The 70764-nt window shown below is 49.7% G+C and overlaps 1 protein-coding gene across 3 annotated transcripts; it reads left to right on the top strand.

Moving 5' to 3' along the window:
• The first annotated feature begins 13211 nt into the window (after window positions 1-13211).
• Window positions 13212-64217, top strand: LOC118918425 (stromal cell-derived factor 1). 3 transcript variants are annotated; one of them, XM_057505804.1, is made up of 4 exons: window positions 13212-13456; window positions 17300-17417; window positions 19136-19222; window positions 21797-21962. In XM_057505804.1, exons 1-4 carry the CDS (start codon window positions 13396-13398, stop codon window positions 21888-21890), a joined length of 360 nt encoding a protein of 119 aa, XP_057361787.1. In that variant the 5' UTR covers window positions 13212-13395; the 3' UTR covers window positions 21891-21962. The 3 variants fall into 3 exon arrangements, with proteins under 3 accessions (XP_057361787.1, XP_057361788.1, XP_036753127.2); XM_057505805.1 differs by lacking the exon at window positions 21797-21962 and adding an exon at window positions 64160-64217 and having other exon boundaries at window positions 13218-13456; XM_036897232.2 differs by lacking the exon at window positions 21797-21962 and adding an exon at window positions 24163-27431 and having other exon boundaries at window positions 13227-13456.
• The last annotated feature ends 6547 nt before the right edge of the window (window positions 64218-70764 follow it).

Below are 70764 nucleotides of genomic sequence, written 5' to 3'. Positions count from 1 at the left end.
CCAGTTTCTGTCTACTACTGGTTCACATACTGAAGGCTCCCTGATATTAAGAGAGTGGTCACCAGAAGAGAGTAGCCCATCTGTGGACTTGCTGCCATGTCAGTATGAATGCTGGCCGCCTGCAGCCTGGCTCTTGGGTCACCTGAGGGCTGTGGCCCCCATGTCTTCCTCATCTGGCATGGCCTACTGCCAGCTCAGGGTTAAGGGGCCTGTGTGGACCAAAACCCACAGAGCAGCCATGTGAGCCCTCAGGCCCCTCTCCCCCGCTGTGCCTTGCCAAGCCATATGACCCAGAGGAAGGGCGTTATTGCCTCTGACCAGACATCCCAAGTTTCTTACCAGGTTTTATGAAAAAAACCAGCAGGAAGGAAGAGGGAAGCAAAAGAGCAGCTGTGAGAGCCTGGATCAGGTTCTGAACCTTGTCAGCTCCTGCTAGTCTACACTCTGGGCCTGGGCCTCATCCACAGTCCAGCAGCTTGCGGGGGGTGATGCAGGGGGGAGTTACAGTGCAGGGACCCTCCAGGGGTCCACACTACCCATATCTACTGCTCTCCTGGCTGTGGCTGTCACAGATCTCTGGAGGCTGGACCCCTGTGGGCAGCTGGCTGGGCTGCTAGGGGTCTCTGGGGGGCAGCCCGAGGCTGGGGGGCAGCCCGAGGCCAGCGAGCAGCCCAGTAATCTTCCAGGCTGCTCCTCCCTCTCCCAGCTCAGAGCCCCAGGCCAGCCCAGTTCAATACACTGGAGGGAGACCTTATCTCCTTCTGTGGGGCAACTGCCCTCCCCTACTTTAAATACGCAGAAGGGAAGAGAGAGGGAGGGAGAGGGGGGTCCAGACTTCCCTGGGGCAGGTTCACTCTTTCCTTCCTTGGTCTATTTATGAGAGATAGTAAATTCCCCTGCTTGGCCTGCACTAATTCAGTTGGGTGGCAGTCACTTGTGACTGTAAAAATTGACTAATACAAAAACACTTGCAAACGGTTTGTAGACATTCTGCTCTAACAAGCTGGTGGAATTTTTATATCCCTGCTCTTCCCAGCAAAAAAGTTTCTTAAAATTGTATTTCATCTTAAATCATGCCAAACCGTTAGTCTGAAAGGTGTCCCATGAAACTCCAGGGGCCATCCTTAGATTTTAGAGAGGCCCCTCTGCCCAGCTTGCCCAAGCTGGCCACACATGCCTGGGAGCCTCCCGTGGGCATGGGCTCCCTCCCAAGCCACAGCCAGCACCTTTACTGGCCGGGTTCCTCTTCTAACACAAAATCCTCCTAGAGATGTGGCTTGGGAAGGAAGGCTAGGCTGTAGTAGATACTATGATGGGTCACATGTCCCCCCTCAGGCCTGAAGGACTTGTTTCTCCACAGTGCTGATGGCCACCTGGCAGCTTTGCCCATGGCCATGCCCCTTCGCAGGGCAGCAGCATCCAGAAACCCACTGGGGTGGGAGCATGAGGGCCCTACTCCCTGGTCAGGGTTCCCATGGGCTGGACCAGGCCCTCCTTAGGGCTGTATCACAGCTCAGCATTCCCCTCTACCCAGGGCAGGGTCCTTCCTCCCCCTCCCCCAAGAGCCAGCCCTGAGGGCAGCCCTGAATAACCTCTCCTCATGTTAGCAGAGTACACACATGAAAGGCATAGTCTCTGGTCCCCATAGTTCTGCACTTGAACTTTCTCAGGGGTTCCTTCTTGCCCGCAGAACTCAGCAGCTTCCCAGCTGTGGTCCAGTGGAGTCAGTTGGGAGGGCTCAGGTAGTCCTGGGCACGTCCTGCAGGACTTGGCTGAGTGGGTGTCTGGAGAGAAAGCAATCTGACATTAGGCTGTAGATGAGGGACAGGAGGGCTTCGAGAGGCAGTCTGGCTCCTGGTCAGGCCCGACCTGCATGCATCTGAGATGGCAAAGTAATGCTGCTGCCAGATGAAGCTCTGTGGATGTGTCCTCCCAGTGGCAGACTGTGGCACAGGCAAGAGGCCCACCCCACACTCACCAAGAGCCTGGGCAGCAGGAGAACCAGCAGTCTGAGTGCTGTGGGGCTCCACCCTCGGCCCCATGCGACTTTAGGGATGGTCCCAGCAGCATGACCATTGTCAGCAGGGCCTCAAATACCTACGGGGAGTGCCCAGGGAAGAGTGAGCAGGTGACGCTGGACACCCTGGGCTCTCTTATGTCATCCTTGGGGCAGAGGCACTGTGACATGGGGGCTCCAGTGAATGGGGACATTTACTGGTTCCTGCAGATGCAAATCCCTTGGTGTCCATGGGCTGGGAGGGTGGGGACACTGAGCACCAAAGAATAGCACCCTGCTTCTTGGCTGGATACTCAAGATCTCTGTGACCTGAGCACAGCCTGCCTCCCTGCCTCCCTGTTTAGCCCTGTGAATCCCCTCATGTATCTGACACTCTGCCAGCTCATCCTCCCTGATGCCCCCAGGATGCCCTCCCCACCCCTGTGCCCTTCCCTTCTCCTTTGTTCCCTAAGCCTCTTTCTCCACCCACCTCAGCTTTCCCCTAGAGCTCAGCCTTCACCACCTAGCCCAGATGCATCCTCACTTCCTTCCAGCCTTCAGACTGCCCCTGTGGTTCGCCTTTCTCTCTGCCCTCCACCCGCCCCCCGGCTCCTCTCTTGGGACTGGTGCACCTTCTTAATGTAACCCAAGTCCCACGCCCATCACGCAGAGCCACCTCCACCTGCCCCAGAGGATTTGCCTGCATGAGGGGAGGGAGAGCCCAGAATCTGCAGTTCAATATGAGTTCAATCCCTCCTTTTCCATTTGCTGGTGACAGACTCCCTGAGCCTTGGTCTCCTCATCCGGATGAGGGATGTGCAGCAGTGAGAAGACACCAGGGCCACACCAGGTCCTTCTCCCTGCCTGCCTGCCTGGCTCCAAGGACTTCTCCTCCAGGAGGCGGAAGAGCTTTCAGGGAGCTTGGGCTGCCCACTCTGACTTCTGTGTGAATACTGTATCCTCCTGCTCCATCCCTGAAAAGGAGTGAGGAGGATCCCAGAGGCCACTGGGGAGGATGTGTGCCCTCAGCACAGCAGCCCAGGGATGCCCATTGGTGCTTGGGGGCGGGTGGGGAGTCCTGGCACTTGGGTGTGGCTGCTGGGGTTGCAGGGTGGCATCACCAAGATGACTTCCTTTGTGCGGCCACCTAGGGAAAGCAAACCCACAGGGTATGGAGAGAGGGGCAGGGAGGCTCTGGGGCACCTAAGGATGGGAGTGGAGGCACCTCTCCACATCCTTTTCCCAATAGATCCCAGGGGCAGGAGCTTACTGGGCAAGAGCACAGAGCCTTCTGTGGCTGCTGGCTGGCCTTTCTCACCATTCTCCCTTCCTCCCCAAGCCAACCTGCCAGAGGCAGAAAGTATGGGGCTCACACCCATGCTGGCCTCCAAAGCATCCCAAATCTGCAGCCACTTAAGCCAGATGGGTTCTGTCCAAGGGGCTGGGTGTTGGGTGGGAATGGCTGGCTGCAATACTGAGGGCCTCTCTTCCCTCCTTGGCTGTGATCTGAGCTGAACTGAGCATCTGCTGAGCAGTTCCCTAGGTCCCTGCAGTGGGCGCTGCAGTCCCAGGCCAGGGTGGGGAGGTGGGGGATGGAGGGGAATTAAGGGTCTTTCCTGGGGCACACGGGGTGCTGACACCTACTGGCACCCATCCCTCAAGGGGCGCGAACTGTGTCCTTCTGAGCCTGTAGTGGGCAGCAGGCACTGGGAGGCCAGACAGGTAGAACTTTGTCCAGTCCAGTCTTTCTTTTTCTTTCCTGCAAACTGAACACACATTTACCATCTGGTAACCTGGAGAGATAAAGGTCAAATTTTTACACATGAAGAAATTCTGCCTGAATAAGCCTTTTTTCTTTTCTTGGTCCCCTGTCATTCCCAGATTGATCCAGCTATTCATAGCCTGGGCTACCTCCCAGCCCCAGAGGTGCTTTGGGGTGACAGGCACACACCTGCGCTGGTTAAGTGGAGAAAAGGAAGAGGAAGGTCTATAGCCTTGGGGGAGATGCCTGCACTTGTTCAGGGATGGAGGGTGGAGCAGGTGGCAGCCTTGTGGCCCTGGAATTGGAAGTTTACCCCAGTGAGGCTGACTGATGGAGACACACAAAAATGCCCTCTTCCTCCTTCTGAGATGCAGCGCCTGGAAAATGTGTCTCCCTGGGCCTTGGTGCTGCTCAGCCTGCCCTGCTGCTCCTTCTGGCCCCTTCCACCTCCCCTCCCCTTCCCCAGTGCTAATGGCCCCAGGGTAAAGAGAACAACTTATCTTGGCCCCCATCTCCCACAGGTTCTTAGGCCTGCAGACAGGCTGGTTCTCACTGAAACCATGATTGCCCAAATTCCAGGGGTTGGAACAAACAGAAAATCAGCTCCCTCTTAAGAGCCTGGTAGGGGGCCAAGCTGAAAGCAGCAAGGGGGCAGAGTAAGCAATGGGGGCTCAAAACCTGTTTTCCTTGACATCAGGGCTGACCTGGGGACCCATTCAATCCCTTCCCTGCACACACTTGCCTGAAACACTCCCTGTGTTAAGACTGAGGCAGCGGGCAGTGACTGTGGGGGTGAATCATTTTCCCAATGGCATGCTAAGGACAGAGCTCCTGGGTTCAGCAGATAGACCTTCACCCCCGATGAGCTGCAGCTTCCTGACAGCACTCCCAGCCCTCTCAAAATCTGCACCAGCTTTTACAGATCATGTAGCTGAGGGCATGAGAGCCCCAGTCTCCTGCAACTCCCAACTCCACCTAAGTGGCATCCCTCAAGTCTTTGCATTCTGGATTCCTCATCAGCAAAATGAGGATGAGAAACCCTGGCTCACTGCAGTTTGGTGGGAACAAGAAATGCATGTGAAAGCTGCTTCATAAACCATTAAGAGTTGTAAATTAGGAAGAAGCAAAACAAATAATAATCAATATTAATAGTAATGAATGCTGTCATTCTGTGCACCTATATAGAAGGGTTATTCATTGCTTCTGGCTCCACCAAAAGGGAAGAGCAGACTCAGACCCCCTTTTCCAGATTCTCTAACTGTCCAGAGTCCACTGGAATTGTCCCCTTCTAAGAACCTGCTGCCCGGGCATGGCCTTAGCATGAGGGTTTCCAGTCTGTTTGCACACGGTCATGGGAGCCTCTCTTCAGGAGCCCCCCAGGAAAGCTCTGGTGGGCATAGTGCTGGTGCTTCCCCAAGTAGGAACTGGTGCTCTGGCCCCCAGGGCACACAGTCTGGGGCCCACACTGCAGCTCCCAGACAACCTGGGCCTCTGCGGCTCTGCAGACCCCATGGCAGGCGGCGGGTGTGGACCAAAGGGACTCAGAACTCATTCTGGCCTTTGTGGTCAGCTGTCCTCTAGGTTTACTAATCTACCTCCTCTGGGATTTCAGGCAGGGCACAGCAGTGATATTACAGACCCTGCTGCAAAGGCAGCCTGCAGTGGGCTGACAGGTCAGGAGAGAGTCTGCACTCCAGCATACAAAGCAACCAAAGGCCAAGTTCTTGCCCCCAGAACAGAGGCATGATGGGGAACACACAGGCCATGCTAGGGGTGCAGTCAGTCTAATTTGCACTCCTGTTCATGCCTGGTTGGGAAGTTGCTTCACTCTGTGGGCCATTCCCTGCACCTGAAGAGTGGGATGTGCATTCCTACCCCTACAATGCTGTTGGACAGCTCAGATGAGCCAGTGGGGTGCCTGCATAATCACAGGGGTCTGTCTGACGTCCGACCAAACTGCAGTTGCCACTGTGTACAGGACCTCCAGCCTAATGCAACTGCCTCAAGAGGCCACGTGGGGCTTGGGCCTTGGGGAAGGATGCCTGTTCCTCTAAGTTTAAGCTTTGATTTCCCTAAGATTTCAAGATCTTTGCTGGGTCTAAAGGGCTTTTTCTACCGAGGTTGTATGAGGCAGGGTCCTACAGCCATCATTTCTGTGTGCTGGTACATCACACAGGGTTGGGCCTTCTGAGGACACTGGGCACAATACAGCCAACAGCTGCACAGGCCAGTGGCACAGCTGGATCAGGTTCAAACTGAGGCCGTCCATCTCTGCTGATACTGGACTGGGTATGCAGAGACCCTCACCCCATCCGGCCAGGACAGTACAATGTGCTTTTCTTGGCACACTCTGGGCAGAGGTGTCTGGCTCCTCCTGAGTTATAAGCGCTCAGGGTTTAGGCTTCCTGCTCAAAACCTCAGCTCCAGTTAACGGGTAGACAGAATTATACCCACACTGACCCGCTGAAGAAGCCGCTCGAGTAAATATTGCCTCGGGTCAGAGCCCCTCCTGGAATCTCAGAACTTTGTTGAAAGCTGCCCAGGCAGGGGTAATACATCACCGCCACCGCCTCTGTTTACAACCAAGTAATGCCTTTTATGACTGCCTCTCTCTATCCCGAATATTTGTTTTATTGCCCCTGTAGGGAGATGTTTCTATTTGGCAAAAATCATCAGATGGTTTTAGTCATGTTAACAACTGCTCATTAAATCGGAGGAGTAAACAGAGAAATAAAGGTTTGTTTCTTTGTTATTTTCTTTCTTCCTTTCTCTCTCTCTCTCTCTTTTTTTTTTTTTTTTGGTAATTTATGGAAGACAATCGCAGATGGGCAATGAGGGCTGGAGATGGCTCGGTTGCTCTCCTCAGCCCTTCCTGGGTGGGCACTGCCCAGGAAGCCCTTCCTGACTCTCAGAGAGGCCCTCCTTCAGAGAGGAGAAAGCAAAAGTTTTAACCTGTTTCACAATGAGATCTGGCTGTGTGACCTCTGGGTTTGGGACCCTTGGCGTTTGCTTATTCTTCCCCTGTGGTCCAGGAAGCATGAAAAGAGAGCAGAAAGCATGTCTTTCTGTTTCTGACAGAAAAGGCATCTCAGGACTAGGGCACTTGGAGAAGGTTGGTGTGGAGTAGGTTGAAGGGGAGAGTCAGGTGGAAGGATGGGTGAGTGGATGGATGGATGGATGGATGGATGGAGGGAGGGAGGGAGGATGGTTGGACCGGTGGATGAATGGGTGAATTGGTGGATGGTTGGGTGAATGAACGGTTGGGTGTATGGATGGAGGAATGAATAGACGGTGGATGGGTGGTGGAAGGCTGGATGGATGGATGGAAGGTTGGAGTGCGGATTCATGAAGGAATAGCACCTCACGGTGGTGCAGCCTAGGGCTCTGAGCCAAACCTGAGCACTCTACAGACAGAGCGAGCATCAGGACTAATCAGCCCAGCTGCAAACATAGAAAGCTCATTCTGTGAACCTAAGAAGAGAAAGGCTGCTGGAAGTCAGAAGCCAGAGAGGCTTTATGAGTGAGGCCGGCATTCCCAGTCATCATCTTGGATTTTCTTGTTTAAATACAATGACAACCCTAATTTACAAATTCCTTATTTGGTAAATTATCCCCAAACAAAAATATCTTTTAACAATCAATTTGTTTAACCTCCCCTGTCTGCTTAAGAACAGTGGGGAATGAGGATGGGTAACTTTTAGGCACTTGGTGATCCTCCCACCTGAGCCCATCTCCCACTTACATTCCATGGGCCAGGCTGCCAGTGGGGCCTGCCTTGACACTTGACCTTGAAAGCCTCTCTGGGCAGCCTCTGTGTGCAGTCTTGTCCTGTATCTGTGCAGCAAGACTCTGGACTCCAGCCACCCGGATGTAAGGTGAAGAAGAACAAATCCCTCCTCTGTACAAGGATGGCCAGTGGGGCTGGAATCCTGGCTTTTCTGAATAAGGGACCAGCTGTACAGGCAGCAGGCCCAGCTCCTCCATGACCCACAGCCATGCTTGACCTCTTTCCTCATCTGCAGATCCCTCAAGAGCAGGATGCTGCTCATATGCCCATTCCTGGGATAATGACACTCTGCTTTCCCACACACACAGCTCATGCCACCGAAAAGAGAGGAGGTCAGTAGCTGAGCTTCATGTACATCCATCTGCCTGGACCAAAGGGGAGGACCAGTGATGCTGGGGAGACAGGCCTGCCTCTCCTTGCCTCAGGCATGACCAGGACTCTGGAAGGTCAGAGTTGGGGCTAGTATGGTGTTAAACTTCTCATAGCAGAAAGGAGAGCAAAAATAGATTATTCCATACCGTTCTAATGCACCATTTCACAGCATAATAAAACTATGTTGTAAGGAAACTCAAGAAATCCCCTCACTGAGGAAGTGAGTGATTCCAGAACTTGCTTCCCACCCTCTGCCCACATGTCCTGAAGGCCCAGGCAGAAAGCCCACAAAGAGGGACTCCATGGTGCTGTGAAGAGCTCAGACTCTGCAGTAAGGTTACCAGACTCAGCATATAAAAATCCTGGACACCTAGTTAAACTCGGATTTCAGCTGAACAACTGAATAAATGATTTTTAGTATAAGTATGTCCCATGCAATTTTTGGAACATACTTATACTAAAAAAAAAAAAAAGATTCATTGTTTATCTGAAATTCAAATTTAACTGGGTTTCCTGTATTTTATGAGGCAAACCCACTCTTCCATCCTTCACCAGGAATAGTTTTGCTCCAGAGTCAGGCTGAATTGATTTAAATCCCAGCTCTCCCAAAGAGTTACTGCATTATCTCAGCCTGCAAATCTGGGGAGTGGGGGCAACACTCAACCCACTTCATAGGCAGACATGAGGATAAAGGAAGCAAGAGGGTGCTACACTGAGAAACTCCTGTGTAAGGGTTATTTATCCTCCCCCAACTCATACATCCTACCATGCAGGGTTTATGGTAGGGGCCAGTACATCCTCCAGTTCTATAAACTTTGATGGAACTCCAGATGCTGAGACCTGTCTGCCCAGGGGCAATAGGAGAGGTGGGGTTAGGAACGGCAGGGCAAATCTGGACCCAACTCCACTCATTTTGGTGACAGGATGCAGGCAGAGTTGAACTGGTATGTGGGAGCTGGTGTGGGGGCTGCGAGCATACACCTGAACCCTCTGGAACTTGAGTCCAATTTGTCCTATTGGTCTGGTGCTCCTGGAGAATGTCCCAGAGAAGGCAGCCCTCCTTTAGGAGTGCCAGTCAAGGGAGGGTCTTTGGGCACAGCCACAAACAGGAGACACAGACAGGAGATCTGGCTTGCTGGCTGTGCACACTCTCCTAGAGTGAGCCCTGCCTGCATGTGAGCCCTGAAGGCAGCACACAGTCCTGCATCCAGGAGCTCTGGCTCAACCTCCCCAGGGGCCTTCCCTCCAGGGTGAACTGGGGCTCTTGGAACTGGCTCCTGGGCCAATTTGGGATTCAGTCAAGGAAATTGTGGCCAGCCTGACAGATTCTGAGCCCTGACCTGGGTATAGGACTCTAGGAGGCTCCCTGGACATCTGCCATGGAAGTGACATACATGCCTGTGCACACTCCTCAGCCTTGCTGATGTTCCAGAATCCAGAGACACTGGTCCAGACAGCTGTGTCTTGGCCCCTGGCCAGCTCTGCCATGTTGGCCAAGGCTGTCAGCCATTCTGAGCTTCAGGTTCATTGTCTTCAAAGATGAAAAATTAGGGTTTATTGTGTGACTTCAGCCTTTGTGAGAACCAGATATGACATTTTCAGAAAAAGCTCAAATTGCATGTAAATACCTTCCTGGGGAGCTTCTCTGTGCCAGGGGTTTCTCCTCAGTGCAAGGCCACACCACACCTGGAGCCGGTGAGCCTGTTCCACAGATGATGACATGGAGGCTCCAAGGGTTTGTCCTCTTGGGGCCTCCTGGTTCCCAGGGCAGGACACCTACTCAAGAACTCCAGTGCGGGGTGTCAAAGGTGGGAGAGCAGAGGTGGGTGGGTGGGGTGTAGAGAATGCAGCTGTCTCCTGGCTGTACCCCTCAGACCACACTGAAAGCTCAGAGGAGGGAGCTTGGTTGGGGTGGGAGGACCAGGGGTGTCCAGGGCCAGGGAATGCAATCTCACATGTCCCCACACTCTTCCTGGGACACCAGCAAGAGTGGGGAAGATGACACACCTCCCCTGTACGATTCTGTTTTACCGCTGTGGGGCCAAATGATTGTTTAAAAAGGCAGGGGGTAGTATCAAATAATACAAAAAAAATGTTCTTTATTTAGGGAGCATTTTCAAACTTCAGATCTTTTTGTATGACTGCGTTTTTGCTATATCTGTACCACTCCCACTATTGCATGCTATGCTAATTTAATTCCACTTCCCTTTTAATACTTAAATGATATCTTAAAAGAGTGAATCAATCCTGAGCCATACCTGAATGTCTATTGTGCTAGTTATACTTTTCTCTTACCACTTTTAAAAATGAATATGTACATCTGTATTTTTTAAAATACTGTTTTCAGAGTGCCACCTAAAGTCATCCTGTCAGTTACACACCAGGAAACAATGATTTGGTGCAAACTTTCAACCTTGTACTAAGGTCCTTTCCCCTAAACCCAGCCATTGAATTCCGAAGGAGCAAACATCCCAGGCTGGGCAGAGGACCACGGGTGGCTATGTGGACTGGGCACCAGGGGTCTGGAGACCATAACACAATAGGGCCATGATGATGTGCCTGCCTTTTAACCCTGCCTCCCTCCTGCCTTGAACTCCACATGACTAAGGTGTCCCTGAGGAGCAGCAACTCTGAGTGCGAAGTGTGCGAGAGATCTGAAAAATCTCATAGGGAACTGGGAATTGTTTTGGGTCTTGATGGGGAATGGAGTTCCCTGGAAAAGAAAGAAAGTGGAGCCTTTTAAGCAGAGATAGTGGCATAAGCTAAAGATAGAGGGGAAAGCGTGGTGGGCTCTGCTGCCCTGACTTTGGGAGGCGCTTCTGTGGCTGAGCAAAAAGCCCAGGTTAAAAAGGCAGAGTCTGATGGCCCCTGGCCCCAGAGTGTTGGCCTGTATAGCCTTTTAAATTTAAATACTTGCCAATGAAAAATTATGGAGACTCTATCTAAAGTTTTACATCCTAACTCCCTCCCCTCCACTCCAATTTCCCCTAGCACCTAACTACCTCTACAGATTATGTGCTTAATTACCCATGTTTAGCGCCATTTCCTCCCCCCTTTCCCCTCCTCCCCAGCATGTAAACTTCACGAGGATAGGGGGTTTGAGTGTGTTTTTTTGCTTTGTTTTGTTTCCTTTACTAAAGTACTTCAAACAACAGGTATCTGGAGCATAGTAGCTGCTCAGTAGGTATTTTAATCAATGAAAGGAGTACGTGGGCTCTGATGGTCCCACACTCCTGTGTGTCCTGGGGTCCCAGGGCTCTGCCAGACCGGAGGCCCTGCTCCCCTCAGCCGCGACTATGCGTCTCCTCCAAGCACCTCCCTCGGATAGCCGGGCAAAACCCCGATTTGTGGCAAAAAGAGCAATAAACAGAAGGCTCTGGCTTTAAGTCCTGGCCAAGCCCAGGTCCAGACCGGGATCTGAACCCACACAAGGAATCAAAGACCCACGTAAGTGCCGTTGGGATGTGGCGAGAGACGGTTGAAGAGGAGGGGCGGGGAGGAGGGGGAAGGGAAGGGGGAGCCTCAGCCGGGACCCGGGTGGGAGGGGAAGAGGCGGGAGCGGGGAGAGCCTCTGCCTCCAGAGGGCGCCCGAGCTCAGCCGTCGCTCTCCGCCGGCCGCCCGGCAGGGCTCAGGGCTGGGCGGCTGCCGCTCGCGCTCTGCGGAAACCGGGGAGGCGGGGATGCCGAAGAAAGCCTGCCTAACCTTAGCGCAGGGAGCGCGCCGGTGGGCTTCCCTTCTCTGTGCCCCTGCCCTGCCCAGACGCGGGCTAGGGCCGGAGTGAACCAACGAACAAATGACTGAGCGCAGAATCCCAGCTCATCTAATTGGGCGCGAAAATACTTTTGGGGAAAAAGACACGGAGGACAGCCATCCCCGGGCCGCAGTCCCAGAGCCTTCGCAGCCTCCTGCTGACCGCTCCCCACAGCCCCCCGCGGGATCTGCCGCTCCCAGGCCGGTGGGCCCTGAACACTCCCCCCACTGCCGGGACCCTGGAACCCCCAAGGATAGAAACTGGTCCCCACCGCGCGGGGATGGAGTCCACCCCACCATCTAGCCATACCGGCAGGGGTAGGCGCAGTGGCCAGAGCGTCCTGGGGTCACTGGCGAAATACAAAAGGATGCCCCTTCCTGCCAGCGCGGCGCGCACCCTCCCTCCCTGCTCCATATGCCCGAAACCCACCCTCCCTGCGAAACCTCCCGGCGTGGCGGGCCTCTCAGCGTGTCCAGGGCGCGCCGACCGGCGGGCTAACACTGCCACGCGACGACTCGGTGGGTGTAGTTCCCAGAACCAGAAAAGCTGACGCTAGGAGCACAGGCCTGGGCTGGAGAGTAGGGGGTCTCCTTTCACCACTTTGGGTCCCGCAGGGCCTGCACTGTAGAGAGGCAGAAATACTGAGGTTTGAACAATTATTTCTAGCTTCGTTTACTGAGTTCTATGTGTCACACGATGCAGAGCGCTTCGCGGTGGTGGCGAGGAGACTCGCGGAGGATTCCCCCAGCTCCACTCACAGGGAATATGCTTAGCCCGTTTCACAGTTGAGAGAACATAGGTACAAAGGGTTAAGTAAATTCACGTATACTAAGAGCCTCAGGGGCGAACTGCTTTTGTTTCCTTCCTGGAGGGTAGCATTTAATTTTTGTTTTTTTTTTATGTTACTGAAGAATAGTTGGCATACAATGTTATATTAGTTTCTGTTAGGTTCAGGTGTACAGCACAGTGATTCATTAGTAAGCTCACCACAAAGGGTGTTGACCGGATGTCACCACACTAATTCATTAAGATACTGTTGACTATATTCCCTATGCGGTACTTTCTTCCCCTGATTTATTTACTTTATAATTTGGAAGTTCATTTTAGAGCCTCAATTGACAGGTAAGGGAACTGAGGTTTGGCTAATAAGCGATGGCTTTGGCTTGGAATAGGAGTCGTTCTGCCTGCAAACACCGGCCTCGTTCCTTGGGCTGAGCTTCTGAGGCGCTCTTAGTGAACCTGGGCCAGCGGTCGCCTAGAGTCCCACACTCCAGAAACGGGCAGCGCCGGCCCAGCAGGGCCTCAGCCCCGGCACCGACTGGTTTTCCGTTGGTTCTCATCCATCGCCCACCTATGGAACTCAGTCTGTCTGTCTGCAGAATGGGAACCGTGCCCAGCCCCGCAGCCCAGCCTTCTTGCGCGGCTGGTCCGTCGCCAGAGGTCAAGCTTGCAGAGCAGGCCCCGCGCAACCTGAGCGGATCAGAGCGCAGCAGCCCCGGTCACCCAGGCGCGGGAGGCGGAGGGAAGGAGGGGCCGGAGCCGGAGGAGGGGTCTGTGGGAGGGACGCTTGTCGGAGCCCCAGCCGCGCGGGATGCGGCTCCAGGCCAGCCCCTCGCCGGGCCCCGCCTGCCGCCCTCGCCTCTAAAGTGCCCCTCGCTCGCCTCCCGGCGCTGCGCTTGCCCTTGCCGCCGCTGTCTCCGCTGCGCGTCCGCCCGCCGCCGGTGCCATGGATGCCAAGGTCATCGCCGTGCTGGCGCTCGTGCTGGCTGCGCTCTGTCTCAGCGACGGTGAGTACGCTCGGCTGCAGCGAGGGGCAGACGCCTCTTCTCGCGCTCCGCGCCTGGAGGGAACCCGGTTCGCACTGCACTGCCTTGGGTAGGTCGATGAAGCTCCCTGGGCGGGCGCGCTGCTCAAGCCGGCGTAGCACCAGCCTTATGTGGCTCCGCGCTCCGCAGGGGCTGGGGTTTCCGGGGACCGCGCGGCCGCCAGACCTCGAGCAAACTGGGAAGCGAGGTCGGCCAGGAAAGCTGGCTAGGCGCTGAAGGCGCGGGTGTGGAGCGGAGCCTTCCCGCGCCCGGAGGTTTCCGGGGTGCACGGGCTCCGAAGCTCCTCTGCGCTTGGTGCTGGAGGTGCAACTGGCGGTTCGTGCGGGAAAGGTCTTTGCAAAACGCTTTTCGCTTCGCTACGCTCTGGTCGCGGCGGTGCGATGCGGGCCGCTGAGCGGCGTCCTCTCCGGGGAGTCCGGCCCTCGCTGCACCCACCCAGCCAGTCTCCGCGCGCGTCGACCCTAGCAGCTGGAGGGTTTGGGCTGCCCGCCCGGCCGTGCTCTGCACCGCTCCGCAGCCCCCAGCGGCGGGCGACCCCGGTCACCAGAGAGAGCTCCAGGGGCCGTGCAGATCGCGCAAGCGCCTCCGCAGCCCCGAAAACACCCCTGCAAGCAGGCGCCTTTGTCACCAGCCAAGTGAGCACTCTCACCTCAGAGGGAGCACTGCAGCGAAGCGAAGTTGGGTCACCCAGACATAGGCCACTGGGAAAGGTGGTGTCCCCCTTTCACTTGAGAGCTTTCTCTTTTGAAGCTTAAGAGAGACCTCGCTGTCCTTGCCACAGGACGCTGGTGCTGCAAACCAAAATAAACTGTCTTCTCTGGACACACAAACAAAGTCATGTTAGGCCCCGCTGCCGTGCTTGACTGTGAAGTTTCCAGCGAACTGCACAGGGTTGGAGGACACTGAGTGCTCTTAGCACGGTAAGCCTTGTGCTGTGCAGGAACCAGGCTCCTGAAGTGCGAGGCTGGGTTCCAGCCAGTGCCCCACTGTGGCATTCTGGGCTAGTGGCCCTGAAGCCAGTGTGGGCGAGGTGAGCATGCATGTGGCCTGGCCGGGTCCTGGACTAACAGGTTCACCCTGAGCACCCAGGGAAGTGTTCTTTAAAAGTGTAGCAGTTGCTGGTCAGAGCTGCTGAGGGACCAGATCAAAGACAATTCAGAACTTTCCTCCTAGCCAAAAAGGTATCCTAGGCTGTATCTCCAGGATACTTTTCTCCAGGAGTGGGACATTAACAAACTGAGCATCTCCAGGACTCTGGTGGGGCATTAACAAATCAAGTGGTCTGGTAGAATGGATGTGTCATAATGCGCCTCTCTGGGGGAAATGGTGCTGTCCCTGGATGCCCCATCCTCCAGGGAGCTACAGAAAGGACTGGAATTTGGGGATCCAGGTTACTGAGTCCTGAGCTGGCGGCACAGAGGGAGTGGGACCCTCATTGAGAGACTCCTTCTGACCCTGGGGAGGCTGCTTGGTGGCCACTCTGAGTTGCCTTCCTGGCAGCCAGGTGGCCAGGTCAGGGTCCTGGGCTCCAGGCTGGTTTGGTTTTCCTTGCATGTGTGGGTCAGAAAGTGCTTATGGCTCACAGAGTCCCACACTGCATTTCAGAGACACCTTAGCTCCAACTCAGGCCCTCCTTGCACTTGCTGACCTCAGCCAAGCAGCTGGGCCCTTGGGTGCCCTGGGCTTCCAGGGGTTAACCCCAGTGTGGGCCCCATTCCCAGCCCTAGTGGGAAAGGTTGGCCCAGGCTCCTGTCTCTGCATTAGAAGGTTCTCAGGGAACTGCTCCAGAACATGGCCACATTAACCAGGTCCCAACACCAGGTAACATCTGGGCCAACTCGGCAGCTTGCCCAAACACCTTGTCATATCCTAAACAGTTGGAAAAGGTAGTAATGTTCATAAAAAGCTGGAGAAAGGACTCCAGGTGGACATGGCACCAAGTTCTCTTTGTAAAAGCACTTGGTATCCTGTCACTTTAAAAAACCTGTTGAAATTCCCCACTTGACAGGCCCACAACTGGGTCTTGGGAGCAGGAATAAGAATTGCCCTTGAAGGAAATGGATAATCCCAGGGGGGAGGGGAGGAAGAGGGGAGAAAGAGAAAGCTTGTGTTTTGAGCTCAGAATCAGCTTTGATTTCTGGCCTGATCTCCACTGCTTGGTCAGTGGAGCCAGAACAGCTTCTCTGAGACAGCAGAGCAGCAGCCCCCTTCTGCCCCAGTGCTCACACTGTGTGCCTTTCAGCTCACTGCTGCTCTGGGACTGGGACCCGTCCTGCCTCACCATGGGCCCCAGTTCTCCAGTCCCTGCTCAGCTCTGGAGGACCCATGAGAATTCCATGGAAACCTGGGGCAGGACACTGGTGGGAGACTGGCGCCTCCATTACCCAGGCCTCCCAGCCCTGGGGTCGCTTTCTCAAGTGATCTGGCTACAGGGCAGTTCGGACTTCCCCTGCAGGGACCCAGTGCAGTTGCTAAGAGCCTGGCCCCTGCAGACTTTCTGGAGTTGGGTTGAGTGAAGGCTACTCCCGTCCCTGGAGTTACTGGGCTCCCTGAAGCCTGGCTTTCTCCTTCCTAATTTTCCAAGTCCAGTTGGTCCTGGGAGGCCAAGTTATCTGCTTTTCCCTGGACGTGGTGGCTAAATAGGCTGCTGTCCCCAGGCCATGTCTTATCAACTGAATGCCGCCTTTGGAAAGAAAAAGTTAAGAAGTCCCTCACTCACAAGCTTTCTTGTGGCTAACACAAGTCTCTTGTTCCAAAGTGCAGAACTTCACCACCACCAGGAGGCCTCTGGGAGCTCTGTAAACAGGCAAACTTTTTTTTATACCTCTGGACTAAATATTCTCAGACATACATTTAAACCCTGATGAAAGTCTCACAGATTCAAATAATTTGGGGTATTAAGTGGGGCTTGGATAAAATCTGCAGAAAAGAAAAAAGTACACAAATCCCAGCCCCCAGGCTTGCAATTCTAGGTGTAAAAGGTGAGTGGTGAGTTCTGCAGAAGACCTGGCCAATTTACAGTAATGAGTGTCAATTACGACATTTTGAAAATTGGTAAATTGGCAAAGATGTACTACAACCCTGGAGGCTGCAAAGTCTCTGCCTAGACAATGAAAGCCACATTTGACTCCAGCCTGATAATCTCCAGGACCTCAGGGAAGTGCTGGGGAGAAGGCGGCCCTCTATCTGCCCTCTGGGTCTCCCAGGTAGGAAGCTAGCTGGGATTCTTTTGGTGTGGCCTGGATTGGAGTTGGAGTGGGAAAGAAGACTATAGGAGGGGATGGAGAGGGGGCGGCATTCCCAGGGGAGCTGCTCCCAGGGGAGCTGCGGAGCTTCTGGGATGAGGCCCATGCCAGATGGGGGAGCAGAGAGAGCCAAGGAGCCTCCTTCTTTCCCCTCCCCTGACTAACAAGGTCTTTTTCAGTTGGCCCTGGGGGAGTTTATTTTGCAAAGAATAACCAGGACCTCAGTGCCTTAGACTGAAACATTTCTCTCCTGTGATTAACAGACTTTATCTTGACACACCTGGGCAGGTGGGCTTCTTATTTAGGTCTCTGCCCTCCTAGGTCTAGCTGTCCAAGGCTCTTTGCCCTCTGGCCCTGTGGAAGCTAAGTCTGAGCATACCCAGAGCCCCCTAAGCTGCCCAAGAGTTCTTGGCACAGGGGTCCCCATGACTTACCCATCCCTCTTGATCCTGCCATCATTCTGCCTTCTGAGCCCTCGGCCCCTGGGCTGCAGACCCAGCCACGTGTATCCTCAAGGCCTGGCAGGCCAACAAGCTCTTGTTCTCGTTACCTCTTTTAGGGAAACCAGTCAGCCTGAGCTACAGATGTCCTTGCCGATTCTTCGAGAGCCACATTGCCAGAGGCAACATCAAGCATCTCAAAATCCTCAACACCCCGAACTGTGCCCTTCAGATCGTGTAAGTCGGAACATCACTCTCCAGGAAATCTACTCCTGATGGGCATAGGAACACCTAACTGGCAGACTTGGGAGTGCTGGAGGAATGACATGCTGTGTCCAGCCCTGAGCTTGACTTAATCAGAGGCACATGTTACTACCTCGAGGCCTCTGAGTGTGCCACCAGGCAGGAGCTTCAAAAGTCACTCCCCTGACCCTCGGTGCCCCGCTGTGCTCATAGTGGTCCTCCTCTCTTCTTCCCAAGTTTCCTCCCTGCAGTGCAGCAAATGGCAGTTGGCTGCCTCCAGCCTGGAGAAGCGTGTCCTTCACCCAAGTTTCTGCTAAAGGCCCAGCAAGTGAGCCAGCCCTTTACCAGTAATGGTTCTACCAGGTTGGGGGCTTCGGTGCTCTAAATTAGTCATTCTTCACATAGCAAAACCTCACAAGACCCAAATTCCGTGTTAAGTCATCTTTAACCATTTGGTGAAACCCAATATTTTCAGCTTACTTACCTGCATATTTTCAAATACAATACCTGAGATTTTGTTATTTTGTTGGGGGAGTTGATGGCAACTGTTAACATTTGATTTCCTTCAAGTGGGAAACAAGATAAACCCAAATCACACATACATGACACTCAAAGATCTGTCACCTGGGGCGCAGGAGGCTGGGCGAAGCTCAGGAAAAAAGCCACACAACAAGTGTAGTCGTGTATCTAGACGCCTGGGGGTGAGGCTTGGGGTTTCCTGGGGAGAGCTCATCCCCTGCAAAGTCCCAGTGCTGAAAATGGGACAGGAACACAGCAGTTAGAAAGAAAGCTGAATTTCCTGAAGGCTTTTCCACCCAACACCAGCGTTTTTTAAGGTTGATTTTCTCTTTTTTTTTCCCCAGTCTTTGCTGCCTTGAATATGTTTTCATTTGCAATATGTTTTAGGCTGCTCGAAAATGAATGTTTCTTCACATCGTTTGTTTACAATAAAATTCTCTCCTTTGAAAGGTAGTTCATCAGAGAGTGAATTTAGCCAGCTGTTTAAAATATCAAATGAGACCGAGGAGCAGCCATTGAACTTGTAAAATCTCTCTGGAAACCATTTTCTGCCAAACTACCTACCCTGCCCCGACCTTGTGCCCCGTCTCTCTCGTCCTGCTTGCTCCCTTCTCTCCCCAGACTAAGGCAGGCAGTGCCTCTCGCAGGTCTGCTACCTCCAAGGCTTACTCTGAAGCCTGTCTTCCATGTACTAGCAAGATGATCGAGCCAAAACTCTGCTGTTGTCACTCTCCTGTTTAAAACCCTCACAAGTCCCCATTACCTTGCAGATAAAATCCCCCTCCTTTGCGCTTCTCATCTGGCCACCTGCTTCCTGAGCATCCTGCCCGCGCTCTTCCTCTGCACCCTCTGGACATTGGATGGAAACTCCTGTTTCCCCCCTCCCTTCCCTTCACTTGCCGGACTCCTACTCATCCTCCCAAAGCCAACTGAAATGTTCCCTATGTGAATTCTCCCTGGCCACCCCATAAAGATGTTTCACTTTCCCATCTTTCTGCAGTGGAGCTTGCCACACTCCTAGCGCTGGGTTTCCCCAACCTCCCTTGAATTCCTCCAGAACTGGAGCCTGTCAGGTGGGGCACCGCGCACCAGTAGGGGTCCTGACATGGGTGTCAGATGACTGAACAACGCTCAGGTGACCACAGTGCCACCTTCTGTGCAGCTGCACACTGTTGCCTCTTCTGTTTTGGCAGGGCAAGGCTGAAGAACAACAATAGACAAGTGTGCATTGACCCGAAATTGAAGTGGATTCAGGAATACCTGGAGAAAGCTTTAAACAAGTAAGCACCACAGCCAGAAAGGACTTCCCTCTAGATCCACTTGAGAAATTTAAAACCATGTGAGGGATGTGAGGGCAGAGGTGGGGGAAGGATAGCCTGAATAATAGGACCGGGTGTGCCTATGGGTAGCACAGTGACCTGGGAACGGGCTGGAGGTTTGCCCAGCATGTAGACGATTGCATTTATCGTGTATTGCAGCTTGTATTCGCTCGTGCCCTGTACCCTTGCACACTGGCTGTCCTATAACTGGGGTTTTCTAAGAAATTGTATTTCCCACCAGTCAGTTCCCTCATAATCATCACAATCAGCATCATTTCATTACCCTTTTCTCAATCGATGATTACTTCAAGATCTGTACATGGTTTGTTTTGGAGCTTCTCCTTTCTGCCCTGTGGATTCTGAGCACAGTTAGGTGATGGAACTCAGAAAAACGTCCTTTCTCTGGATGCCAAGGCTTGGAGGAGGACTGCGGGTGGCTCCTGCCAGGGCATCCCTCCTGAATGACAGCCAGGTGCTCCTAGTACTGAGTACTGCTAGGCAGCAGCCACCAGCCTTACCTGATCTTTCAAGCTCAGCGAATCTGCAGGCTCCGTGTAGAAGCCGCTGTCACTGGGAACTGTGCTCAGAGACCCTTTCCCGGTCATTCCCAGGCCTCTCCCTGCCTCCCACAGCATGCTTTCATCTCTTGCCTGCTTCTCATTTCTGTACTTGCTCAGCAGGAGGAGGGGGTTCACTGGGGCTCCTACCCTGCAGCCCCCTCCTCCCTTTGGCCTCCCCTCCTGCCCAGGCCCTCTGTGAGAATCTTCCCTGGCCTCGTCCAGAATGGGGCTGGCCCTCCCCTGGGGAGTGTGAGATCATGACTCTCACACTTACATCCCAAGAAAGGCAAGTCTTTGCAGAATCAGATGCCGTTTTCAATCTGAGAGCGTGCTTTGAGGAATTTGGATTCTGAGATTGCCTCATGGAGGTTCTACAAATTCTGAAGTTTCTAAAATCAGAAGTGAAAAAATAAATGAATAAATGAGCCTCTTGCCACTAACCCCTCCTCCCGAACCACAACAGTGTTTTAGGTTCCAATCAGAAATGTTGGCAAGGTGAAATTTCTATGCATAAATGTGATCCACAGATGGGCCTGGTGGTATTTGTAACTTTTTGCAAGGCATTTTTTATATATATATATTTTTTGTGCACATTTTTTAAATGTTTCTTTAGAAAACAAATGTATTTCAGAATATATTTATAGTTGAGCAATTCATATATTTGAAGTGGAGCCATATGAATGTCAGTAGATTATGTTTCTCTATTATCTTCAACTACTGGCAATTTGTAAAGAAATAATGAACTATAAATGTGATTGCAGCTTTTTAATGTTAGCCACAGTGTATTTTTTCACTTGTATTAAGATTGTATCAAATGTGACATATGCACTAGCAATAAAATGCTAATTATTTCATGGCATAAACCTCCTACTGTATGTGGGAATTTATTTACCTGAAATAAAACCCATTAGTTCAGACCTGGGGCTCACACACATTTCTGGAGTTGATGAAGAAAGGCTGGTCTGCTGGCAGCTGCCTTAGACACCTCTTGCCTTGTTCACGTGTGAGGCCAGCACATGGGCCTTGCTCAGAAGCAAATTAGATCTGTAACTCAAATTTTTGCCTCTTCTTTTAAAATTATGAAACCCAGTGGAAACAGCAGTGCAAGTTTTCTGAAGATTAATATGACTCACTAATTCCCCTTCTCTCCCTCCTCTCCCCAGTCCTCCTAACATCCCCATGTAATCTCCAAAGACTCAACCCTTGTAATATCCAGCTTTCACATTTTACCATGTAAAAATCCCATAATCCCAGGCCATGGTTAATATCAAGCTTTCACAAAAACAGGTGGTTCTTCCACATAAATCATTAAGTACCATTCAGCTTGAATCATTTTAATGTGACAGTCATGAGCCAGTTGCTCTATAAAATTCTGCTAATCATCTCTCTTCCTTGCTCACCAGAACAATTCCAGTCATTCCCAGGGGGTGCCTACAGGCATCCAGAAAGGAGAAGGTGGAATCAAGCCACCTTCTTTCTCCTGGCTGGCTGTGTAAATACTGGGCCTCCAAACTCCAAAAAGCATTATTCTATTTGAAATGCAGGGTTTTTGTAGTTCAAGTGAAGAGTTCAGCTCTGCACTGAGAAGGAAGGAAGCCCAAGGAGGCCAGGTTGAGTAAGATAATTGACCAAGTCCAGCCTGGCGCCTGGGGTGTGATGTGAATTTCACCTCTTAAAGGTGCATTTCTTTCCCGTTTGGAAGCCTTGGGCAATAGTTGGGGCCAGCCTCAGCTTGGTAAATTGGCAGTTGCTCTAACCAGTTCACAGATATTGTGGAAACCCCTCTAAGCTTATTTTTTGAATGGGAGAAAATGTCTGATTAATGTTAATGAAGTACTGATGGACAGTGTTTTGCCCAGGGGCCTCCAGGCAGGGGACTGAAGACAACAAATGGTCCAGTGTTAAATGTTATGCAGACTGACACAGATTCTTGTGTATTTCAACATGATTAATGGTTCTACTAATTTTATCTAAGGGGGCGCAGAGAAGAAAAAGTGGGGAAAAAAGACAAGATAGGAAAAAAGAAGCGACAGAAGAAGAGAAAGGCTGCCCAGAAAAGGAAAAACTAGTTATCTGCCACCTCGAGTTGGACCGCAGTGCCCTCTGCTCTTGTCTCTCTGGCGCCCCGTAAATTTTCTCTACCCCTCCTCCACTGGGCAGGTGCTCAGCCTTCCGAGGGGAAGCAGTGCTTTGCCACCCCTATGGCCCCACTGGCTCCTGCATTTATGTGCTTTTTAAGGCCCTTCCTGATCCACTAAGGTATGGAGAAAGTAGTTGTGCAGAGACTGGTGTTGGGGTCTGAGACGTGGAGCCCGCTCAGGACTCTAGGACAGCCGGGACTCCATCTCGAGCGGCCTGGGGTCTCTGGCATCACTGGGGATGCTGAGCCTTCCACGGACACTCCGCCCTCTCTCTCGGGAGGCCCAGGATGGTTCCGGAGCTCACACAGCTCCATGAGGCCTATGCCTCTGCCTTCTTCCCTCTTGTTTTCCTCCGCAGGTTCTGCCCACCACAGGCTTGTAGGGGCAGAGCTGGCTGAGGCCACGCCACTAGGTGATAACTGACCCCTTTTCCCAACCACCTGTTGCTGGCCCTCCACCTTCTGCCGCCTGGAGTGGGCCACTTCCAGCACTGCCTCCCTGGGCCTGGGCTGAGAGAACAGCTCTACCTCCCAGCATGGGTGGGCTTCTGCCAAGCCTGTGGGCAGGGCGGGTGGGAGTTCTGCATTCCCAGGAGCAACTGTGGAAAATCCTTCTCAGGGAGCCTCCGGGCCAGGTATTTCACGTTGCAGATTCTTAAACGGGTTCCCAGTGATGAGGAACAGTGTGGAGGGCCTGCAGCTCCAGGGACTCCTCACTCCTGCTGGGAGAGTCTCCATGACCCTGTGCTGTTAGGTTCCAGGACACAGCTGCCTCCATCCTCACTCACGGGAAAAATCTGCTTACAGTGAACATGATTTAAATTCTAGGACTTTCCTCTCCCCTCCCAGATTCAAGCCTAAAATGTCTTACTAAGTAACTCTAGCTTGGACCTGAAGGAGGGGGATCACATGGAAGAGCAAGGCCTTGATGTCAGTAGTGCTTTGAAAAAGGGTGCCTCAGCCATCTGGACTGGCGTTCCCACCCGCCGTCACTCACCCTGCACCCTAGACCCCGGTCATAATTTCAGTACATGGATCCAGAAAGCTGAGGTGGTTGGAGACAGAGCAGATGAACTACCAGGATAGAAAACCCAAGGTCCCTCGCTGTCAGACTCACTGTGTCCCCTCATGCTTCGAGCACTCCTGTGTGATTGCAGACAGAGAACTGCAGCCCTCCTGCCCACTGAGAAGTGTCCCACTAGGGTGCTGCAGACAGATGTTATTGCCGCTGCCCTCCCTTTAATCTGGCTGACTGTCCCAGCCTGCAGCCCTTTGCTGGCACTGGGATCAGCAGGCCTGCTCCCACCTGGATGGTATCTGGAAGTGTGCTGGGCTGCCTGGGGCTGTTCTCCTTTCCCTGGAAGCCAGCAGCGGTTCTGGCCTTTGGGGCCTTGGCGGGATTGTTCTGATCACCCAGAAGCCCCTGTGAGAAGGTCAGACCTGTGCCCCATGCTCTTGGTCATTCTTCACCCAGCCCAGAGAGGGATGGCGAGTCCATCTGGGAGCCACGGGATGTTTGCCCTCTAGCGACAGTGGGACAAGCTGTTGCTGCCCTAATGTGACCAACTGCTTCAGTGCTGGGGGGCCGCACCTCCTGCTCCTCCTGGGGATGAAGTGAGCATGGCTACTAGGAAAGGCTGGCAAGCTCCACTGCTGATCTTGTGACCCCAGTGACCCCACTGGAGACGGGGTTGCCACGGGAGAGCACACAGCCCAGCCAGACCTCCTGTCCTTCAAGGGGGTTGAATCTGGGCAGCATTGGGTTGGGCCAGGTGAGTGGTGTGTGGTGCCGGCTGCCCAGCCCTGGCCAGTGTGGCTGGAAGGTGGAAGTGGCTGCTGGTGCTGGGCAGGCAGCCCCAAGGGCCAAGCTGGGCAGGGCATTGCGCCTGTCTTGCCAAGTGGCTGCCCTGAGCTCCTCGGCCTGCTGTGCCCGCTGCGTGCTGCACCCACCTGTCTTCACCCTACGTGCTTGCCATCCACCCTTGCACTTCACCTGGCTCTCTCCCTCCCTTCCCCCTCAACCTGCCCCTCTTCCTCCCCTCCCTCTTCACCTGGCCCTCTCCCTCCCTGCCCCTACCCCTGCTGGAGGGTGATTGGGAGTCAGGAGTGGGGGCCCTGGCCTCCAAGTGGGCTCAGGTGCGGCCTGGGGACCGTGCCTGGGGACCCACCTTAATGGTGTCTCCCTCTGTTCTTGTTAACAGGAGGTTCAAGATGTGAGAGGCGCAGGTTGGGTCAGACGCCTGAGGAACCCTTTCAGTAGGAGCCCAGGTCTGAAACCAGTGTTAGGAAGGGCCTGCAGCCGCTCGCCTGAGCCCAGGCAGGGCTGAATGCATTCCCAAGGGCTTTGTTTTGCACAGTTTGCCTTACGTTCACCATTTGATTATGTAGCAAAATACATGGTGTTAATTTTTCATTTAGTTTGATTATCCAATGTCACTGGTGACAGATAGGAACGTAGTCTAAAGCCATTATTTTACTAGCTTTACTTCAATATCTTTCCATGGAGCCCCTGGTCACAGCAGAGGTTCCTGAGTTTTGTATCTCTGAGCTGCGGAGGCTGGACCCTAGATGGAGGGACCTCAGCCACATCATCATATCCTGGGACCATCCAGGAGGTGTCAGGACCAAGCAGCATGGGTAAGCGCTAGCAAAGGCTGCCCTGTGTGAGGGTTGGAGGGGGTTAGGTTCTAGAGGGCCAGGCAGGTGCCTCCCTTCCCTCAGAGTGGAGCCCGGATCTGCCTCTTTGGTGGGATCACAGGCCATCCCTGAGCTGAGGCAGGCAGTGTGAGGCCAGGGTAGGGTGAGATGTGCCCTCCATCCCGAGCTCTCCTCTACATCCCATCACGTTCTTCTCATCATTCTCTCTCTCATCCATCATCATTGTCTCCAAGATTGTCTCCATGACCCTGGAAAAGGACTCTCTCAAGACCAAAGCTTTCATTTAAACTGGGCACCAAGGAGCAGATCAAAATGTCTCGTGTTACCCAGTCCTGAAAACACTGTGCACGTTGTGTCTTGTTTGGAATATTGTCTATTGTCCAATCTTGTGTTTCTGTTCAAAGCCAGTGTCCCTGGTGCACACTGTCAGTTCCTCATGTGCAAAGGCTGAAAGTGAGGAGATGCCCCGCAGGGCCTGTGACCAGGTTTCCGATGATGGCGGTTACCTTTGGGGTGGATGGCTGGTTTCCCTACTGATCACAAACCCATGGTGGATCAACAGAGCCCAAGGGAATTCGGTTAGCTGCAGTCCTGACCTCTGAGGGTGCCAACCCTTAGCGCTTCCATAGTGGTTAATATATCAGAACTATAGAGAGCTGTTCTTCATTGTGCCAAGCCCAGCATTCTTTGTGGAATAACGTGATGAAAAGAATTCTCAATTTTTTCTTTGGTTTTGAAAACCCAATCCATAAAATAATCCTAGACCTGAAGATGTCTTCACCATTCAAATCCACCCTCATCTTTTCCAGCATTTGGCAATCCCTTCACCTTACCTTGCAACTGGCCCTGGGCCTTCTTGGCTGCTGCTCTTTCTGTGCTCCCAGGACAGCCAGCAGAGCATTCCTTCCTCTTAGCAAATGCTGGGATACCTGGGAAAGTAAGTTAAAAAGCCCAACATTTAGATTGTTACCCTTTCCTGAGAGCAGTTTTTGGAGTTGCATTAAGCAGTTTAAAATTTTCACTTTTTGAAAACGTAGGAAGGCTCAGGCTCTGAGGGTTTTTTACTTGTTTTGTGGCTTTTCATTTGGCCTCACTAATACTTAAACCCTTTGGTTAAATACTCCAGTAAAATTTTTTAAATTAAGAAAGTGGGGAAAAAGAAGGGTAAAATAAGGGAATTATTAATTGACAGGACACTGTAAATAATATGCAAGAAGTGTATTAGAGTCAAATAATCTTGAATTGTAGATGCTTTTAGGTTTAATAATCTTTGGAGTATCAGTAACATGTGTTAGGCATTTCCATAAATACTCCTTTAAACAGGATCTACATGGTAGGTAGAAGGCCAGCCCATCAATCAAACAAAAATTCACATCCTCAAACCAGCTATGTTCTATTGAAAAAATTGAGTATGGGGGTCTTTATTAGCTATAAAGGATATAGAACTGGTTTTAAAACCCTGTTTTGAAATTAACCTGTCTCTACAGGGCTCCTGAATTATATGTGAAATGATTGAATTTTCAGAGGTCTGGTCATTTTTCAAGTAATCCAAGATATTTAAAAATCTCATGGATGATTTGGAGGTAACTTCCTCTGGAATCTGTGGACCAGAACCATTAAATCTCTTGCTCCAAGAATGTAAATGTGGCCCTAAATCTTGATTATGTGGTTAAGTGAGGAATCATTTCCATTTTCCTTTGTTGAGGGTAAAACACATAAGAGTAGAAACTACAGGGAAAATTATTTGTGTAACAATTCCTCTGTTTGTAATCTGCTCCTAAATGGAGACTAAGGAGCCACAGCAAATATGCATTTAAATAGTCTATTTGCAAAGAAAAAGGCTCTCTTGACCCCCTCTTGCTTTCAAAATACCAGTCAAGTGCATCAGTTGGTTCAGGATCTCCTGCCTGGCTGTCCCTCCAGGCCCAGCGCTGCACCGACCTGACTTTCCCTTGGGCTCCTGTGACCTCCAGGGAGGTACTCCACTCACTGCCAGCCCTTGGCACCAGGACCCCGCCAAGCTTACAGACGTTCTAAGTTTTAGAACCCGAATCTGTGCCATGTGTTGTCTGCGCTGTTCTTTGTCCCATTCCAGCCAGGTGCCGAGACCCCAGCGAGGAGGCTCAGGAGTGCCCTCTGCTTGGCTGCCTGACCTCTAGAGAAAAGAGATTAAACTTTTGGCTGAGGGCCAAATAGTAAAAGGTTGCAATCCCTGAATGGGAAGTCCAGAGAACTTCTGCATCTTTTCCTTGGATCCAACTTGACCTTCTTTGACCACTGCCTGGTGCTGTCGCCATGGGCTCCCACCCTGGGCATTCATCATCTTTCCCAGGTGGCACACCCTTTTGCAGCTGGCTGGAAATTGTGAGGTCCTGATACCCCTATACATCTCCCTTGCCCCATTCCAAGGGAGCCCCATATTCCATGCAGTCATTCAGCTGTGCCAGGGGGACCCCCATGACGCTCCCTAGAGAAATTCTTCAAGTGCCCTAAGCAGACCACTCACATGCCAAGTTGAAAAGCCCCACAGGAAACTTGTTATTCTGCAGCCTCGCTGGACTCTCAGTCTCTGAGCAGTGAGGGGTTCAGTGTTAAATGTGATAAATACTGTATTTTGTATTGTTTAATTTGCATCTCCCACATAATGTGAAAATGGTCCAGGAGAAGGCAGCTTCCTGTATGCAGTGTGCTTTTTTTTTTTAACAAGTAACAACTCCTTTTTGAGAAACAACAATTCCTACATTGAAGTCATATTAATGAAAGATGTATATGCACTTATAATTTTCCTAATAAAGACATGTATTCAAATGTAGCAGCCATTGGTTTGAAATTAGTGTTACCATTTGGAATTTTCCAGACTTGGTTTTTCTTCCTCAAACCCAACACAGGGGAACTATACAATCCTCTTGGTGAGGGTCTTGTAGGATCCCTGGGCACCTGTGCTGTGCTGGTTCCAGCACCTCCCACCACTGTGCTAGCACCAGCAATCAACCACCTCCATGTTAGTTCTTCAGAATAATGTTGTCTCTTCAGAATGATGTGGCATTGAAAAAAACAAAAGTAGTCCATGGCCCATCATGCGTTACATGGATGATGGCCTTCATGAGTTGGCTTATAACAGCTACTATGCTGGCCCTGTACCAGGTGGTATGGACACTGTAAGCAAGCTGGCTGCTTCCTGGGTTCATGGAGCCTGCAGCCTGAGGGACTGACTTGCAGTTAAGTGAGTATTTTCATACAGCAAAGTAAGTGGGAGACAGGGTGCAACCAGGTGTCAGGGGAGCATGGAGCATTAAGAGCTCCCTAAAAGTGCTGGTGAAGCTGAGACCTAAGAGAAATAGATTCCTTTGCGGGTGATTTACTGGTCCAGGATGGCAGCTATTGAGAGCCCAGGTGGTGTCCTGCTGGGAGCTAATTCTGCCAGGGGTGTAGCTTATGTGGGGAGCCCAGCGTGAGAGCAAAGCATCATGAGGGGTCCCATTCCTCCACCCCATGCCACAACCAACTGGATGGTATAGACCCCTGGCCCAGGCCAGCCCCTCCACTCTGACCCAGGAACTCAGAGTTGAGACTCAGAGCTCAGTGGATTCCCGGGTTCCTCTGGCAACTGAGAACTGTGCACTCAGAGTGTGTGTCCCAGGAGACAGGCTTACAACTGGAGGAAATGGATTCAGAGAGGTGAAGCTGAGGGGCCAGGCAGCCCTAGCCAGGGGTGAGATGGGGCCATCCACACAGGGCCCAGAGAGTTGGGGAAGGTCCCTTGTGAGTACAGCCACACTCCCTGCCCATGAATTCCAGAATGAGGATTTCTGTTACTTACACCCAACTAACCATCACTAGGGTCAATTGGTCAGGCAAAGGGGGGAGGAGGATGGGGCCATGGGCTGGTGCTTGCACATGTCACGTGGGACACCTCCCTATGCCTCCATGGCCTCCCTAGGGATCTTCTCTGAGCCCTCTCCCTGGCTTCAGCTTGAACCCCAAAGAAAGACCATTCAAGCCAGCTGCTCTGCTGCGACTGACGAACAGTCCAGAGCCCCACCCACCTGTAAAAGGTGCAGAAATGCTGTTTGGGTCATAGTCCCTCTTCCTTCCCTGAAGGCATCCAGAAGCACCAACCCAGCTTGCCCAGCATCTCCCCAGTGAGCTGGCAGAGCCTGCAACCCGGTTGTGGTGACCTGCAGCCCAGCCCAAGGGGTGGGTGCATAGGGGCAGTTTGCAATTTATCCCACAGCCTGTGTATCTAGAAAGAACTTACTGGGGCAATGGAATTCTCAGGCGACCCCGTCCCTGGGACCCCCTGCAGGGCTGTAGGCTCCATGAAGTCTTGTGAGGGGTGGGGGGAGCTTTGTCCCAGTGCCCTAAACACTGCTCATCTCCTACCTGAAGCACTGTGCCGACCCCAGCTGGCCCACCCCAGGGCCCTGCAGCGTCCTCTCAGGCTGCCCTGCCATATCAACCCTACTCAGACCCTCCAGAGGCCAACAGCGGCTTACCCTGCTGGCCCCGTCACCTCTGACCTCACACCTCTCTGCTCCAGCCACGTTGACCTCCTCTCCCTTGAACAGGCCAGGCCTGGCCCTGGCAGAGGACTTTTGCTCCAGGTGGCCTTTGCCCAGAGACAGCAGGTTTGGCCCCCCACCTTTCCTAGTCTCTGCTCACCATCCCTGTGTTAGAGAAGCCAGTGCAGTACACCCTGCCCTCCTCATCCTGCCGGTGCTCCTTCACAGCCCTGGAACCCCTCCCTGGTGCCTGGGGCACTGTTTACTGCCTTCTTCCTTGCTCGAGAAGGTCCATAGAACTGGAAAGAGATGGGCTTGGTGTGTTTTGCTCACTCATTGCTCTGCGGCTGGCACAGAGAAGGTGTTAGAGAGATTTCTTGAATGATGGCCTGACAGCTAGAGGGGATGTTAATGAGCTGCAACCTCCCTGCTCATGTCTAAAAAAGAGACAGCAGTACTGGCTGTGAGGCTGTGTCTTTGTACGCTCAAGGCCGCGCTGGGAAGTCACGATTTGGACCCAAATTCAACTCATGCCCATGTTTGTGTGCCGGTGGTCACACGCTGCTCATCTCCAGAATCCCCTGTGCCTGGCTCTCCCCACTAAAGTCCCAGTGCATGAAAGACTACAGTGGTTCTTTTCCTGTCAGTCCAGGTTAAAGAATCACCCTTTCCCCAGAGGCGGCCTCTTCTGAGCGCTCCCTCCTTCAGGGACCTGCTCACATCCCTTGTGCAGACCATGTGGGTGGTCTGGGCTGGGCTGCGCCCAGTAGGCCTGGCTTTGCAGCAGGGCCCTGGGAGGACAGCACAGCTGGTGGGGGTCCCAGGATGGGATCTCTTTTACTGGAGCTTCATCTCAGGCCTGACTAAGATGGGGCCGTGGGTGGCTGGCCAGACCTCAGGACCCAGAGCCGAGAGGAGCATGACCCAGAGACACTGCCAAATGGAAAAGAAGGGTCGGCAGGTCAGCCACTAGAATCCAAGCCTGTGTCTGCCTGGTGGACAGAGCTGGGGAGTGGCTAGTGGGGATTCCGACCTGGGTCTGCTTGCTCCAGACACGAGCTCTTAACCTGCAGGATCCTCACCTCACTTCCTGAGCTCTTGATGCCTTCTCCACTGCCTTGCCCAGGGGGGGCCTCAGTCTACCCCAGATGCTGCTGGCTTGGCATAGAGGCAGATGCCCACAGCCACACCTCGGAAGGATGGCCAGCCCTCTAGGAGGAGGCCAGGGAAAGGGCCAAGAAGTCGGGAAGGGCTGGTGGTGGCAGTTGCTGGGCTCAGCTCTCCACAGAAGCCAAACCCTGCAGTGCAGTTGAGGGAGCTGCTCAGGAGTAGAGCCTAGTCTTGGTTAGTCTGGAAGGCCCCAGATGCAGCCTCAGGCTCACCTTGTCCTGGCCTCTTCCTGGGCATTTCCCTAAACATTGGCCCCGGTCACATGTGCTCCTGGGCTGTGAGGAAGCAGTCCTGAGCATTCCTGAGTTTGGGGGAGGTGGCTCTCCTTCCGGCCACTCTGGGGACTCTCCAGCACCACATTGGAGCCTTGATGCCAGGGACCAGCTCTTTTCCAGTTCTTTCTCTGTGAAAGCACCTGTCCAGCCGGCTGTGTGGGCCTGCCCTTCCCAGTGGCCAAGCGAAACTGGAGGATAATGCATTCACTGCATGTTTCCTTAAGTGGGCAGGACAGAGTTGCCAGTGGGGACAGCAAACGCTTGGTCAGGCATGTTCCATCCAGCTGGCATTTCTAGGGCACCCTGTGCCCACCAGGACCATGGAGGTACTGTCTTCTTCAGTCTCCCCACAATCCTGCCAGGTACAGCCCTCTCCCATGTGATGGACACAGAGACAGAAGCCCAAAGCAGCTGTGGGGCCTCCCTCTCAGAGCTGGGACATGGGGAGGCCAGACCTGATCCTGGGCAACCCGACCTTGCAGTTTGTAAAGCACCCCAGGCGGAGGGGGTGTATGTCCAGGGGCTGTGGGCTGGACAGTCTGGGTCTGTCCTGGATGGCCCAAGGATATTTCCACATTTAAATGAGAGTCCATCTAGAGGAAATGCTGGACAACACCAGGCTGTGAAATCAAAATAGTATCAAACAGAGAAGAAATAAGAGTAATATGCTTAAACATTGGCATATGTCACATGTAAGAGGAAGAACAATTTGCACACATGTGCGTGTGTGTGTATGCATATGTTTTATAATGTCAAATGTAATTTTTACTGTAGATTATGGTATAAAATGTGTGTGTACTACTCCCATGCACATAAAATCTGAATTTTGCTCACCCTCCCTGAGGAGAAAGAAAGAAGTCAGATAACATTAGATTTCCTTGATTTAGTAAGTTTTTAAAAAAATTCTGTTTCAAAAATCAGGAGACATTGTACAATTTCAGTACACATCTAATGGCTGCTTTTCTCCTCTCCTAAAGAGCTGTAGGCTTTACAACAAGGTGGTGATGTCTCAGGCCCAAAGACCGCAGTCATGACCAGCTCCCGATGTCGAGCTTCCCCACCTTCAGCGAGCGCAGCCCTCCCAGAGTGAGGCAGCTGCCTAGTCTGGCTGTGAAGATGCCGCTGACCCCAGGCATACAGGACAGGGAGGCTCAGCAGGTCCGACGCCACACGCTGAGCTGCAGCTCTGGAATCCAAGAGCATTCTGCAAGCTCTCTGGAAAAGGCTGGGTTTGAGCCATCCCAGGAGAGGCACAGCCCTCCCTCTGAACTTTCCTAGAGTAATGAAACCAGATCTCAGCATGAGGCTTGAGTTCTCAGGGGGCAGCAGGGCAGGGCCCCACACTACCATGGGGCCTTTTAGGGAGCCCAGTGCCCCTGGGCAGGGCTTGTGGAGCCCCCGCTGGCCTCCCCAGGCCTGGTCGTGTGGCTCTGTGTGCTGGGTCTGTGTAAGGAGCCAGGGCCTGGAGCATGTGGTCCCAGAAAGGGTGGATGTGAATCCCAAAATTCCTGAAGAGAGAGAATGAGGGCTCATCTCCTGAGCGATCAAGGGCATCAGTGATGTTGCTCAGAAGCCCTTTCAAAGCATCAGGGAATAGAGTGGCCCTGCGCCCCAGTGTGCCCAGAGAGCCCCAGTGTCTGCCTGTGGCCTACACGACCTGTGTTCTCCCAGAACATCCTAATTGAATGGCAAACTCTATGGCCACCTTATCAAATGACCAATGAGTTTGTGGGGTGTGCTAAGTTCCTCCTAGAATGGCAGAAGGCCCTCTCCTAGTTCTCTGCCTCTCTTCTCCCTCCAGGAAAGTCTGGGAAGGCCTCAGGTGCAGGTCCCAGTCCCACTGGCCTTCCTCTCTCCACCAGAGCCTGGGGCTGCCTTCTGGGGCCCCTGTGTTCCTGGCCAGGCCTTGGGCCCCTCACAGTCCCCAGAGGCCAGGACAACACAGGAAGGCCAGCATGGGAAGAGGGGCATCACTGGGCCCAAGGTGAGGGCCCAGCCCATCACAGACTACCTGAGACTCTGGCCAATCTCCAAGCCTCTCTGAGTCCCAAGTTCCTTGTCTGGGGTTCCTTGTCTATAGCTCACTGAGCAGGGAGAAGGGACAGCCCTGGACTGGCCCAGAGGTGAAGCAGAGCTGGTACCCAAGTTCAGGGCAGGGTACCAGCTTTTCACTACATCCTTCCATGAGCTGGGCATGGGACACACTTCCTCATGCTCCATGCTCCCTGCCAAGGAAATGCTATTTCCATTTTGCAGATGAGCAAACAGTCTAGTTGAGCTCTTTCCCGAAGCCACGTATGTGAAAGTAGCAGAACCTTGAGTCTTTGCATTCTTTATTGAGACTCCGTCTCACCTGTCATTCCTTCCTGTGTGTTTCAGACCAACTATTGAAAGATAAAAGGGAGGTGTGCTAGGGGCTATGGTCACCAAAGGGAGTCACTTCGAGCCCAGAAGGCCTTGGAACCCTTCATCCTCTGCTGGGCTGGGGGATGCCCTGGCTTCAGGGGGGACCCTGCCTCTCAGGGAGTCTGGTGCACACGAGGTGCACAGAAGCCCCTGCTGGGTATCCCAGTGCTGGCGGACAGGCCTCAAGTTTGAGCAACCACGGGCTCAGGAGAGCAGGTATACAGGATCCCAGCCCCCCGGTGTGGTCCTGCTGGGTTGGCCTGAGCTGTTTGAGGTGCACAAAGGCACACACTGTCACAAAGCCAAAGGTCAGGAATTGTCCCAAATTCACATGCTTAGTGCCATGGCTTTGGCCTTAGGATACACAGGCCCACAGTCCACCCACGCTGGGCTCAGCCCACTGCTACCCTTCTGTTCCCCATCCCCATGCTGCTCTCTTCTTGCAATCTCACACCCATCCTCTGGGTCCCCCTAGACCCTGGCTCAGCCTCCCGCAAGATGCCCCACTCGTCTGGGGCTTTGGGCCCTGTCCCCTGGGCCCTGGCTCCATCGGAAAGAGTCCCAGCTCTGCACAACTCCGTGGAAGTTTCCAACTCCTAAGTGTCAATCCTCGGGCCACCACTAAATCACTGCAAGAAATGTCAATTACTTGTTAATAGCATATTTACACAGACATATGAGGTTACATCATAGCACTAGCTGTCACTCCCTGACCTGCAGCTTTGGAAGGGTTGAGACAGTTGTGTCTCTGGACCAGACCCTAGGGCTGCTTAGAACCAGGCATTCCTGTGAGGTTTGGAAACATGGGGCACATCTAATTATAAGTCTGCTGGCAAGGACGTGGTTTGCAAACCATTTTTGCTACTTCACCTGTGAACTGAGAAACTTCCATCTGGATTTCACCATTTCTGAATTTTGCTGACGGTTCACAAACCACAGGTCTCCATGGTTTTGAACATATGTGTTCTTGGGAGTTCAGATTCTCAACTTTAATCTTCACTCCCAATTATTCCAGCTTCAACAAATTCATTCCACCATCTGTCCTGCCAGGGGGTCCGGCACCACCAGTACCAGTGTAACAAGGATGGAGCCCTTCTCAGAGCAGCCAGATGGTCTCCCATCAAAAAAAGAAAAGGTTTCCAAGTAAAATAAGACAGACCCTTCACCAGTGTCCCCCCACCACACCCACCCCTCAACCTGGTTCCCACCCTGAGATTGCTTAGGATATGCAGAAATGTCCAGGGCAGCTTAGGAATGACTTCTATCACTTCCCAACACATGCACGAGCTGTTTCACAGGAATCAGATCAAGGAGGAACAAATCTGTGAGGTTCCCAACACCGAAATGCTCCTTCCCCATAGTTTTTGTTCACATGTTTATACCATTCAGCCTCAGAGTGAAACAAAACAAGACAGAAAAAGGCATCTTTGGCAGGTTTGGGCTCAGAATTTTGGCAGAACTAAAGACACTCATGAGAAATCCCATCTCAGAGACCTAGCCAGAACCAAACACTTATGAGCCAGGGAGCTGCTATCATCCCTTAGGAGCAGCCCTGGCCTTGATGTGTGTGGCCCTTTGGGCATGTCCCCCAGTCTCAGTGTGATGAAATGTAGCTTCCTGCACTTTTTCACTTCCTAGCATGCAGAATCAGAAGCACAAAGGAGAACTGACTCCCAGAACATACATGGCCAGTGGAGGTCATCCATGTGAGAAAAGACATGCAAGGATTAGAGGAGGGTGTGAAAGTAAAATACAAACAGAAGTCAAAATGGATGGAAAGAAGAATTTATAAAATAATAGTACACATATATCTTTAAACAATGTGAGGGGGGCCTTTATAATGGTCTTGACGTATTTAGGATTTGGGATTCAATCAATTTTGTTCTTCACAGAAAGTTGAAAAGTACCTCACAGATAACACTGTTAGATTCTGGAGCAGAAAGATCAGCCTCACCTTGCTTTTAGGTTCCCCTGTTGTGCCCAGTAAAGTGCAAACTCATTGCAGGCACTAAATAAATATGTTCTGCGTGAACCTCACCACTCCATATGTGAAAGCCTCCAAGATTTCCCCGGGCGAGCCCTCCCCTGCCCTCCTCTCCCTCCACAGCCTCAGTCACACCACCTTGCTCCTGCCTCCTCCAAGGTCCTCTGGTGTGCCTTCACTTTGCTCAAGGCCCGTTTCCACCCTGGTTCCCACCCTCAGATTGCTTAAGATATGCAGAAGTGTCCAGGGCAGCTTAGGAATGACTTCTATCTCCTCCCAACACATGCACGAGCTGTTTCACAGGAATCAGATCAAGAAGGAACAAATCTGTGAGGTTCCCAATGCCGAAATGCTCCTTCCCCATGGTTTTTGTTCACATGTTCATACCATGTTCCACCACATGGTTTTTGTTCACATGTTCATACCATGTTCTACCACGTGACTTCACTTATCCTTCAGCTGGACCCTGCCCTCCACCAAGATGCCTCCCTGATGACCGTTTCTGCCCAGCCAGTTTCCTTCACAACCCACAGACTCTCCATTGCTTCCTTCACAAGTCTGTGGTCTGCCCTCCACCCTGGCCACCAGCTCCACCAGGTGGACACCTTGCTCCCCACCACACACGGCCACTCCTGCCAGGGCTGCCTGGAGGGCAGCGGGCCTTCCTACAGGCTCACCTCTCTGGAAGTCTCTTCCCGTCACCCAGCCAAGTCCAAGTTTGTTTACCTTCTCTTTGGTTAAAGCCTGACTTTCTATCCCAAGAAGGAAGGCCACAGAACTGCCATAAGTCAAGTCTCTGCAAAGCATGGCCTGGTTTTGTCACTGACGCCCACATTCCCTGAGGATTTTGCCTTGGTCAGGTGATCATAATTTGAATAATGCAACAAGCTGATATTTCTCTGAGCACTTTCATGTGGTTACATTTGCAATATATGTGAATATGTTATGTGACCAGAAACTATACTATTCATTTTATTAAAAAAAAACTTAGTTTCTCAAGTTCAATATAGAATGCTGTAACTCCCCAGGACTACAGACTGAAGCATTAGGCAAAATGGAATGTACTATTTTTAGCATACTTGTGCAAACCCCCAGACAAAAGACATGCTCACAGAACCTATCTTGTTTAGCATTTTTTCCCATCAGTGTTTGGAAAGGAGATTATTGTTGGAAAGGAGTAGATGGAAAAATAAAAAAAAGAAGGCAAATCCAAGAAGAGGATTTAGTAAAAGAAATGCAGAGCAGCAAAGACATATGAAAAGTGAGTTTAGAGTCAGCAGAGCCCCTGGGGAAGCTCAGGGCAGGGCCCTCAGCCAGAGCTGCTCGTTGGGATGCTGACTCCCAGGCTGTGACCAGGGAAATCAGTCCTCGGGGTGGGACACTGGTGGCAGTACTTTTTACTCCGTAGGTTATCTCAGTGAGAAATTGTTGCTCTAGACCAGTGGTTCTCAAATTTAAGAGATTATCAGAACTGCCCAAGAACTGCTTAGGACGCAGATTTCTGACTGTGCCCCCAGAGCTCCTGGCTCAGCAGGTGCAGCAGGACCTGAGCAGGTGTGTCTCTAACAGGCCCCTGGTGATGGGGTGACAGGACTACAGAGTGGTCGACCTTGACATGAGGTGCAGGCAGTGACCTTATGCTGTCCTGGGGCTGTGAGGCAAGCAGACTCCAGGGTGGAAAGGCACACCCAGCCCTGGAGTGCAGGCCCGTCCTCTGGGTCCCCTCTTCCAGATGCACCCTCCCATCCGGTGGGGGGAGCTCCCTTTCTCCCTGGGAGCCCAGCACATTTCTTCCAGATTTGATTATTGTAAAATCCTCCCTTAAGCAGAGCTGAGTTTTCTCTGCTGTATTGCCTCTTCTGTCTCAGCTCCCCTGAGAGTAAGGTGACATGAAGACCAGGGCAGTGAATACCTTGGTACCTTAGTCAAGTGCCTCCCCAATAGCTCTTTGGGTGGGGTAACCAGGCTCTTCCGCGGTTCTCTTTGAACTGTTTTTGTCCTCCAGGAGGGACGTCCCTGTGACAACCTTCTATTTCCAACCAGCCCTTCATAATAGCAAACAGGGTGGGCTGGAGTGGGGAAGGGTCATGTGAACTTGGGCACCAGAGGCAGGTAAAATTTGTCCCTCTTCTGTCACTAGCTGTGACACCCTTAAAAAACCCCTCCTTGTTCCTGAGCCCTAGTGACCTCCAGTGTCCTTGTGGCCAGAATCCAGGGTAGTGACTCCACCGTCAAAGGAAACCACCCCGATCTCAGACACACTGGCTCCTTGAAGCATCTTCTCCCTCACCTGGGGATGCAAAACTTTGTGAGGCTGAGTGGGGCTGGCTCTGGGCTGGCCCTGAGAGGCCCTGCTGAGGGCCTGGGCCCAGACTGCCCCCCTGGGGCTGGGCACTGACTCGGGTCGCTGGCTCTGAAGCTGCTCCCAATCTCCTTTCTCTCTGAATTCTTCCCACTGCCTTTGCTCTGCCTCCCAGGCTTCCTGTTCCACCTGTCCTGAGATCTTGGGAACGGAGAGCGAGAGAGGCAGACAAAGAGAGTGAGAGATGATTCTGCCCAAGGAGGGAGGAGGTGAAACTACCCAAACTCCAGCCTCTGAAACCCCCAGGCTGGGCACGTCTGAGGTCCAAGTGCTGAGAATCTCACATGTATATCTTCCATCCTGATTTCTCAACTGCACTTTAGACTCATTTATTCTATTAGTTGCTTAGATATCAAAGGCATCTCAAAAGTTGCATGGAAAAAACGGAAATCTTGATTTTGCATCCCCCATGTCCAGATCATTCCCCACCCCAATAGCCTGTCTCAGTAAACCCCATGGTGTCACCCCCAAACCCAGAGTCACCCGGCTTCCTTAGCTGTACATGCCGCCACCCCAATCCAACCCATCAGCAAAGCCACAGGAATTGTTTAAAAACCAAGTGAGACCCAGACTCTCTGCTAGCTTCCCATAGCTCTCAGGCCACAGCTGATCACGCCTGCACTTGCCTGCTGCCTCACCTGGCTGCACAGAGAGCTTTCAGGCCCGTGGAGAGAAAGCCAGGCAGAAGAATCAGCAAGTAGAGGGGTGAGTGGGTCTCACAGGCTGCATGTGGGGACCTGTGCTAGAGCCCTCATGGGCTCCTATGATGACTGCATTTCTCATAACAAGCCTATGTTCCTGTAGCAAAAGGAAGCCGTAAAGATAAAGGACAAGGGAAGGCTGCGTTCAGCATGCTTCACGGTCAGGAGCTACTCCCCGACCTGGCTCACTCTGGGCCCGAGTTTCAACCCCAGCAGGGTTACAGAGCTGCCCTGTTCCCCACATCTGTGCATAAAAATACCCAGGCAGATTTTTAAACTCAGTAAGTTATGATGATTCCAAGAGGATTTGCTGAGAGCAACCCAGCCTCCACTCTGGAGTGAGGACATTATAACTTCAGTCGGTGTTAACTGCAGAGTCTACACGGAGCTTGGACGCTACAAGCCCAGGCTGTGGAGTTGGGCAGACCTGGGCTGCAGTCCAGACTTAGTCTGTGTGACCTCAGACAAGTCACCTCACCTCTTTGAGCCCCAATCTTGTCTTGGCAGGATATTACCTGCGGGAAGAACTGAGTGACATAATGTACTTTAAACGTTTGGGCATAACAAGCACCCAGTTGTGCTCAAAACACACAGAGACAATTCTCTTCATAATTAAAAATGCGATTCCACATACAGAGCAATTAACAACTTCAACGGTTGTGGTATAGTGGCTTCCGGTTCCCTTTTCATGGGGCAAGCATGGCAAGGGGTGTGTTTTGTCCTGGCGCAGCCTGGGCTCCTCTCATGGTCTCCAGCCCCTGTCCTGCCCCTCCTCTGCTATGTGGTCCCAATGCCTGAGGCCCACCTGCTCTGTGTTGGGGTGGCATCTGCAGCCATCCAAAGTTCACACCAGGCACAGAGGTGCCACCTGATGTCTGAGGGAGAAAAATAGCCTCAGATCCCCAGACCACGAGCTGCCACTCCCGGTGGTTGGCTTAGGACAAGCGTGTTGCTGTAGGTCACCTGAGGGCTCTGTAACTGGTTCTCTTGGTTAAGGAGCTTTTCCTATTTGCTATTCAAGAAGAGTCTTTTCCTGAATGAGGTTAAAGAGTGTTCCCGTTGGGCCCCTCCATGGACACAAGAATGGTTCCCCCATAAGGGCATCCCATCTTTGCTGTTCCTCCAATCACCCTGCCCACCATTAGAGGGCCCCACCAACACCTTTGTGAGTCAGCACCTGTTTGATGCCCATCATAATCATCCAGTGTGACAGTGGGAATAGCTAGTCTGAGGCCACATGTACCCAGATTGAAAGACCAAGGCCCCTTCCTCATCCAGCCCAGGCAGGTGGGGCAGGTGCCTGTGCGGAAGGCTTTCAGAGTGGCATGAGGGACAGCTGGGGCTCCCAGACTGTGCCATGCTCTCTGTCTGTCATCCCTAGTCCCTCGTCCTTCTGCTCATTGCAGCCCAGGTCTGCAGGAGGGAGATTATGTTTGCAACATCCATGTAACCGGGGCGCAGTCCGAGGTTTCCACTGTACAGCCCTCATCCCCAGCTGCACAATGAACATTGAACAACAGCATTCTCTGCAGCACCAGAGACTCTACCAGGGCGTCCAACAGCCCTACCGACTGGTTTGATAATTAAAACATAAGTTAGTTCACACCCCTCTCCCCACCTGCAATTTCCCAATGTTTTTTTAAAGTATTTTTTTATATTGAGATGCATACAATAAAATGCACAAATCTTAACATACACCTTGATGCATTTTGACATGTGTATACAGTCAGGTAACCGTCACCCAATCAAGACACCAAGCATTCTCACTAATTCTTCCCCTTCACCTATTTCACCCATTTCCCCCCACATGGCAATCTCTGTGTTTATGAGTCTTTGTTTTTGTTCATTTGTTTTGTTTCGTAAATTCTACATTAAGTGAAATCATATGGCATTTGTTTTTCCCTGGCTTCCTTACCTTAGCGTAATACCTTCCAGGTCCACCCACATTGTCCCAAATGGCAGGATTTCAGTTTTTATTTTAGTGGCTGAGTAATATTCCATTGTATGTATATACCACATCTTCTTTATCCAGTCATCTATCATTGGACATTTATGTTGTTTCCATATTTTGATTATTGTAAATAATATAGCAATAAACATAGGGGTGCATATATCTTTTCAAATCAGGGATTTTGTTTCCTCCAGGTAAATTTCCAGAAGTGGAATTACTGGGTTGTACAGAATTTCTACTTTAAGTATTTTGAGGAAACTCCATACTGCTTTCCATTGTGGCTGCAGCAATTTACAATCCCACCAGCAGTGCAGGAGGGTTCCATTTTCTCCACATCCTCACCAACACTGAGTATCTCTTATCTTCTTGATGCTAGCCATTTGAAGTGGTGTCACACGATGGCTCACTGTGGTTTTGATTTGCATTCCCTGATGGTTTTCTGTGCCTTTAAAATAAAATCCAACTCCTCTCTGGAGCCTATAGTTCCAAAGAGCTCTACCTCTGGTTACCTTCCAGGGCTCCCTAAAACCTGCCTAACCCCGGCCTCAGGCGATCCAACCTCCCTGGCTGCTTCTGTGTCACTTGACCAAGCCCAGCGTTCTCCCTCTTCAGGACTTGCAGACTGATTGTTCCCTTTGCCTGGAGCACCATCCTTACATCTTCCCATGGCTGACCCCCTTCACCCTCAGAGAGACCTCCCCTGGCCCCACCAGGCAGACCACCCTCTCCATGTCAGCTCCCACCTCTGCACCCTAACTGGCCCACAGCACTTATCATTATTTGACTTGGTAACTTGTTTTCCTGTTCATTGTCTGTCTGTGAACACTGGTGTAAGGGCAGAGAGCGTGTCTTGCTCCACTGTGCTACCAGGGTCCTAGAACACAACAGAGAACACAGCAGGTATTTAAAGACTACGTGAGGATTGGATGGATGGATAGATGGTTCCCGAGGCATCTTCCCAGTGCAGAGACACAGGGTCCCAGGTCTAGAACAGAGGGGCCATGAGGAGCTGCCTGGCAGCTGAGCTCCTCTGGGAACCTGGGCATAGCAGGGAGTCTGGAGGCTGCAAATGCCCGAGCAGCAGACCCTCCTGCAGAATCAAGCCCATGATACTCCTGGCAAGGGACACAGGGTATACAGCAGCATGAGGCTGGAGCTCACCTCGGCAGTGGGGAGGCAGGGCTCAGGGGCTCCCTGCAGGCCCCAGACTGAGGGTGAGAAGCCTGAGCTGAGCTTGACATCAGCTGGAGGGACCTGGGCATGGAGCCAGGTGGCCTGCCCAGGCCCCGCTGGCTGTGCTCATCGGCCTCCCCGAGAGGAGAGCTGCGTAAACAGGAAGCTCACTGCCCAGGCGCTGATGTGCCTCTGATAAGTGCCGAGTCCTTGTAGGTCTCTTTCTCCCAAACAGTCTCTCTATTGGCTTGAAGCCATAGCTTTGGTGCAGGAAAACGAACTGTACTTTCCTCCTTCCTGACTCAATCATAGTGCAAGAGAGGGACAGAGACAGTGGGAGCATAGGAGGGAGGAGAGGAGAGGTGAGGGAGAGAAAGTAGGGGTCAGAGAGAGAGAAAGGGGGAGAGATGGAAGGGAGTAAGGAGAGGAAATGGAGGGAGAGGGCGAGACACAGACGCAGAAGCAGAGAAAGAACCGAGTGATGGCATGGCCTCTCTGAAGCAAAGTAATGGAACAAAATGCCCTTGGGGAAGCTAGAGGTATTTTGGAAGGTCCAAGCTATGAAGTTTCATGGGTTGGAATTTCTGTGCAAGCCCTGCTTGCAAAACACCCAAGTCAGAAGCACTCTCCAAAAAATGGGTCTCTTCAGACATTCCATTTTCTAGCAGGTGCTCTCCTCTCCAGGAAGGTGGCAGAGACTTGTGGGGCCCCTGGTCATTTGTCCCAAGGGGACCAGCGCACAGTCCTCCTGACACCCACAGAAGCCTCCCCTTTGCTGCCAAGCACCCTGAGCCCTTGGGACTCAGAGGGCAGGTAGGAGTGGTGCCAGGGCTCGTCACACTGGGGTTTATGTGGGCCCTTGTCACCCTGTTCTCCGAGTGAAGAAGGCAGAGTGGGAAGTAGAAAGAAGCAGTTGCTGGAGGCAAAGCCCACCACCCAAGAGCAGCTAGTGGGGAGTAGCCTTCCGGGGCTCCTGCAGCATTTGCACAGTTCCTTCACCTGTAAAATGGGGAGAATGAGAGTGCTGATCTCTCACGGTGATTGATGACGCTCAGAAGGAATAAGGCAAGGGCCGGTTATCTACAAACAGGACCCACTGTGCCCACAGGGGAATCGGACAGCCAAGTGGCCTGGCAGCAGCACATGTCCGCATCGTGTGGCACATCTGAGCAGGGAGGTGGGCAGGAGCCCTGCAGACCCAAGAGAACCTTTGTGGCCCCTGAGCAGATAGGAGATATGACAGATTCTCCACCTGCTCCATGCACCCACCACAGAGCAAAGGCATATCCCCCAGGTTTTCACGCCGTTTGTTGAACTTCATAAATGAGGCACTGTGGGCGCTTCCTACATGCCAGAGCCCACCCTGTGTGCAGGGGCTGCCAAGATGCATAAAGCCACTGATTCTTAACCACTGCTTTACACGTCTATCTCCTTCAGTTATCCTACAGTCCACATGGTAGGTATTCCCATTTTACAAGTGGAGAACCCGAGGCCCAGTGAGGCTGAGTCGCAACCAGAAGCCATTAGGTCATTAGGAGGCAGAGCCCGCCAGCATCAGCTGAATCCCCAGCCTTTGCTCATAACCACCATGCCAAGCTGCCTCAGAATAAGAATGGGACACGTCCTTGACCTTGGGGAATGGGAAGGAAACAGACATGAAGATGACCAAGAAGTTGTACAATGAGAGCTGTAGGGGTGGGACAGGAGGGCAGTGCCTGACCTGCACAACCACCCATAAAGTGGGGCAGCCCCACAAGGTGGGGGACATTTGCTCCTTGAGGGAGGGAGGTGCAAGGAGCAAGGGAGGAAAAACCTGGCACCTCTAGGAAAAGACAGGGAATTTGAAGTGGCAGATGTAGGGTTCATAAAAGGTGGTGCTGAGGAAAGAGGCCCAACCTGCACACTGAAGGATCTCCCTCCACCTGGCCTGAGGCCCCACTTGGTGACCCACAGCAGGGTCTGCACAGCTTTAAGCCAGTAGATTCAAGACTCCCTGGGCATCTCCGCTTGGACAATGGTGACAGGCTAAGCAAGCTAAGGCTCCCCCAGCACAGACAGTGTAAGCCAGCACCTATCTCAGCACTGTGTGGAGAGCAGCCCCTCTAGTTCCCCAACAACCATGGAAGGAGTACTATTATTAGCTCTTTGACAGATGAGGAAATGGGAGCTGCCTAGTGTTCACTTGGTTAGACCATGGTCTCCAGATATTTGGTCAAACATTAATGTAGATGAGGCTTGGAAGGTATTTTTTGGATGTAATTCACATCTAAATCAGTAGACCAAGTAGAACAAGTCATCCTCCATTATGTGGGTAGACCTCATCTAATCAGTTGAAGGACTTTAGAATAAAGTTGAGGCCCCTGAAGAGGAAAGCATTCTGCCCCCAGGCTCTTTGGACTCAGGACCGTAACATCAACCCCTATGGGAATTGCCAGGCTACCATAGGTCTGGACTTGTCAGCCCACAATCGTGTGAGCCAGTTCCTTAAATAAAATCTCTGCCTGTCTCTGGATCTCTCTCCATGTATGTGTGTGGACATATATATCCACATCCTATCGGTTCTGTTTCTCTGAAGAACCCAAACCAGAAGCACAGAGAAGAGGTTAATGAAACTGTCACTCAGCTGAAGGGTTGAGGAGCTGAGATTTGAATCCAGGGAGTTTGGCTTCATCACTCTCCTTCCCCTCATGCCGCAATGTCCCACAAGCTGGTCACCCAAGCTCTGAGTCCAGATTGTAACCCCTCTCCCCAGGCCTAGTCTTCCTCTGCTCCCGATGCAGTGGGGGCCCACCAGTGGCCAGTCTCAGTCCAGAACTGCATCACCCAATCTTCCTCTTTAGCCCACATGGCTCCCATGTGGCTGCTCAGGCCCTCAACACCTCCTGGTTGATGTGCAGTTGGAGGAAATAAATTACCCATCCTAGCTTACTCTAGAGAATGTGCTGGCCATGCAGACTGGCCTCACATGGGTGGGCAGAGCCTCAGAGCACCTGGGCCCAGTGCTCTTTCCCTCCATCTCTCTTCTCTGCTACCACAGCAAGGACTTCTCCTCACAGGGTGGACTGTGACCGCCATCAGCCTCAACATCCCAGGGTTGCAGCTTAGACACCCAAGTGCAGGGTAATTCCAGGAAAGGGTCTCCTGGGCCTTGCTTGGGTCTCTTGCCCATCCCTGGACAGGCTCTGTGCCAGGTGACAGGGACAGTATGACCTGTCACACCAGGATAATGTGCTCAGTGCCTGGAGAGATGGCGTGGCACCTGATGACCACCTGAACAGGGAGGAGGTGCTGCCCAGGTGAAAGGTGGAGGTTCTGACAGCAGAAGAGAGTGAATGCTCTCAGGATGAGCCAGCAAGCATCTCCCTTCCCAGCTGGCTAACTCAGGAGTCACCCCCTTGGAGTGGGGGCTAGGAGTGTGTTTGCATATACTTTCTGTTTTTAAACAATATTTCTTACTTCGTGAACACGTTTTGGTTTGTTTTAATTTAATTTGGACTGCTGCTTTTTTTGTGCAGCATTTGTTTTCCTTTGGAGTTGCTAACTCTTTTTTTCATTTTTATTTAGTTATTTTTTTAATTAACTCCTCCAGCCTTTGTCAGGCCCCTGGTGCCCCCCATGCCCTGTCCCACAGTCAGAGCTAATAACATTGCTCAAACCATATGCTTTCTCTAGACTGTGAGCTCCCTGAGGGTAGGAGTCCTGACTCTCATCTCTGAATCCTCTGAACTGTAGCTCAGTAAATGTTTGTTAAGGTAAATGAACTTTGTCTTATGAGGAACCCTGACAACTTTCTGAGCAGAGGAATAGCCTGGTCCAGTCTGTGCTTCAGAGAAGGATGGTGTTGCTGGGTTGGAGGAATCCAAATGGAAGTAGGAAGACAAATTTGGGGGATATGAGAAACTATAGCACACAAGACCATGATCTGTGAGCTGTGCTGGGATGAAGAAACGTAAAATACTGATGTCTCAGCAGGTCAGGCCAGTGGAACAGCCAATAGACAAGCTCAGCTGAGCACCTGGGGCACCACTGACCAGGGAGTCGTCACACCAAGTGAAGTGTCTGTTGTGTCCGCGTTCTGCACCCCACTGCCCAGGTAAGGATTCAGCTCTTGGCACTTGACGGGTGCCAAGGAGGGAAGTAGTTAGGTTGTCTAGGGAGTTGTCTAAGATGCCCAAGTGTGAAGTGGTTGAGGTGGGGGCTGGTCTCAGCAGCTCTGACACAGAGGCAGGAAAGTCATTTGTTAAGCAAGGCACTCTGTGGACGTGGCCACAGATCAGCTGGTACAGCAAAGCTCACAGTAAAAGGCTGCCGCCGCTGTCCCACATCACTCACAGACCCACTCCTCCAGGCCCTCTTCGCATCATTTCTGTTTCTACTTCTTCGAATAGTTTATTTCTTATTTAACCTGCTTTATACAAGAACTATTGGTGTGTGGGACTTATCACAATCCACTGACCCACTTCTACCAGAGTTGGAGGGTCATGTTGTTAATTTTAGTTCTTCTGACATTCTATGTATAGCTTAAAAAACAAACAAAAATATTTTTTTGGAAAACTCACACAGCACTTGGATTCCTTGTTCCATCACCTTTACTCTAGTCTCAGCCTACCTTATTGTAGGGGGACATTCACAGCCTTACCTTTCTTCTCTCTGTTGTTCTGCTTAGATGATCTAGTTTTGCCTCGACATTTTACAAGGCTGTAAATAGTTACCTGCTCTGAGCCTTGACCCTGGTTAGTGCTTTGTCATATTGTCACAGGTTGATTCCAAAACTGAACACTAATAAAATGAATTTAAATTATTACGAGGATAATATCACCATTTGCACCCCCAGGCCAGAGTGGGGGATAGGAGTGTGTTTGCACATCCTTTCTGTTTTTAAACAATATTTCTTACTTCATGAACACATTTTGGTTTGTTTTAATTTAATTTGGACTGCTGTTTTTTTTTGTGCAGCATTTGCTTTCCTTTGGAGTTGCTAACTCTTTTTTTCATTTTTATTAAGTTATTTTTTTTAATTTTAATTTTTTGTAATTGCTGCTGAAGACAGATTCATGTGTCTCTATCAGGCATCACATTTTCCTGTCCTCTTTTTGCACTATCTATGGCTTGAAAATATGTATTTCCTCTGACGTCTTTCTAAAGTCCTTGGCATTCCTACTTCAATTTAGGATGGCTGAGCTTCAGGACTTATGATAGTTTTCATATTAGAAGGTCCTTCTGCACTGGATCTATTGCTTTCAAATCTCATTTCTTTATTCTTGAGTCTCTTCTTTTTCACTAGAGCACCTACCTATAAAAGGAATGCATAGAAAATAAACTTTTTGAGTTGTGATGTCAGAAACATCTTTACCCACATATCAGATAGATACTTTGACTAGGTCTGCTGCCAGTCTGATAAATCCTTCTCCTGTAAGTTGGTTTTCTTTGTTTGTTTGTCTCTGCAGTATCTGCAGCTCATTTTTGGATCCTCATAATTCTGACATGCGACCAGGGTGTGTCTGGGAGTGGCCATTTTTTCATTCATGGGGCAGGGCTCCTGCTGTATCCCTGAAGTATCAAGACTCAGAATTGCTTTCAGCTTTGGGGAAATTTCTTCTTTTTAAGAACTTCATCCTCTCTATTTCATATTTTTCTCTCTTTTCAAGAACTTCATATTGAAACTTCTAGCTTTATGCTGAGTATTATTTGCATGTCCTCTCAGGTTATTTTACTTTTTTTGCCATAAGAGTCTATATCCTGAGAGATCTTCTTGACTCCATTTTCCAGGCCATCATCTTCCTCCCACCCTATTTTAATGATTATATTTTTAATGTTTAAAAGCTATTTCTTATTATCTGAATGTGTCTTTTTCACATTACTCATACTTCTTTGTGTATGAATACAAAATGTTCTCAAATCTCTTTGACTCTACTAATCTTAAGAACATTTTTACTCTTTTTAAAGTTCTTTCTCCAGAATATTCTGTTTCCTTCAGAGTTCAATTTTACCTTTTGTCTTTTTGTTTCTGTCTGTTGGTTGATTTTTCGTCTTTATGTTCTGAGCCTCCTCCGCCATGTGGTCCTTTCTCCTTGCTGTGCTGAGATCCCTGGCCACAGGGTCCATATCCACTTGTCATGGACTGATGTTTGTGTCCTCCCAGATTCATATGTTGAAATTTTAACTCCCAGGGTGACTGTATTTGGAGAGAGGGCCTATAAGGAAGTACTTAAGATTAAATGAGGTTATAAGGGCTGGGCCCTGACCCAATAGGATTAGTGTCCTTATAAGAAGAATGACCTGAGAACTCCCTGCCTTTCCCATATGCACATATCTCAGAAAGGCCATGTGAGGACATAGCAAGAAGGCAGCGTTCTGCAGCTCAAGAGGGAGACCCTCATCAGACACAGACCCTGCTGGTCTTGGATTTTCCAGGCTCCAGAATTATGAGAAAATATGCTTCTGTTGCTTAAGCTGCCCAGCCTGTGTGTATTGTCATAGAAGCCCTGGCAGATGAAGATGCTCTCCATTTATTCCATGAATGGTGCCTGAGGCCTGTTCTAGGCACTGGGACACAGCACTGGCCAGAGCAGGCAGAGGCCAGGCAGCCATTGCAAAGTCTGCATTCAAGTAGAGAGGGCAGAGTGGAAACAAATGCGCAGTGGGTGTCAGACAAGGAGAAGCACTATGAGGAGTAGACAGAGGCCAGACCATGAGCGTCTGCTCAGTCCTCCAAGTCACCCCAGAGGTGCTCCTGGGTCTCTGAGGACAACAGAGCCGTGTGTGCCCTCAGCCGCGATCCTCATGATCAGAAGAGGGTGCAGACCAGACTCGCTGAACTGGCCTGAGAGGTGCAGAGGGGTCTGTGCTGGGGCTGAGTGTGCCAAGGGGAGGGCCACCACCCAGGCCCTGGGCCTGCCCTGCCCACCCTTCCTAGAGGACATGCAGGAAAGGGGCCAAGGTCAGGGCTGCAACCTCTGTGGGTTGAGCCCTGAGGCCAACCCATTTTGGGTGTCTTGTCCTCCCTAAGGGGTGGGGGCATGTAGGACCAGAATTAAATTTATTTAAAGTAAGTAAAGGAAAGGGCGCTCTCCACCCAACCTGACCAGCAGATTCATACCTGGCATTTATACATGCTTCTCGCTAAAAGGAATGAGTGTTACCAGACCAAACCTTTCCTTTCCACAGGCCCCATCAGGAAAGCTGCTCACCCGATGTAGCTCAGGCAAATGGCCCAGAAGCTTCTTTCTTGGGTGAGCTGAGGGCTGGCACCCACTCAGCAGTGAAGCAGCACCCCTCAGGGGAGGTGTCCAGGTGCTGGGGTACCAGCTGCCTGACCAGGAACCCCAGGGAGACCAGAGAGTCCCTTCCCTCAGGCTCAGGGCCTGTGGCCTGCACCTGTCTTCCTTCAGCAGAGCCCCCTCCTCAGGACATGGTGCTTCCAGGGTGCCCAGGTGAGGTCCCAGGTCCTGGAAGCACAACTGAGGCCACCAGTCCCGGGCCGGGGCAATGTGACCTCTCAGCTGCATTTCCATGGCCACTTGGTTGCACAGAGGAGCTCAGGGGTCTGCAGAGATGGAGAGCTCTACAGACAGAAGGCTCTAGGAGGAGGGGATTAGAGAGAAGTCCAGTGAATAGGCCACTATGTTTGCCAACTCTTCTTAACACGGGGCTGTGAATTTAGATCTGCTTTTAAGTGACTGCCTCCCAGGAGCAGGAGTTTCTCACAGGCTCCCAACTGTGATGCCCTGGTGCTGTGTTCCCAAGGCTCTCACCACTTCCATCTTCCCTGGAGGCCCCTGCACCTGGGCCAGGGGATGCCTGTGCTCCTTGGCTCTGCCCAAGGTCCTTGGGGCAGAAGAGTCCCCTGAATCTCTGCAGCAAATATTTCTGTTTTCAGATCTCCAGACATCCGTCCACCTTCCTAATGGCAGAGATTCCATTCTGCAGAATCTCTTCCCCCCTTCCCTGATTCCCTCACTTCCCCTTTGCTGGGGCAGGGTTGGGGGCTAGGAATTGAGGGCCTGCCTCCCAAGCTGGGCTGAGGGATTCCCTGGGGCAGATGTAACCACAAGAGCAGAGAGCCAAGGACAGAAACGTAGCAGAGGGTGCTTCCTCAGGTGCTGGTGTCTGAAGGAGAAAGCTGGGGGGCTGCTGAACCCCCAAGGCCACCCTGGTCCTTGTTCTGCCTCTTCACTTGTTCTGAGTCTGTTATCCATTGTTCTTTCCATTCACCCCTCAGTAAATGTCCCTATAGCCTGAGTGGGGTGGGGAGGTGGTGGGAATGTGGGTCACACATTTCAAGCCAGTATCTGAGACCTGGGTACTTTAAACATGGATGCTAACAGAAACTTGTAAGTCAACCGACATGTGGGCCAGGGAATACATCCACTTAAACATACAGGTGTGTTTGACTTAAAAAATGTAAACAAGTATTTAATTAAAATAATTAAGAAAATTATTTTGGTGGCTGCCAAGCAGGGAAATGTGTGTGGGCCACGGTGGGAAGAGGAGTTTAGAGCTCCTGAGACCGAGGGTGTCTGCAAAGGAGACCCTCCCAGGAGGGCCTGCGCAGTCCCCTGGGGCAGCTGAGCCTCAGGCTGCGGGGTCACAGGGCAGTAGGCCAGCCCCTCAGGGACCCTCAGTAAGGCTGCCGGAGGGAACAGAGGTTTGGCCCCACCCTTGGAGGGTCTCTCCCGCCCTCTTCTCCCTGCTCACTGAGCTCTCGCCCTTGCAGAGCTCATCTGTTCAAATCAATCCATGAAAAAAATCACTCCCAAATCTCCACTCTACCCCATTTCACTTCCAAAATGCAGTCTAATGCTTTTTACGGCTACCACCACCTAATGTCCCACTGACCCCTCAAATGTACTAAATTCTGGCCTTTGAGCATTAAGTAACATAGAGGGACAGAGGGAAGTCCATCAGAAGTAAGAAAGAGGAGAATAGCTTTGAAGTCGCACTGCTGCCTGCAGTATTCCCACATCTCCTCCCACATCACTCGGCTCTTGCACGCAGTAGGTGCTCAATGGCTGTGCCCTGTGGATGAACTGATGGAGGGCACGCCCAGCTGGAAGTCGCTCAGGAGTGAGCCTCCCAAGCCCCGCCCTCCTCCCAGCTCTGCCGGCCATTGTAACTCAGGTGTCGCCTCCTTGGAAAGCTCTGTGGCAGCCCCTTCACCTGTTCGCTCCTCAGTGTTCCTCGGCTCCAATCCAGCCGGCCAGCCACATCCTCAAGCCAAGGTTTGATAGTATTTGGCACGTGCACGTCCTGCTGTGTGCCTGGCCCTGTGCTAAACACCTCTCAGACGTACGCTCGCTTTTCCTTCAGTGTCACCCCCTGAGGCAGGGACTTGTGTTCGCTGCCAACCCTTTGCAGGAGACAACCGCTTAGAAGCGGCGCGGCTCAGCTCCGCGGAGCGAGGCAGGAGCATAAACTCCTCCGCAGCTGGGCTCTGCAGGCTCCCTGGGGCTCTCACCTCAGCAGCAGCAGCCTCGCCTGAAGCTGGGGGTGACCTAGGTCCCAGGGCCTGTCCAGACTGCGCCCTGCGCGGCTCCATCCCCCCCCAGCCGGAGCTTCAGGTTGGCTCCTCCAGGCTCTTTGCGCGCACACCTACGTGTGCCCTTCTCCTTGCCTGAAGAGTTATTTCTCAGGGCGTTCAAACGCTACCCCTGGTTGAAGGCCAAGGTCGCATAATACTTGAAACCTCTTTTTGATAGTATTTCCCTGAGACTTTCCTGTGTGCCCGGTATTTAGCCCCCTAGTGCTGCCCGTGGCTGCCTGGAGCATCGTGCTGCTCCCAGGCGCTGGGCAGAAAGGAGTGTCCATGTGTTCCGCTTGCTCTGTGATCAGATTGCAGGGGGCTCCCCGCTGCCCTCCTGGCATTGGGGTGAGAGGCCTGGAGGGAAGTCACCGCTCAGAGCCCCCTCGGAGCCTCCTTACGGAGGCGTTGTCTCCAAGGAGAGCTCCATCCCACCGTCCTGCACCCAGAGGCTGGTCTGTCCAAACCCTTTCAAAAGAAATCCAGAGCAGAAATGTGTCAGTGCACTTCAAATGTACACTATGACTGCATTCTCAGTTAAGCAACTTCAGTATTTTAAAATTTTGGATTCATTATTCCAAGTCATTACAAGTAATCGTGAACTTCACTTGATGCAATAAAGAGTTGCTGGCATATGCCTGCCATTTCCCTAAAGTCCCCGAAATCCAAGCTCTCTCTTTTCCCAGTTTATCAGAATTTGAAAGCAGGTCCTGTTTTCTGCCAGCCCCTATAGAGCTCACAGGCACAGCTGGCTACTGAGGTTTTCTAAACACTTGAACCATGTCGCCTGGGAATCTGGGTATAAGCTGAGGACCTAGGGGTTTGGGTGCAGGTGGAGTTTCCTGCTACGTAACCAAGCTGCTCTCTGCAGTTTGCCTGGGGACAGCATTGCTTGGCTAAGCATTTTCTTCCCAACCCTCACCCTCATTACAAGGTCTATTGGCTCAGACCAAAACCTGCTGAGTTTCCTAAACCACCTTTGCAGACTTGGCTTAATAATATGATCAACCGTGTGTGGTTGAAAATTAAATGAAATGATTGCACACTCAATGCATGTTAGCTATTTTTATCATCATTCTTGCTATCCTTTTTATTTATTAATTCATTCAAGGTATATTTGCTGTGCTCTTACTGTGTGCGGGACAGCTGAGAACACAGGACTGAATTAGGCAGTCACGGTCTGTCCTCTGGGGCTCTCTCCTTCCTGTGAGCTCATCTGTGAGATGGGCCAGAACATGGAGCTCAGAGTCTAAAGAACTGGGTTTGAGCTCTGCGTTGTATAAAATTTGAACTTCATGATCTTAGAAAACCACATCTCTCCATCTGTTTATTCATCTGCAAATGGAATTAAAAGACTTACCTTGTTTCACATGATAGTGTGAGGGCCAAATGAGAAAAGGATGGGAAGATTCTTCTTTACTATTTGAGGGCAGTAAAGGCTGTCCTCACAGAGCGGGCCCGGGCTCATGCCTTCCGCCTCCCACCCAGCCCACTGCCTCTGCCCACCACTGGGCCATCTCCATGCCTGCTGCTTCTCTCTCTCCCCTCTAGGCCCAGTTCTCCACTGTAATGTTGCAGATCTCCTCGTCTCTTCTTCTGGGCGGCTCCTGGCTGTGTTTCCAATTCCATGAGAGCCAATAAAGTAATGAATCAATTTGCCAAATGACTGACTCAATGAACACATCAAGTACACATTTGTCAACAACTTGTTTCTTCAGCTCTTTACAAAGCAGTTGGTGGTTCTTACTGGATGGGATGATTTGATCAGCTTATCTGTACTCTGAGGGCTGCTGCTTTTGTGCTGCTGTAGGGCACCTGAAGGGCATGCGGTGCATAGAGGAATTCCCCGATGGAGGAAATGCAAGGGCAGGCATCGTGCAGCCCCGCTGAGACTGCCTGACTCAGGGAGGGAGGGTCAGGGGGACCTGGGAAACACAGAGCCCAGCTCCTGTGGCTCCCTTAGACTCTGTCAATCCATCCAGCATCAGTCACTGGAGGCCTTAACAATTTTTCCAGCAGGTTTGGTAAATCTGCACATGGGTCATTGAACAAACTGGCCATCAAGTACCAAATGATTCCAGCACAGGTCACTGTGTGATCTACTGGCCTTTAGGGACTTTCTGAGGCCCAGACAAACTCTTCCAAATGGACTTTCAGCCACTTATGAGCACATGTGGCTCAGCCTGGTTTTCAAGGCACCCAGACTGTTGTGGCCTCAACAGTTGCCTGCCCTCTAGCTGGTCAGCAGCCCAGCACAGGCCATGGAATTGAGGGGAGAGGGGCTGCTGTCCAGAATCCAAGGTGAGTGACTCAGTGCCCCTGGAGAGGCTGGCCTGGGAACGTCTTAGGTAACATCTCTGATTTTTCTGTCTGAACCTTTCCCAAAGCAATAACTTTTTCCACCTGTTTCAACAATTTTTTCTCTTCTGAGCCAAGAATGAAGTCAGAGAACTTCCCCCATTAGCAAACACCCTCTGAGTATGCTCACCTCCAGCCTAGGCCAGAGTGGCTGCCCAGCTGACCTTCACCTCCCTCTTCTGTTCTGCATGTGTGACCACAAGCTGTCCCTGGGGCCTGCACCTGGGGATACACGGGGCATGCATGTGCAATTGCTGCAGCATCTCTTCCCCGGGAAGAATGTGGGGTTTCCAGAGCGGAGGCGACCACGAGGTCCCAGTGGGCTCACAGTTGGCAGAGCTGAAACCGTCCCATCCAACCCCTCTTCCTTAGGAGGTGGAGAGGTGTGTCTGATAGACACGTTGACTGCTGGGATCACCCACTCTGAGGATGCCCTGGGAAGATCCCACCCCCACCAGGTTAGTGGCCATGAAGGTAACACCATACAGTTTTGTTTCTCACTGGAGCAAATGAGGGTGGAGGGCCAGGAGCAACTTGCCTAAGGCACTTGTTAGTAAGGGACAAAGGCAGGTTTTGTACAGGATCCTGAGCTGCTCCGTTAGCTGCAGCTGGGTGTCTCTGTGGGGTCTCCAGGCCCCTTCACCCCCTACTATGCCCAGTAGAGTAATGGGCTAAAGCTCATTTCAGGCCCCTCCTCACATTCCAGCATCCTCTTCTTCTTGAGGACGATTCCCAAACTCCCCAGGCTGGCACATACAGTATCATTATTGGAGTCTTAACCATGTTGAGGAAGGGCAGGGACGTGGGACAGGCATCATGATTAATTTCTCCTGCCTATGATTTAAAATGCTGAGATATAAATATTATAGTAGGAAAAGACTCCATCTCAAGGCTAAGATTCCATTTAAAATGCCAGGGAGTTAGTAGGTAAGATTCCTAACATACTTTATGGTAATTAGCCAACAGCAAACCCTACCTGAAGGCAGGGCGAGCAGCCCTAAATGGTGTCCCAGTGCTTGAGGGAACCCACTGTTTTGGAGAAGAGGATCAATGAGTTCCTTGTGTTAAGTTTCTCTTATAGAATATCTAGAGGGCTGATCGTAGATGGTGACTTAATGTCTCTCACCATAGACAGACATCATGAGACCACATGTCAAGGATTCAACCTCCCTAGACCTTTGTCCTTGTATTTTATTTATTTATTTTTTAAAATTTTGGTATCATTAATATTCAATCACATGAGTAACACTGTGGTTACTAGATTCCCCCCATTATCAAATCCCCACCACATACCCCATTACAGTCACTGTCCATCAGCGTAGTAAGATCTATAGAGTCACTACATGTTTCTCTGTGTTATACTGCCTTCCCTGTGAACCCCCCATATTATGTGCGCTAATTGTAATGCTCCTTTTTACCCCTTCTCCCTCCCTTCCCACCCATCCTCCTCAGTCCCTTTCACTTTGGGAACTATTAGTCCATTCTTGGGTTCTTTGAGCCTCCTGCTGTTTTGTTCCTTCAGTTTTTTGCTTTGTTCTTATACTCCACAGATGAGTGAAATCATTTGGTACTTGTCTTTCTCTGCCTGGCTTATTTCACTGAGCATAATACCCTCTAGCTCCATCCATGTTGTTGCAAATGGTAGGATTTGTTCTCTTCTTATGCCTGAATAATATTCCATTATGTATATGTACCACATCTTCTTTATCCGTTCATCTACTGATGGACACTTGGGTTGCTTCCATTTCTTGGCTATTGTAAATAGAGCTGCAATAAACATAGTGGTACATATGTCTTTTTGAGACTGGGCTCCTGCATTCTTAGGGTAAATTTCTAGGAGTGGAATTCCTGGGTCAAATGGTATTTCTCTTTTTAGTTTTGTGAGGAACCTCCATACTGCTTTCCACAATGGTTGAACTAACTTACATCTCCACCAGCAGTGTAGGAGGGCTCCCCTTTCTCTGTATCCTCGCCAGCATTTGTTGTTCCTAGTCTTTTTTATGTTGGCCATCCTAACTGGTGCGAGGTGATATCTCATTGTGGTTTTAATTTGCATTTCCCTGATAATTAGCAATGTGGAGCATGTCTTCATGTGCCTGTTGGCCATCTGAATTTCTTCTTTGGAGAACTGTCTGTTCAGCTCCTCTGCCCATTTTTTAATCGGGTTATTTGCTTTCTGGGTGTTGAGGCTTGTGAGTTCTTTATATATTTTGGATGTCAACCCCTTGTCTGATACGTCATTTATGCATATATTCTCCCATACCGTATGATGCCTTTTATTCTGCTGATGGTAGCCTTTGCTGTACAGAAGCTTTTCAGCATGATGTAGTCCCGTTTGTTCATTTTTTATTTTGTTTCCCTTGCCCAAGGAGATGCGTTCAGGAAAAAGCTGCTCATGTTTATATTTAAGAGGTTTTGGCCTATGTTTTCTTCTAAGAGTTTTATGGTTTCATGACTTACATTCAGGTCTTTGATCCATTTTGAGTTTACTTTTGTGTATGGAGTTAGACAATAACCCAGTTTCATTCTCTTACATGTAGCTGTCCAGTTTTGCCAGCATCATCTGTTGAAGAGACTGTCATTTCACTATTGTATATCCATGGTTCCTTTATTGTATATTAATTGACCATATATGCTTGGGTTTATATCCTGGCTCTCTAGTCTGTTCTTGTGCCAATACCAAATTGTCTTGATTACTGTGGCTTTGTAGTAGAGCTTCAAGTCAGGAGCATAATACACCCTGCTTTATTCTTCTTTCTCAGGTTTGCTTTAGCTATTTGGGTTCTTTTGTGGTTCCATATGAATTTTAGAACTATTTGCTCTAGTTTGTTGAAGAATGCTGTTGGTATTTTGACTTTTGTCCCATTCTTGTAATCCTTAAAAGGCACAAATCCTAAGCCTTATGTGCACCTCCATGCACCTCCTCTCTGAGGTTGCCCATACTGCCCTTTCTTCAAGAGTGTACTCTGCCTTAAATAAGGACTTCTTGCTGCTCAACTTACTGTGTTTTGTCTTCTCTCTGCTCTTCCAAGCCTCTTGGGAGACTGATAAGAGATCCTTTTACCTAGTGGTAAGTATCTTTGTTACTTTGCATTTTATTCAGTTTTTTCAACTTAAGTACAAGTATTCACTCTCTCTGTCCTACTTTGGACAAGTGGGAAAGGGCCACTAATATCTCTGATTTGGGCTTGCAAGTTCCTGTCACCTGCGTGATCCCGAGGACTGCAGCTGTACAGTCCTGTTCTTTAGTAGCCTGCCCAAAAACCTCCTTTTTTTGCTTTGAGAAGTTCTCAGAACATAGTCTCACTCCATCCAGTGCTCTGTGGCTCCCCCAAATCCTGGGATAGAAGGGGCTTAGTTCCCATGCTATGCAGAAGAGAGCAGACACTGGATGCCAGGTGTCCCTGGCTTCAGGAGCTGCCAAGGGATCTGCCTTATGCCAGTCAGGAGTTCCATGAGCTTCCCTTTCCTCCCTCTGTCGTCATTCCTTGCTCTCTGCTGCCTGCACGCCTGCTGCCAGTCATTGCTACTCTTGCTTTAATGATTTCCTTCCTTACCTACACTCACCCAAGCTGTCTGAGAATTCTTTCTTGTTCATGTCAAGAACGCTTGCCCTTCCAGGCTGAGGTTCTACTTAGTGTATAGGGAGAGACCTCCCCAAATGAAGCTGCCCAACAACAATCTCTCCAGCCTAACCACCTACTTTGGTATTTTATTAAATCACAGCACCACTCGTATGTTTTGTCTTGTGCTGGGCCACTGGCATGAGTGACTCTCCTCTTGTTTCGAGGCTGCCTCTTACCAAGCGTCCTAGTGTACTGGGGCTGCTACAGCAATACCACTGCCTGGGGGGCTTGAACACCAGCATTATTCCCTCGTGGTTCTGAAGACTGGAAAGGCTGAGACCAAGGCCAGCAGGATGGGCTCCCTGTGAGAGCCCTGAGAGAAGGATCTGTCCCTGGCCTCTCTCCTTGGCTTGCATGTGGCCACCCCTCCCTGTGCCTTCACATGGCCTTTCCTCTGTACATGTCTGTGTTCTAACCTCCTTTCCTTATAAGGACACTAGTCATGTTGGCTGAGGGTCCACCCTGATAACTTACTTTCACTTAATTACTTATCTAAAGAACTTATCTCCAAATACAACAGTATTCTCAGGTACTGGGCATTAGGACTTCAGTGTAGGAATTTGGGGACACAATTCAGTCCATAACACAAAACCCTGAGTAGGGGGTATAACTGTGCCACTTTGCAGGGACCTGGGGTCTTTGAGTCCCACATTGTGGAGCTGGATGCTAAACAGGACAAGGCCCAGGAACCCAGGAGATTCGGCCCCCAGCCCTCAGCCTTTGCAGGTGTCAGTCTGTGCCAGGTGTGCCCCTTTCATCTCTACGGCATCCTCTGCCTCTATTCCCCTGAGCATTTCTGCAGGCTGGTAGGAGCTCCCCTAGTGTGGGGGCCATTACCACTCACCTCTGCACACAGCTAGCATAAATGGGGTGCTCAGATATGCAAAGGAGTTAATAAGTGTTCCCTGAGTGTGTTCCTGATCCTTTGCTTGGGCTTCTCCCTGGAGTTTAACTTCTCTCTTCCCGTTTAACTTGCAGGTTTTTATAGCCCACACATGATAAAGGTGGAGCTCAAATGCAGAAAACATTCCAGATTCTCCATCCAGAGCGACTGGGCAGGCTTCTCCATCCTTTGTGCACAGCCCTCCTCCCACGGCCCACATGCCATCCTCCACCTTGGGCTGAGCTATATGGAAGAGGCTTGGCTACAACCCTATCTGCCCCCTCCTGTTTGAGCTCAGGATGCAGGCCCAGCCCTACCCTAAGGTGATGATGCTTTCAGAGCAGCACCCCTCTTGCAAAGCTCGACTTCATCACCAGTTGCTTTCAGTTCTCTGGGACCATGAGAAGCAGTGGCCTGGCCAGGTCACAAAGAGGACAGGCGTGGGCTGGGAGGTTGCCCATTGGGATCTACCACAGTGACCAGGCACCCCTGGACACTGAGCGCAGTGATCAGGGCTCTGTCCCACCTTCTGTCTTGCCTCCCATGGCATTGTCTGCTGTCCTGACTAGCCTGGGGCTGCTGAGGGTGGGGGGTTCTCCAACTCCTGTCTCAGTATGTCGTGGCTGCGCACGTGGGCGCAGTGCCCATGAGATGGCTCTAGTGATTCCTGGCTGGTGCTTGTTCCCCTGCTCTGTCTCATCTGTGACATGAAGGCCGCTGCCCTCACTTTAGGATTGAAGGCTCTCAGGCTGTAGCTGACTTAGGCCAGGCCTAAATGTAAATCCCATGCATCATCATAACCATAACAGTTCTCGTTTATTCGTGCCAGACCCTATGCCAGGGGCTCCTGTGCAGTAACTCATTTTAACAGACCACCACCCAACCTGGCTGCTTCTCCTACTACACTGCACAGAGTCACAGGGACTTGAGTTACCTCCTTGAGGACACAGGCCAGGCATGACGGGCTGAGATTCACACCTGTGTCACCTCTCCTGCCCCCTTGCAGCCAGTAGTGTAGCTCTTCAAGTTTGTGTTTCACTCTAACCTGGAATTTAAATGGAAACCCTCAAACCAAGAGTTTACCCACACACATACTACAGGACTGTGCCACCTAGGCCTGTCCAGGCGCCATGCATGCAGGCTAGGAGCTCATGCAGACAGAACTCCACCTTCATCCCTCCTGGCCTTCACCCTGCAATGTCCTCCCTCCCTTCCAGGTGTGGTCCTTCAGCTCCACACTCAATGCTGGCCTCGCTGTAGCCTGTTCTCACCATAGCTGCGGTCTGGGCCATGGGATCTGGCAAGGAATTAGTCTCCAGTTGTATCTTGGGAGTCAAAAATATCTCTCAGCTAATACCAACTACCACTAGCCCCTGCACAAGACCTTGCAAACCTCAGGGCTCTTTTACCCAGGAGAGTATGATTGACCCTTCTCATCAGGAAAGCAGGTAGCTGTGCTGATCTCGTCTTCTGGGTAATCCAAGGGCAAAGACATGGGAAAGAGGGTGGGGGCTTTTTGCCACATGCCAGCTTCAGTGCAGGCCGAGCACCTGGCATCTGAGCATGGCAGCTGCCTGTTCGGACTTTCAGAGAGGACACAGATGGAACAGATGCCTCCCCCACAGTTTGGGTTATTGCAAATGGAACAGATTATCACCCGGGATCCATAAGGAATATATAAAGGGGCTGAGAGGAGAAAGACCAAACAAAGTGCAGAAAGGAGGTGGCATTGCTCAGTGGGCACATGGAGTGACTGGAGCTTAGGGGCTCGCCTCACTCCCTTGGGAAATCCAGCAGCTGGTGGTGCTGTGGCTCTATCAGGTTTGAAGGTCATTATCTTCAGTTTATTATTCAGAAAGTCATGTTCATAGCTGAGCAAGAAGAAAGCAAATCCACCCTTTCCCATCTCTGGCCTTCTGGACGGCACAGACATCAGGACCTCAACCATAAGCGGCTGTGAGGACATCCGGATTGGACAGCTGGGTCTGGGTGTATGCGCAAAGGAAAGATGCACATCTCTTCCCTTGGCACATCTCATGGCTGTGAGACAGCACGAGGGTCTCAGGGGCTCACTCCATCAGGGGTAGAATGGACCTTTGAGAGTTCCCAGGATTAGGGCCTGGCTCCCTGTCACCACCCAGACACAGGGGCTGGCTGTGGGTGGTTTCCCAAGGCCTGCTTCCCAGCTGGAGAGCCACAGACCAGGAGAAGGGCTTCACCTTGAATCACCCTTGTGGGGTGCAACCACTTGGCCATCTCAGCTCAGTCTCAGTACACAACTGGGCGCACATCTTTCTCCAGGCCAGCCTCTGGTCAGCCTGCTTAATTCAAGGTTTAAGGAAACTTTTTTTCCCTTTCAGAAGAACATCAGGCTTTGCTTATTCATTTTCCCTTTTTCCTTCCTGTCTTTTTCTCTTTCTTCACTTAGAACAGATCAGTGCCAGGAATACAGTAAGTATTCAACAAACTGCTGTTAAGCGTACTACTATTTTATTCTTTTTAAATAACACCTTCTGTGTTTGATAATGGAATTAATACAAGTTCAACTGTAGGAAATCTTAAAAACATAAAATGAAAAGAGGAAGATAAAAATTCTTTAAATTTCCACAACTTGGACATGTTAACCTTGAAGCATGTTGTCTGCTAGTCTTTTATAGATGGCATTTTACATACATAGTTAGCAAAGTTGGGTCATAATTTATACACAACTGTATATATATATATATATTTATAGTTCCATTTGTGTCATTTTTAACTCATTTCAGCAGAAGCATTTTCCCCACATTATTCAAGGTTCTTAGAAAAAGTGCGTCTTAGAGATTGCTCACGATTCCATTGTATGCTAGGTCAGAATTTACTGAGCCCTTCCCTCCCTGTAAACATGGCTTCAGTGAGCAGTGCCGTGTATAAGCAATCATGTGTCCTGGGATCTTTAGGTCATTGCTAGAAGGCAAGTGAGTGGGGGGTAGGGCCTGAGCGGCATGAGGGTCCTGTGTGCACCATACCCCAGACTGCCCCAAGGACACTGTGGATGTGATCCTGTGACTTGCTTGCTGCTCTGGAGATTGAGGACACTTCCGGAAAGTGGAGCTACATGAGTACTTAGCAATCTGTGCCTGTGGGTCATGAGCAATATCATACAATAAGTAAAGGAAGGTGGGAGTGTGAGAGGCAAAGCACATGCATCAGGAGTCTGGCCTGGGAGCATGAACACGTGGCCGGCACAGGGGTCTTCTCGAGGCCCAGACTGGCAGGTGCCCCTGTAGAGCTGAGCATGGATGCTCCCCTGTGCCTCGAGTGACCCCATTAGGAAGTGGAGCAGTGCCTGGCTATCTCAGTAAGTGTTGGTACTAAAAATGAATTCCAGTGCTCTCAAAAGATAGAAGTTCCAGTTTCTCAGACCTCCAGCCTGAATTTCTCTTTCAGGACTTATTTTCCACTTATCCACTTGCACAAGTTTCAGGATCCAGCTGAGAAACAATTCTGTGATCTGATCTTACTCCTCCCGACAAATTTCTCCTTTCTGACCTTTGCTGAGCCAGTCCAACCCTAGGTCACTTTCTCTCATAGCTCTGATCACCTCTTATAGAAGTTCTGATTTTCCAAATCTAAGATTTATTTGATGTTAAAGATCTTACTTGGGGTCTCTGCCATGAATCAATGGATCAAGTGAGCAGCACAAGTTGTTCCTCTAATACATCATCTGGTAAAACAGGAAGGCAAAACTGAAATGCAGTTGTGACCCTATTTAATTGAGAAGGAAGCTTGGGGTGATGTGGGGAGCACGTGCCCAATTCTGGAGGACAGAGAGGGTGCTAACCTTGGCTTCTGTGCCCCAGGCTGAAGTGAGGCCCACAGGGAGGTTCTCTTCTGACAAGACTCAATACAGCTGAGAAACAAGACTCTATTTGGAGCGAAATTCAGCAGTTGCATCTGGAGACCCCAAAATGAGTTTTTGCTCACTATGAACCCATCCCAAATGGAAACCGCAGCACCAACTTGTAACTGGGTCCTCATGGCTCAGACTTCCCATGAACAAAGTGTAGACCTGGCATTCTGCAGGAAGCTGCTCGGTTGGCCCAATTTCTCTCCAGTGTAGGAGAAACCCTGGGAACCTGGGTCTGACACGGGGGGAAAGGCCACACAAGCTCAGGCCATGCTGTGTAGGGGAGAATGTTTGGGCCATCTGACCAAGGTGTGCATCAGAGTCCACTTAGAAGGGGAGAATACCACCATGATGCAGAAGAACAGATATTGCGGGGGAAAGGTGAGAGCAGGGGCTTTGAATCAGGGTGGTAGTGATGGTCGGTGTAGACAGGGAGTGGGGCCGAGGAATTTCCCAGGGTGTCCGATCTTACTTATATATTTGAGAAAATTTTTAAAGTACAGAAAAGTTCTAAGTATCAGAATGTTCCTACCACCCAAAATTAACAATCGTTTTCTACATTCTTTTATTTTTAAGAGAGCAGATATATTCAAATGAGCTCAGATATCTTTTAACCACTCACTTCTGTCTTACTCCTCTCTTCCATCCTCTGTGGCAACCTCTACTGTAAGTGTGATGTGTTTTCCAGACATTGCTTTTTATATTCTTACAAATATTTATCTCTATAGCCAATATTATAGTATTGGTTCCTTGATGTGGGGATGAGTTTTTAATTTAGATGAACAGTATTGTTACATATGCTTTGTTCTTAGTCTTGCTTTCTGTCTTCAAAAAATTTTTGAGATCTACAGTAAGTATTCAACAACTACTGTTAAGTGTACTACTATTTTATTCTTTTTAAATAACACCTTCTGCCATATCAACACATACAAGGTGGTTCATTTCATTCAAACTCTGTGTTTAGGTTCTCTCATATGAATATCATACACAGACTTTTAAAGTGGTTGTACCAATTTGTAGTCCTACCAGTAGAGAAAAAGGCATCAAGCTGGTCCCCATCCTATCCGACCCTCGGTCTTTTTCATTTTAGCCCTTCTGGTATGTGTATCTCACTACGGTATTTGCATTGTGCTGTGGCTAATGCTGTTGGGAATTTTTGTATGTTTGTTTGCTATTTAGATTTTCTCTCTTGTGAAGTCTCTGCACAAGTTTTTTCCCCGTTTGTGGTGTTGTATGCCTTTTTTCTTACTAATTGGTAGCAATTATATATATAGTCTGGATAAAAGCCCTTTTTGTTTTGCTTTCCATTTTATGTGTTGTAACTATCTTCTACTACTTTCATGACTTGTCTTTTCATTTCCTTAATTGCATATTTCAATGAGCAAACATTCTTAAATTGAATGAGGTCCTGTTTATCATATCAGTCCTTTATTGTGTGATTAGTGCTGCTTTTAGCTCCTGTTTAAAGAATATTTGCCTCGCCCAAATCATGTAATATTCTCCTTTATTCTGTTCTAGAAACTCTACTCTTTTACGTTTATAGTTGTAATTTACCTGGGAAGTGTTTCTATGTAGCTGTGTATGATACAAAGTGGGTGTCAAGATTCATTTTCCCCCCAAAGGACCCCCAGTAGATCCAGCACCATTTTCTGAAAAGGCTTTCTTTACTATTGGTCTGCACCTCCACTTTATCATTACTTTAAGTGCCCACATTTAACTGAGTCTGTTTCTGAGTTAACTCAATTAAATCTGTATTTAACTGAGTTCTATTTTTTCCACTTATCTATTGGTGTATTCTTCCTAATATCACAAACAATTACTGAAGGCTTTTAAGACCTGATACTTAGCAGAGTAATTCCACTTGGTTTTTTAACTAAAATTACCTTGCTATTTTTGGCCTATTTGCATATTCATAGAAATTTCTTTCAACTTGGAAATTTCCACCAAAGATCCTAGATTTTTATAGAAACTGCCTTAAATCTACAGGTGCCACAGGTGAATTTTATCTATATTAATGCATTGCCTCCCTCTCTTCTTCCTTTTTAAAATTATTTAAACTAGTCATTTCAATTCACTCTTCCCAGGAAAGGAGTCAAGTAGTGAGAGAGGAGTTCATGGATAGTTGCAAGCAGAAACTGGAAGAATTCCATGAAGTGCCAGAATTCATGGCCAAGGCTGGGGTCCTACTCTTCCCTGTGGACCAAGTAGAAGAGCCTCCTATAGTCTCCCCATGGGTCTCATGTTTCTTTCACTTTACTATTACTAACAATAGATACCATTTAGTAACATCAAATTATTACCTGATTTCATCCTTTCAATAACCCTGTCAGTTATACATCCCCCATTCTACAGATAAGGAAACTGATTTGTGGACCCTAAATGGCTTTCCCAGGTCTCACTAGTTTGTAGGAGAGCTGAAAATGAATCCCATACTTGTCTGACTCCAGATCTCACCCTGCCCACTGGCTCACAGCCTCTCCTAACTGACCAAAAGTCTTGGAGCCTTGGGTCCATCGTCCCGAGTGTCTAGATCCAAAGGAAGAAGACTCACGTAAGGGCTTCAATTCATGGAGCGAAAAGAGTGATTTCAAGGACTTTCCAGACAAGACTTTTGTTAGGGCCAAGAAGTACAGGGTGAGAAAGCAGGCACCAAGGCATGAATCTGGGAAAGCTAACAGTTATGTTGGTACAAGGAAGCAGGAAAGAGGCCAGTCGAAATCTCCCCTGATTTTTTCTACTATAGGGTCCCTCCAAAATCCGTGTCCACCTGGAACCTCAGAATGTGAGCTTACTTGGAAATGGGACCTTTGAAGATGTAATCAGTTAAGATTAAGAAATGACTGGCATTCTCATAAGAAAAGGAGAGCACATGCAGAGATACACAAGGAGGAGAAGACCGTGCGAAGACAGACACAGAAATTATGCCAATGCAGCTAAGGAAGAACACAGATGGATGGTAACCTCCAGCAGCTGGAAGAGACAGGAAAGGCTCCTCCCCCAGAGGCTTTGGAGGGAGTGTGGGCCTGCTGACACCTTGACTGAGCCCATTCAGGATCTGCTACGTGCCAGACACTGCTCATTTTGAGAAGCCTCTCCTAGCTGACCTCTGGCATCCTGAACCATGAGAGAATGTATTTCTGTTGTTTGAAGCTATTCAATTTGTGGCAATTTGTTCCAACAGCCCTAGGAAGTGAGTACACATGTTTAGAAGTATGCATGTTTATTCCGGTTGAAATAATTGAGGTGACATGGCAGATACTTCCAATTTCTTCTTTCCATTACCTGCCCTGTGGGATGACCTCTGCTTCTTGGCATGTGAGATGTTCATGGAGCTGCTGCTTGGTATACCCATTTTAGGCTGAGTTGGGCTTCTCAAAATGGGCAGGGTCTGGCATGCAGCAGATCCTGAATAGGCACATTTGTTGAATGAATGCATACATGTATGAATGATGGACACAGTTATGCCTTTCTGTGAAGGTTACTTCTTCATGTTTGTCTTTGATTCAGTTGTCTGTGGGGTCCAGCCTCATTTGGTGTAGTGCAGAGAATGGGCTTGAGAGGCAGGCAAGCCTACAGTCATGTACTATGTGACTTTAAGCCACTAACCTCGCCTCACTGAACCTTTGTTTCCTTACCTGTGAGCAAAGAGGGCAATGACTGCCTCACAGGGTTAGCTATCTGGGCACCTGGCCAATCGGAGGGCACACATGGGCTCTACTGCTATACTGTTAATGCACTTCTCACCTCTTCTCATGGGGGAGGAGCATGGTGGCAACCCTTTTGGCAGACCTCTGCAAACAGGAAATTGCATGCACATATTTGTGGTATGTGTGTGCAAGTCTGTGTGATGTGTGTGTTTTCAGGTTCGAGATGTATGCAGAGTAGTGTGTACACATCACACAGTTGTCCTTAGATAAACCTGAGAAACTGTGACCATTTTGGCAGTTGCTGAATTCAGCTCTAGAAAAATCAGTTTTCCAAGTATCCCTTCTCTGAGAGGGGAGTATCACAGAATTAAGTCACTCAGTCACACATCTTAAATCTCTGTAACATTTTCTCATTCACCCCAAGACTGTCAGCACAGCTGTTACCCAGCCTAGGTGTGGACAGCTTTCTAAACGAAGTGGTAAGTCCGGTGGTTCTGGTTTAATAGACACAGCATTAGACATTTTCCAGTTTTGACTACTGTATCATATTAATCATCTTCTCTGGAGGAAATTTTTTAAAAAATGGGATAAAAAAGAGGAGAGAGAAGAGAAAGGCATCAATCTTGACTCAGAGTGATCCTGGGAGCTTGTCTGCCAGGGAAGAGCTTAGGAGGAGTATGGATGTAAGTGCTATTGGGGGACACAGTTAACCTGTCCCAACACCTGTGCCAGCATTTCTAACACTGAGGCATGACCCTGGGGAGCAAGCTCCCAAGTGTTCCCAAGGGAGTAGTGGGAAGTCTGGTTTCTGAAGGCAGCTGTTCCAAGTACCTCAGAAGCAGATGTTGGCAAACAATTACTCTGTGTGGCCTGGTCCCCCACCAATTTCCTAAGCTTCACTAGATCCTATAACTGGAGCAAAGTGGCTTCAAGCCCCCACTTGGCTGATTTTAAATCCAGAAGCACACACAAACTGTTAGATGACTTTGCATTGGTATTTTTATGGCTCTGTAAATCCATTCTTAGTCTAATGCCTTAGACCCTCTGGATAACTTGGTGGCTGGGAGGAGAAGGCAGCAAGAAATCCCATAAACAAGGCAGTGTTGGAATGAAAGCTCCTTGCAACTCCACTGCCCATGCTCTTTCCACCATAGGGCCCGGCCCTGGACGTGGCAGACCCTCAGGGCCTCATAATCTGCCTCAGCTCCTCTTGTTATTCTCATGTCCCATAAATTTACACTGGCCTTCCCTGTCTCCAGCCACAAGGAATTTCTCACCTTTCATGGACACACATTAGTGCTCAAGTCAATGTCTTCACACTCATCTATACATGCTGCTTTGAATAGCATTTGCCTTATTGGCTACCTGCCAAATTTCTAAATAAAGGGCAGCCACTTCCATAAGCTTTCCTTCAGCCCTGCTTTTCTATCTCCTGGTTTTCCTAGCTCCCTTTTTGATGGTAAGCATCCCTGAGCCTCTAATTGTTTGTTTCTCTGTATGCTTTCCTCACCAATGTCCCATTCCCCTCAGCAGCTCCTGACTTGGGAACACTGTTCAGCTCTGGTGGCATTTGGTGGGGATTATCTAATGAATGAAGGAAATTATGAATGGACAAATCCAATGAAAGATATCTGTGTAAATCTGAAAATCCCTGGGAGGAGGGATTATCATTATATGTCACACACATCATTACACATCATGCTCAATAAACCATGACTGAGCTGGTCTCCCTGAGCCAGGCTATATGCTTCTTTCTGAGAGAGCAGAAGTCCCAGTCTGATGATAAATTAAGTATTAGAAATAATTAGCATTGCAGACATCAGCCAGTATAGCCAATTATCTCATACAGCCAAGAAGGGAGCTTAACTACTAATTCAGCTACTGGTTTAGCATGTGACTTGGAGCAAGTGCCCCTGTTCTTTAATCTTTCCCCCATAAAAGAGAGATAAAGAGTTTGATCTTTAACTCAAGGACTAACGAGGTTGAGTTTGTGAAAGCTGAAGCATCTTGGGGAAAAACGCTTGCCACAGGATGTGGGACCATGCACTCTGATCTCATGTGGGGCGTGTAGGATGCTGAGAGTTATCTGTGTTCTTCACCACCATCTAAGGCAGATCATCTGGATTCAAAACATCCCTATGGAGGCAGTTGCAATTAAGGCTGATGTTTCTGGCTAATAAAGAGAGATAATTAGCATTTCTGAAATAGTTTTCATGAGTTTGGGGTACAAAATGAAGGCAACACAGCTTTCTAGGGCTAAATTTGGAGCACCCATCCTGCAAAGTGTGGGAAGCTCTGTGTTTCCTCTAAGGCAGCTCCCTCTCGTGAGAAATTTGAGGACTCTTTTCTCAGCCCTGGAAGGTTGGTTCTGGTGATTATTGTCATCCATAGGCTCCAAGGCTGCAGGCACTGAGTTCTGCCAACAGTTCCTCATGCTGAAGCGTGCAAAGACCTGCACTCAGTTCTGGGTACCCCACTGTCCGGAACCTGGGCCCTGGGTGCTGCGGCTTTGCTTTCATCACATGTGGTGTCTGAAATGAGCATTTCTCACAGATAAACCTCATGGCATTTCGATGACAGCTTCACTCCATTGAAAAAAATACAGCTAAAAATAAATCAAGATGGGATCCTAAGAGAAACAAAGGGATAAAAATAGAAGAAAACAGAAAAATGGCAGACGTAAGCCCTGTCAAACCAATGATTGCCTTACATGTAAATGACCTAATACCGACTAAAAGGCAGACATTGACAGAGTATATTTAACAATATGGTCAAAAATACACTACCTACATGACATATACAAGTGTAATGGCATGGAAACATCAAATACAATGACCTTAGGAAATTGAAAATTAAAAAGATGGATAAAGATATGCCATGAAAACATTCATTAAAAAGGAAAACAGGAGTGGCTATATATTAATATCAGATAAAGTAGACTTCAGGGAAAAGAATAGAATAGAGGCAAAAAAGGATGTTACATAATGATAAAAAGATTAACCCAACGGGAAGACACAATGATCCTAAATGTGCACACATCAAACAAAAGAACTTCAAAATACATGAAGCATAAACTGATGGAACTGAAAGGAGACAGGCAATCCAGTTATAGTAGGAGACTCTGGCACCTCGCTCTCAGCAACTGACAGAACTACTAGACAGATAATCAGCAAAAATGTAGAAGAACTGAACAATGATGTCAACAAATGGGTCTTGACTGACATTTTTATGTGTTTGATGCCTAATAACAGCAGAATATACACTCTTTCCAACTGTACATGGAACATTCACCACATTAGACCATAACCTGAACATATCACAAACAAACCTCAACAAATTTAGAAGACTTGGAATCATATAGACCATGATCTTTGACCATAATGGACATAAAAAACTGTAAATCAATAACCGAAAGACAGCAGGAATATCTCCAACAACTTAGAACTTAAGCAGCACACTTGCCAATAACATGGGACAAAAAAAAGTCTCCCAAGAAATAAAAAAATGTGGAGAACTGAATCAAATTGAAAACACAACACATCAAAATATGTAGGATATCATTAATGCACTGCTTAGAGAGAGATTTCTAGTCTGAAATTCTTAGTTTAGAAAAGAGGACAGAGCTCAAATAAAAAATTTAAGCCCCTACCTCAAGTAACTGAGAATAAAAAAGAGAAAAATAAACTGAAAGCAAGCAGAAGAAAGGAAATAATAAAGAGCAGAAATTCACGAAATTGAAAACAGGGAAACAAAAGAGAAAAATCAGTGAAACAAAAAAACTGGTTCTTCAAAGAAAAAAAATCAATACATTAATGTTAAGTCAATAGATAGATCAATTAATAAGTCTCTAGCAAGCCTGACAAAGAAAGAAAACACAAATTATCAATATCGGTAATGGAACCTAGGATGTCATTACAGTTTCTGAAGCCATTAAAAGAATAAAAAGGAAATACCATGAATAACTTCACTCTCATAAATTCAATAACTTAAAAGAAATGGACCAATTCCTCAAAAAGCAAGCTAGCAAAATTCAGTTCAGATGAAATACACAACCTGAACCGTTCTATAGCCATGGAAGAAATTGAATATATAATTTAAAATCTCCCAAAAAGAAATCTCCAGACTCAGATGGATTCTCTGGAGAATTCTACCAAACATTTAAAGAATAATTAACATTGATTTCAGACAACCTTTTCCAGAAAATAGAGGAAAGCACACAGCTCAACTCATTGGTTGAAGCCAGTATTACACTGATGCAAAACCAAAACACTACAAAAAAAAGAAAAAATACTACAAGACTGATATCTCTTGTGAATTTTGATGCAAAAACCCTTAACAAAAGACTAGTGAAGCAAATCCAGTAATGTATAAAATGAATTATAAATCAAGACTAAATGGGATTCATTCCAAGTATGCGAAGCTGGGTTAACATCTGAAAATCAGCAGTGTAATCCACCATAACAGCAGACTGAAGAAGAGCCTTATGAGCATATCAACTGATGCAAAAAAAAAAAAAAAGAAAGAAAGAAAAGAAAAAAAATCGACAAAAAAAGAAAATGAAATTCTATTTGATCAGAGAACAAGTATGTGTTGTGCTGGCCTTGTCCAGCTGTGGTGGGATGAACAATCATTGGTTCCCAGGCCTCAGAGAAACGGAAACAATGAACCGGAGCAGAGACTGGAGGAGGGTGGAGAGAGAGCTTTCTAGTCTCGGGAAGGCTAAGTCATTTGCTTAATGTCACATAGCCAGTAATTGAGAATCAGACTTTGACAGCAAAGTCAGAGACATGTACACCAGGGTCGCCTTGGAAATGTACTCTGGTAAAATTCTGTCATAAAATCACACACACACACACACTTCTTTGTATGTATATGTCATGTAGATGCAAACATTTCCCAAGACAATAATAGTGAACACAGTAACTTGAAATCCTCACAATAATTTGAACTAGTGACCTTCATTCTCGCACCATTTTGGAGGGGTAGCTGGCCTCACAGACGCCTTCAGGGCCTGCGGTTTTCATCCGTGGCTCAGCACAAATGTTGCCTGAAATCACATCACCATGTAAAGGCATAGTACAAACTAGACCTAGTTTACCGTCTGAAAAGTGCCTTTTACACTGTAGTTAATAAAATGTGACTTATGAATGCACTATGTGAATCAGTTATATAAGAGAACCCCATGTTCTTTTAGAAAGTGTTAATGCCACATAAAAATCCAGTCTCACTGCCTTTCCAATTGTAATTATAAATGTAGATTTTACTGTAAACGGTCTTAGATTCTTTTAAAATTATGTGGGAAATACTTTATAAACACATCAAATTAGATCTCATATATTTGGTCTCTAAAATGAACATTCCAGAAAATATGGTAAATATCCATAAATATTTAATAATAAAATCTGGATAGTTTCAGATGATGTGAAAGGAATTGTTTTGAAGGGATTGTTCATGTTATTTACAAAAGATGTTCATAAAATAGGGACAATGTCATATTTTTCCCTCAATATATTTCCTCAAACAAACAGCTGTGCAGAATCCTTCCATAGACCGTTCTTTCCACAGAGAGTTTGAGCATTTAGAGAAGAAAGCACTTTTTATTTTTTATTTTTAATCTTATCTCATTAACAGTAATGATTTTGTGCTGGGCACAGTTCTAGGTGCTTTCTACCTGTATTTTCTTAATCCCCACAGCAATTTT

This window comes from Manis pentadactyla, chromosome 8 (genome assembly GCF_030020395.1).
Source record: "Manis pentadactyla isolate mManPen7 chromosome 8, mManPen7.hap1, whole genome shotgun sequence".
Lineage (NCBI taxonomy): Eukaryota > Metazoa > Chordata > Mammalia > Pholidota > Manidae > Manis > Manis pentadactyla.
Note: the sequence above shows the minus strand (reverse complement) of the source record. Positions and strands in the feature narration are given on the sequence as shown.

Coding starts and splice junctions, on each gene's coding strand:
- LOC118918425 (XM_057505804.1), top strand. CDS start 13,396: ATGGATGCCAAGGTCATCGCCGTGCTGGCGCTCGTGCTGGCTGCGCTC. Junction 17,418..19,135: donor AACTGTGCCCTTCAGATCGT/GTAAGTCGGAAC, acceptor CTGTTTTGGCAG/GGCAAGGCTGAAGAACAACA. Junction 19,223..21,796: donor CTGGAGAAAGCTTTAAACAA/GTAAGCACCACA, acceptor ATTTTATCTAAG/GGGGCGCAGAGAAGAAAAAG.